The sequence below is a fragment of the Phascolarctos cinereus genome, unplaced genomic scaffold (genome assembly GCF_003287225.1).
Source record: "Phascolarctos cinereus isolate Bilbo 61053 unplaced genomic scaffold, phaCin_HiC Scaffold_4;HRSCAF=312, whole genome shotgun sequence".
NCBI lineage: Eukaryota > Metazoa > Chordata > Mammalia > Diprotodontia > Phascolarctidae > Phascolarctos > Phascolarctos cinereus.
Window position 1 is genome coordinate 655,784,563 of NW_027555847.1, and position 60,683 is coordinate 655,845,245.

General features: G+C 40.3%; 1 protein-coding gene and 1 pseudogene across 2 annotated transcripts; one reads left to right on the forward strand and one right to left on the reverse strand.

The window, feature by feature from the left end:
* Nucleotides 1-2,079: 2,079 nt before the first annotated feature.
* LOC110214317 (myelin-oligodendrocyte glycoprotein-like) lies at nucleotides 2,080-27,290 on the reverse strand. 2 transcript variants are annotated; one of them, XM_020995158.2, is made up of 9 exons: nucleotides 26,954-27,290; nucleotides 26,650-26,799; nucleotides 18,023-18,109; nucleotides 17,312-17,653; nucleotides 14,857-14,970; nucleotides 13,953-14,066; nucleotides 13,469-13,594; nucleotides 13,024-13,050; nucleotides 2,080-10,970 (listed from the first exon to the last, which is right to left on the reverse strand). In XM_020995158.2, exons 3-9 carry the CDS (start codon nucleotides 18,102-18,104, stop codon nucleotides 10,936-10,938), a joined length of 840 nt encoding a protein of 279 aa, XP_020850817.1. In that variant the 5' UTR covers nucleotides 18,105-18,109; nucleotides 26,650-26,799; nucleotides 26,954-27,290; the 3' UTR covers nucleotides 2,080-10,935. The 2 variants fall into 2 exon arrangements, with proteins under 2 accessions (XP_020850817.1, XP_020850816.1); XM_020995157.2 differs by lacking the exon at nucleotides 26,954-27,290 and having other exon boundaries at nucleotides 26,650-26,945.
* Nucleotides 27,291-40,835: 13,545 nt separating this feature from the next.
* LOC144456588 (uncharacterized) lies at nucleotides 40,836-47,775 on the forward strand (annotated as a pseudogene).
* Nucleotides 47,776-60,683: the final 12,908 nt, after the last annotated feature.

Sequence of the window (60,683 nt, forward strand, 5' to 3'; positions counted from 1 at the left end):
ATTTGTACCTAGTACGTGCCATGCATTGTGCTAAAAACAACCCTGGGAGGTAGATGCTATTAGCATCCTTATTTTACAGTTAAAGCAATTGAGGCAGTCAGAAGTTAAATGACTTGCCCAGAGTTACATAACTATTAAGTGCCTGAGTAAGAGCTGAATTCAGGTCTTCTTAATTTCAGGCCCAGTGCCTATCCATTGCATCATCTAAGGACTTCTTGAATTTATAAGGTTGCCTCCAAGCCAGAGTGTGTCTATCTAGAGATAAGAAATGGCTCACTTAAGATTAGGAAAGAATAGACATGAAGCAGAAAAAAGATCCAAGGGCCCAGGCAGAAGCTCAGCTAGGTGAGTCTTCTTGCACTAGCTGTCATATGGGTGAGGCTGCCAGGAAGCTGGGGTGGAGAAGAGCTGGCCCTTGCCCATCACATCCTGGAAATCTTGGCGTTACATGATACCATGTGTAGGCTGGGAGGAAGATGAAATGGAATCTGTTTTCCCCTTTTAAAAGATCCACTGAGTCATTGGCAAAGCTGGCTCAGCAGTTAATGAAGATACTGTTTTGTCATTTCAAAGCACCACATTGTTCAGCACTGAACCTCCATATGGCTGGAAGGAGTCAGAAATTTCATTTCTAATTTGCCCAAATGCTTAATCATGGTGTCCTTGGAGTCCTCTGAAGTCCCATCCCTCCATTCCCTGTCCTCTCCCCTCAAACACTTATTCGGATGACCCCTATAGGCTAATTCATCTAAAGTGCTACATAACCATGAACTTAAAACTGATCCAAAACCAAAATTTCCTTCCCTAGTCCATGTTCCCCTTCACCCCTCACCCAGCCCCAAGGACAGGTTACCTGCTTCTCTTCTGCCAGCGGGATTCCTCTTCTTATAAAGCCATGAAGCCATCACTCTCCTGGCCTTCATTTCTGAGTCACTTCATGACCATTCATTGGGTTGTATTCCTTCCTCAAAATGCAAAGATAAGGAAGGGGCAAAATGCCTCACAAAGGAATATCTGAACATCTCCCAGAATTCCCCCTGGTGTCCTTGGAGATATCAATATTGCTTGACCTTATCTCCTTCAGCTCCCACTATAACTAGGGTCCTTTGATCCTCTTCTTTATATTCTCAGAGAGATCCTCTACAAACCTTTTTTATATCCTTAATTCCCAAAATGATGCCACCCTCCCTACCCACCTCTTGCCAATGGCTCTAGCAGGAGTAGAGCACAAAGAGTCACATGAAATCCATTTATAACTGGGCTCCCAACTAAGGCTGGTGTGTTTTGCATGAGGGTGTGTTTATGGAGGGAGATTGACTTATAATTGATTAATAAGAGCTGATCTTTAGGAGATACTGCATAAGAGTTGGTTTCAGAGCTTTGGAGGGCAGAATCTCAAAGACACTTCAGGGAAAAGAGAAAGACTTTGTAAGCCATAGATATGTAGGTAAAACCATCTCCTTGATATATTCCTGATGTCTGACTTGCCTTCTCTAGAAATTCTGGAGAGAGAATTTATCCTTGAGTGGGCCTCAGGCTTGAGCTGAGATCTCCTCTAAAAAGCTAAAAAGTTTATTCACTCATGTGTATTCTTTGGTATAATCTAGGCTGTTCAGCATGGTTTACTTGCTACTCACTATACTTTATTATACTATATTTCTTAATGTAGACAACATTTAGTAGAAAGGAGGTAAACTGAAGAGTGTAAGATAAGGAAGGTCTACCTTGCCCACTTGACCTTTGAACAAGGACAAAGCTTTCTTTTTGCACCCCTAACCATCATACTGTTAGACCAGAGATATTTGAGGGAGACAGATAGATATAATTCTAGCCCAATGACCCGCTCAGATTCAGAAAGAAAGAACATCCAATTTTGAATTATTCGGGGTCCTGCTTGTTCCTCACCCACAGCCCAACTGTTGGCAATACAGACGGGGTCCTTGGATCTCTTCTTGGGCCAGATTTCAGCGATCTCTATAAATTCAGCCTGAGCCACCAATGTGGATATACCTTATATTGGAACACATATATCTTACACTTATAAAATTCTAGAATTCCAAATATGGAAAGACCCACAAATTTAATTCAATAAACATTTATTAAGTACTTGATATATGCAAGGCACTGTGCTAGGCATAAGAGATGCAAAGACAAAAAAACCCCAAAAACACCAGTCCTTGCCCTCAAGAAGTTTACATTCTAATAAAAATTATAAGGATGTAGCAAGATTTTTCCATTACTATTGTATAGCTGTGAGAGCTGGACTGTAAGTAAAGCTGAATGCTACAAAATTGATACTTTTGAATTGTGATGCTAGAGAAGACTTTTGAGAGTCCCTTGGACAGCAAGCAGATCCAATCAGTCAATACTTAAAGAAATCAATTCAGACTATTCACTGGAAGGTCAAATAATGGAATCAAAGCTTAATTTTGGCCACCTAATGAGAAGACAAGACTCACTAGAAAAGACCTTGACACTGGGAAAGATTGAAGGCAAAAGGAGAAAGGGGGGGCAGAGGATAAGAGGGATACATAGCATTCATAGAAGCAACAAATATGAGCTTGGACAGACTTAGGAAAATAGTGGAGGATAGAAGGGCCTGTAGTTCTATGGTCCATGGAGTCACAAAGAGTTGGACAAGACTGAATAACTGAACAACAAGCAAGGCTTTTCATAGGTCAAAAATAACACCAAAGCCAGAGAATTTTTGCTGCTGACAGGTATACATGATAAAGGCAGAAATGGGGAGCAGGTTGGTAGAGGAAAACAAGTTTGACCTCTTCCCTTAGCTTTAGATCTGCCTCAAATTTATTTGCATGCCAAACCAGAGTAAAGTTCCTGAAGTTCTAACTTTAAGTCTAGTACAAATGACTATGATTCAGCTCCAGGCACAGGGAATTAAAGTTCAAGACAGTCTTAGTCTGCAGGTACTAATCCCAACCTTCCCCTCCAGTTGGGCATAGTGGCTTATGGACTCTGACGATGACTAAAAAGCTGTTAGTCTCCCATAGCAAATGGGAGCTAGGATGGCCATCAGGTTGTCCTAAAGAGATAAAGCCCAGAAACTGGCAATAGACAGAATATTGTTGACCACACGTACAAAGGAGACAATCAGCATAGAAGAGGCCAAACGTACTATGAAACCAGCAAGGACTTTGAGACTAGTGGAACAATGGTTATGTCCTGGTCACATATCTGCCCCATTTGTGTGTGATCTTCACACACAGCCACTCTTTCCACTGATGGTGTGGGGGGGGTGAGGGGGAAAGGAGTAAGAGTGAGACCAGGTTCTTTTTTGCAGGTGAAAGGGGCATTGTATTGCTAATGTTCTTACTATATACTCTTTTTCTTTATTTTATTCTGAACTCAAGAAATAAAACAAGCATTTCCATAACATAGTAAAATAGAAGAAAAATTGTACATGAAACTTACAACTTGCTATTCCTTTTAAATATATAATAAAATTATCGTGCAACTTTCTTTTTTTCTTCCCTCCCCCCTCCCCATTTTACCACTTTAGAGATGGTTACTATTACATACAATATGTGTGTGTATACATATATACATATGTAAAATCATTCTACACACATTTCTTTTCTAGCAGTTCTTTCTCTGAATACAAATAGCAACTTCCTTCATAAATCCTTTGTAGTTAATTTGGGTATTTATGATGTCAAAATGACTTAGTCACTCAAAATTGTTCTTAAAACAATATTGTTGCTGCTGTATACAACATTCTTTTAGTTCTGCTCATTTTGCTCACCATAATTTTGTGCAAGTCTATGTTTTTCTAGGATCATTGAGCTCATCATTTCTTATAGCATAGTAGTGTTCCATCACAATCATATACCACAACTTGTTTACCCATTCCCCAATTGATAGGTATCCCTGCAATTTCCAATTCTTTGCCACCACAAAGAGAGCTGCAATAAATATTTTAGAACCTATAGTTGTTTTCTTTTTCCCTAATCATCTTTGAAAACAGACCTAATAGTGGTATTGCTAGGTCAAAGATTATGGGCAGTTTATTAGTTAATATGATTTTAAAAAAGAGAAGAAAACCAAATCACTAGAATTTAAAATGAAAAGTGAATATATCACTAAAGAAGATGAAATCAAAGCAATTGCAAGGAGTTATTTTGCCCAATTATATGTCAATGAATTTAACAATTTAAGTGAAATGGAAGAATAGGTAAAAAAATATAAACTGCCTAGATTAGCAGAAGAGGAAACAGAATATCTAAATAGACCTATTTTAGAAAAAGAAGTTTAAGAGGCCATAAATGAGGTTACTAAGAAAAAAGCACCAGGACCAGATGGATTTGCAAGTGAATTCTATCAAATATTTAAAGTCCAACTAATTCTAATATTAAATAAATTATTTTGAATAATAGGCAAAGAAGGGGTTCTGCCAAAATCTTTTTATGAAACAAATATGATACTGACACCTCAACCAGGAAGAGTAAAAATGAAGAAAATTATAGACTAATTTCATTAATGAATGTGGATACAAAAATCCTAAATAAAATACTAGTAAAAGATTATAACATATATTACAAAGATTATACATTATGACCAAGTGGGATTTATACCAGAAATGCAGAGATGGTTTAACATAAGAAAAACTATTAACATAATTGATCATATCAATAATAAAGGTAACAAAAATTATATGATTATATTAATAAATGCTGGTAAAATTTTTGATAAATTACAACACTCATTTCTATTAAAAACACTTGAAAGTACTGGCATAAATGGATTTTTCCTTAAATTGATGAAAGGCACTTACCTAAAACCATTAGTAAGCATTATTCATAATGGTGATAAGCTAAAAGCCTTCCCAGTAAAATCAGGTGTGAAACAAAGATGCCCACCAGCACCAATATTATTCAATATTGCATTGGAAATCCTAGCAGTAGTAATAATAGATGAAAAATAAATAGAAAGAATCAGAGTAGGAAATGAGGTACTAAAACTATCTCTCTTTTCAGCCCATATGATGATTGTCAACTGTCAACCTAGACCAGAGGTTTGGTTTAAGAAAAAAACAGAATCAGGTTGCCCCCTTAACCAGAGGCTTGTTCAAAAAGAACAGAGTGGGATTCACCTTTAACCAGAAGTTTGATCAAACAACAAACAGAACTAGGTTGCATGCACAAATTGGTTACTCTAAAAAAGAGGTGACATGTATGTGTCCATACACGGGAGTCATTAGAAAATGAGTTCAAAGAAAGGACAGTTGAAGAGGACTTTATATAAGAGCAATTCCTCTTCTCTTTCTGACTCAGGATACCTGTGTCAACCAAAATTATAGTCTCCATATGTGTTAACCATAATTTGAAAAAGAAATTTCTTAATAGGGTAGATTAATAAAATAATAAGATGAGAGGCGCCAAAATGTCAATTGAAATTATAGTTCCAGGATGTCTATTTCTTCTATCATAACATAATGTAATACAACATAATATAATGTAACGTAACATGATATAACATAACATAACATAACATAACATAACATACATAACATAACATAACAACTTAACAGTGCTCATAAACACAGAAAAGAGGGATGCATTACTGAAGATAATAAGGGATAATCATAAACAATAAAATAAAGGAGATGTCTGATGAGCCAGGTCTTTGGCAGAAGAATGTTCCCAGTGAGCAAAATCTAGCCAGAGAGCTTGTGTTCACTCAGAGAGCAAAGCAAAGCATATCTGTTATGCCAGAACATGCAAAGCATTATGGTAGGTTAAGCTCAGGGTGGGCCAAAAATGTCTGTCTCCTGATTGGCCAATCCAGGTTTTAGGCCTTTCTCAGGTGAGAGGTGCTCAAGCTAGTTGGGGCAAGCTGATCTACATGATATACTTTGAAAATCGCAAACACTCAACTAAAAAATTAGTTGAAACAACTGATAATTTTAACAAAGTAGGAGGATGTAAAGTAAATTAACATAAATCATCAATGTTCTTATATGAGACAAACAAAACCTTCAAAAAGAGATAACAAGAGATACCCCATTTAGAATAACTCTAGGCAATATACACTGTCTAGGAGTACACCTGCCAAAACAAATCCAGGAACTATATAAACAAAATTATTTTAAAAACTTCATATACAAAAAAAATCAGATTTAAATAATTGGAGAAATATTGTCCACAGGTAGACAGGGCCAACATAATAAAAATGATAATTTTACCTATATATTCAATGCTATACCAATTAAATTGCCAAAAATTATTTTAATGAGTTAGAAAATTTGAAAGAACAAAAGATCAAAAATATCAAAAGAACTAATAAAAAAATGTAAAGGAAGGAGGTTTAGCAGTACCAGATCTTAAAATATATTGTTAGACAGTAATTATCAAAACTGTCTGGTACTGGCTAAGAAATAGAAAAGTAGATCAGTAGATCAGAGTAGACATACAATTTTCAGCAGCAAATGACTGTAGTAAAACTGTTTTTGACAAGTGTAAAGACTTAAGTTTTGGGGAGAAGAATTCATTATTTGGTAAAAATTATTGGGAAACTTGGAAACAGCCTGGCAGAAATTGGGCATAGGCTATATACTCTTTTACCAAATGCCTTTGATTTGAATTATGTACTCTGACTGACCAATAAAAGTAAACACATGAGTAGAGACTTTTAGTCTATGGTTTTGCATTTATGCAGACCCACAAGTACCTTAAATCTGTGGAAACATTTCTGGGAGTTCCACATATGAGAGAAGAATTGCCTCAAGTTCTATAGATGAAAATACACAAACACACATACACAATAATTTCAAGAGAGAGAGAGAGATAATAACAGGGAAACACCTACTATTACATGAAGCCCCTCTACAATATCCCCAACATTGAACCTTTATTTAATAAGGCTTTTGAGAGAGGTAGAGCCAAGATAGAAGAGTAAAGGCAGGGACTCACCTGTGCTCTCCCTGAAACCCCTCTAAATACCTTTAAAAAATGACTTTAAACAAATTCTAGAGCAGCAGAACACACAAAAAGGTAGAGTGAAACAAACTTCTAGCTGGACAACTTTGAAGGTCAGCAGTAAAGGTCTGTTGTACCAAGGTGAGAGAGGAGGACAGTGTAGCACAGGGCAGGTTACACCAGCACAGACTAGGCCCCAGCAAACCTGGAGCAGGCCTCGGGGTGACTGAATCACTGGCAGCAGTGGACATTTCCAGACCTCTCAGCCCACAGATACCAAAGACAACTTAGAAGGTCAGCAGGAAAGGTCTGTCATGCCTGGGTGAGAGTGGAATGCAGTCCAGCACAGGCCACCAGCACAGCCCCAGCCATACCAAACCAGGAGCAGGCCTTGGGAGTTACTGAATCATCAGTAGCAATGGCAGCAGCTGCTTCTGGAGCTCTCAGCCCACAGACAGTAAGGGGGTCAAAAAACTGGTCAGAAGGAGATTATAGGAGCCTTTTTGCTAGCACTGAGGCATGATTCCATTGCTTGGCCCACACTTGGATCCAGGTTGTAGTCCTGAGTGGCAGTCCCAGGGTGAGCAGGAGCACTAGAATAGCAGAGCTTGAGGCCGCAGTCGAAGGGGGACCCTCCTCACAATTCCAGGGCAGAAAACAGTGCTTGTGGTCACCCACAGACCAGAGCACAGGCCAGGAAAGGAGTAAACACCTTTCCTTAGATCATACCACCTTGGAAGAACTGAAAAAAGGTACCTAAAAATATCTCTGAAAACAGCTGCACAAAACCCCTAAAGCTTGGGACAGTGTGCACTCCAACCTGAAAGCAGAGACCTACTTTAACAAAGGATTAAAAATCAAGTAATAGGCTGGGAAAATAAGCAAATGGGAAAAAAAAACTCTGACTACAGAAAATTACTATGTTGACGAGGAAGATCAAAATGCATACTCAGAAGACAACAAAGTCAAAGTTCCTACATCCAAAGCCTCCAAGAAAAATATGAATTGGTCTTAGGTCATGGAAGAGCTCAAAAAGGATTTTGAAAATCAAGTAAGAGGTAGAGGAAAAATTGGGAAGAGAAATAAGAGTGATTTAAGAAAATCAGAAAAAAATGACTCAACTTGGTAAGGAGATACAAAAAAATACTGAAGAAAATAACACTTTAAAAAACATACTAGGCCAAATGGTAAAAGAGGTACAAAAAGTCAATGAAAAGCAGAATTGGTCAAATGGAAAAAGAGGCATAAAAGGTCACTGAAGAAAATAATTCTTTAAAATTAGAATGGAGCAAATGGAAGCTAATGACTATATGAGAAATCAAGAAACTATAAAACAAAACTAAAAGAATGAAGAAAAAAAGAAGACAATGTGAAATAACTCATTAGAAAAACAACTAACCTGGAAAATAGATCCAGGAGAGATAATTTAAAAATTATTGGACTACCTGAAAGCCTTGATTTAAAAAAAGAGCCCAGACATGATCTTTCAAGAAATTATCAAGGAAAACTGGCCTGATATTCTAGAACCAGAGGGTAAAATAGAAATGGAAGGAATCCACCAATCACCTCCTAAAAGAGATCCCAAAATGAAAACTGTTAGGAATATTATAGCCAAATTCCAGAGTTCCCAGGTGAAGGACAAAATATTTCAAGCAGAAGGAAAGAAACAATTCAAGTGTTGTGGAAACACAATCAGGATAACACAGGATTTAGCAGCTTCCATATTAAAGGATAGGAGGGCTTGGAATATGATATTCTAGAGGGCAAAGGAACTAGGATTACAGTCAAGAATCATTTACCCAGCAAAACTGAGTATAATCCTTCAGGGGAAAACATGGATATTCAATGAGATAGAAGACTTTCAAGCAAATTAAAACAATTCTGAGGTACTAACTCATACCTATTAGATTGGCTAATATGACAGAAAAGGTAAATGACAACTGTTGGAGAGGATGTGAGGAAAATGACATATTAATGAACTATTGGTGTAGTTATGAACTGATTCAGCCATTCCGTAGAACAACTTGGGACTTTGCCCAAAGGGCTATTAAACCATGCATCCCCTTTGACCTAGAAATACCACTAGTAAGTCTATATCCCAAAAGAGAAAAAAAAAGGAAAAGGAAAAGGGCCTATAAATACCAAAATATTTATAGTAGCTCTCCTCTGGTGGCAAAGAATTAGAAATTGAGGGGATGTTCATCAAGTGGGGAATGACTGAACAAGTTTTGGTATGTGATTATGACGGACTATTATTGTGCTATAAGAAATGATCTGTAGAATCCTCTCAGAAAAACCTGGAAAGATTTGCATAGCCTGATGCAAAGTGAAATGTACTGTGTATAATGGAACAGCAATATTGTAAGATGATCAGCTGTGAATGACTTAGCTATTCTTAGCGATACAATGATCTAAGACAACTCTTAAGGACTTATGATGAAAAATGCTATCCATTCCCAGAGAAAGAACTGATGGTGTCTGAATTCAGATTAAAGCATAGTTTTTCTTTACTTTATTTTTCTTGAGTTGCTTTTTTTGTCTGTGTTTTCTTTTCTTTTCTTTTCTTTTTTTAATTTTTTTTCCATATGCTTTTGAGTTGAAAATTTTTTCTCCCTTTTTCTCCCCCCCCACCCTCCCCCAAGATGGCGCACAATCTGACATAGGCTTTACATTTACATACCCATTAAACATATTTTCACATTAGTGAAGTTGTAAGTAAAAATTAAAACCAATAGGAGGAACCATCAGAAAGATGAAACAAAACTCAACAGAAGGTAAAAATAAGTGATAGTGATTCGACTTCCATAGTTCTTTCTTTGGATGCGGACAGCATTTTCCATCCCGAGGCCTCTGGAGATGTCTTAGATCCTCGTAATGCTGAGAAGGGTTCAGTTTAACATTCTTAGTCATTGCATAACGTGGCTGCTATTGTATACAAAGTCCTCTTGGTTCTGCTCACTTCACTCAGCATCAGACCATATAAGTCTTCCCAGGTTTTTCTGAAGTCAGCCTGTTCATCATTTCTTATAGCACAATAGTATTCCATTACATTCATATACAACTTGCTCAGCCATTCCCCAATTGATGGGCATCTCTCAATTTCCAATTCTTTGCCACCACAAAAAGAGCTGCTATGAATATTTTTGTACATATGGGTCCTTTTCCCATTTGTTTGATCTCTTTTGGATATAGCCCTAGAAATGCTATTGCTGGATCAAAGGGTATGCACATTTTTGTAGTCCTTTGGGCATAGTTCCAAATTGTTCTCCAAAATGGTTGGATCATTTCACAACTCCACCAACAATGTATTAGCGTTCCAATTTTCCCACATCCTCTCCAACATGTATCATTTTCCTGTTTTGTCATGTTGGCCAATCTGATAGGTGTGATGTGAGACCTCAGAGTTGTTTTGATTTGCATTTCTCTAATCAATAATGATTTAGAGCATTTTTTCATATGACTATAGATGGCTTTAATTTCTTCATCTGAGAACTGTCTGTTCATATCCTTTGACCATTTATCAATTGGGGAATGGCTTGTGTTCTTATAAATTTGCCTTAATTCTCTATATATTTTAGAAATGAGGCCTTTATCAGAAAGACTGGTTGTAAAAATTCTTTCCCAATTTTCTACCTTCCTTCTAATCTGTCTGTGTTTTCTTTCACAACATAACTATTATGGATGTTTTGCAAGACTACATATGTATAATCTGTATCAAATTGCTTACCTTCTCAACATGGGGAGATGGGGAGGGAGGAAGGGAGAGAATTGGAATTCAAAGTTTTTAAAACAAATGTTAAAAACTGTTTTTACATGTAACTGGGGAAAAATAAGATAGTAAATAGAAAAAATAAAACAATAAGGCATGTGGATTTGTGAAAAGGATGGGAGCAAGGGGAATCTAGGATGGGATGATGGAGACAGGGAAGGGAACTAAATCCTCTCCATTAGGATAAAGGAAGGGCTGAGTCACAAAGTCTGTGGCTGTTGCTGCTTCTTATTAGTTTCCTCTTCTTGTGTCCAGAGGAAGGCTTTCTGAATAAAAACATAACAAAGCAAAAAAATGTCAGCTGGTTTGGGTAGGGTCATGGGTCAAGTGTTGATCCTACCTCTTTACGTTTTATATGAATTGAACCTCTATACAAGTTCAATCCTAACCATGGTGCAAACCTTCCTCTCCAAAGAATTCTTTTGTCATATGAATAATATACCTCGAATGGAGAAGAAAGCCAAAAAGATCTATATCTATATAAAAAGATTGGATATAGAGAGAGGAATATAGGACAGGGCAGGGATGGCTCAGTGGGCCAAAAAAAGGTCATATGTTTGGAGAACAGTCATCAGGGCTATCTTCACAGAGTGCTGAGCTCTGAGCAGTCAGCGGTGAAGATAGGGAACTGGCAATCACTAGACAAATTAACCCAGTGGCCATTTGCCTCCTGTTTTTGTTTCTGACTTTCTGGATTTTGATACAATACTCCCACATAGGTACCTTCCCTCTTCCCCCTTTCCCTACTTTTCGGTTCCCTTTTGTGTGTTGTCTTCTCTCATTAGAATGAGGGCAGGAAGCATCTTTCTTTTTGTTTGAATTTGTATCCCCAGCACTCAGTACAATAAGAACTTAATAAATGCTTGTTCCTGCCTGCATGCTGCTAGGTGCTGGGCTCTATCAGAATAGGGTTTGGGACAGACTCAGAAATAATCCTTGCCCTTTACAGTCTGATTGTCAGCCCTGGCCAGTTATAAGAGAATATAGCCAGAAAAGAAAGGTAATGTGAGCCAAGGGATAGTGAATATCAAATGAGGACACTAAAAGGATCAGGCTCCTTTAGGGGTGGAAGGTGAATGGGGGCATGTGAACATGGTAAGCCTGGGAGTAGGGAAGACATAAAAGAACTGATAAGCAGAAATCCCATGTCACAGCAGCAGTGAACGAGCAGAGCTCATTACCTCAATGTAGCCCTGACTGGAAATAGGAATAAATTCAAAAATCATTTAGTTAAAGTACAGGAATGCAAACCCATAATGGGTCATTAGGGTCACATGAAGCAATGGCCCTGTTCCTTCTTGTTGATATGTATTATTGTACATGGCTAAGGCTGTTATATAGTATCATTGGGGCATGGTAAAATTGTGAGGGTCTTTATCATGAACATATCTGTGGTGGAGAGCATCCCCAATGGACAGCATCTTCTAAAGTAGCCTTGGGGTGCTGGAGAGCATGTTAGCTCTGAAGACAGTAGGCCTGAGTTTGAATCCTGCTTTTGATATTTACCACCTGTGTGATCTTGGGTAAGTCATTTAACATCCCTAGGCCTCAGGTATAAAATGGGGGATGGCTGGATTAGATGGTCTCTGAGTCCCTTCTGGCTCAAAATGTATGATGCTATCCTATGACTTCTCTGGTATTTTGGTAGAGGGGGAGAAGAAGAAGAAAATGTATTGCAGGTGGGTTAGATAATTAGAGGTAACATTTAAAGATGTGCAAGGTACTATTAAAATGTAATTTCATTCATGTCACACAGCATCCTTGTAATAGGATGGTAATACTAAAGGTAGTACCATGACCATTTAGGGATGAGGAAACTGAGATTTAGTGAGTAAATATCAGAGACAAGTTTTGAACCCAGGTCTTCCAGACTTGAAGTCTAACACTGTATCCATCAATTCATGTTTCCTCTCAAGGACTAGGTGTAACAACTCAGGGAGATCAAAAAGCTCAGGGACCAGTTGGAGAACAGGAAGGTCAGGAGCTCAGTATGAAGCTTGAGCTTGAATTAGGAATAGAGATTAATGTGGTGTTAACAAAAGGCAAAGGAATCCCCAGGCCAAGAGCAGAGCTCCCCTTGAGGTATTTCTAGAAAGGGACTGACCTCCTCAGCAAGCCTCTGGCCCTGGGAAATCCCCTACAAATGGTGCAAAGGTCAGGGTAGGGGGAGCATAGGAGGAAGGACCAGGGCTTTGGAGGGACTGGAAATCTGGCTTGACTTCTTCCTTTTTCTGAAAACTTGGCTGTTTAAGAATGTCTCTGACTTTCCAGAGCCCAGGGGTAAGACTGAGGTGGAGACAGGAGCTCAGAATTACTTACCTGAGGGTTGGTTTTGAGCAGTGTTTCCTAGAAGGGCACAAAGCATGGGAAGACAGCAGTGAGAATGGGTGAAAAAATGATGTCAAGGTGGAAAGTTATGGGGAGACCTCAGGCTAGGGATCATCTTGGGTCTGCCTACCCCAGGCAATTGGGGAGTTTTGGTATGAGGTAGGGGAGTATCACATTGAATCCCAGATGTCTGTACTGTAAAGTTCAACATGTGGCTATGTTTAGTGGGTGGGGTAAGGGAGGAGACAGAAGAAAAACTTATTGAGCTCTTAGATTGTTGAATCTATTGAAGAATGAGGGAAGCTGCAGAGGTCCATCCTCACCAGAACCTGAACTCTAAGGGGCAGTTGGAGGGAAGGAGGCTTGCCCAGATTTCTGTGTGGCCTTTCCCTGAGGAGTCTGAACCCCAAAGCATCCCTAGGTTGGTCCTAGTTACCTCTTTCCTTGCGCTTGCCATGGAAATCAACAGCCACAAACAGGAGTGTTGGCAGTAGTGGAAGGAATGTCAACAGCGCCAAATATACCTGGTCCTTCTGAACCCACTCATCCAGGTCTTCCATGCCTGAAAATCATAGCAACCCCAAGCACTCAGGCCTCCTACATCCCCTATTAGAGCTTCCACTCCCCTTATCCACTCATACTCCCAATTACAGCAAGGGTTCCTCTTCCCCTTCTCTCCAACTAAAGCAGAGCCTTATCCCAGAGCTTCACATCAATGTCACCATTCCAATGTCACTCTCAATATATACACAGGCTTAGCAATAGCATTCAGGGGCATAAGCACTCCTTCTTCCTCCCAGGATATTCAGGATGAGAAGTCTGAGCTCTTCCTGTGCCCCTTCTGCCTGACCCAGGTCTGGTGGGCCAAAGAGGGACAAATACCCTCCAACATCCAATAGGGGCATCCACTAGGGTCTTACCTCTACAGCCAGACATATTCACAATGTAGTAAATGAGGAAACTCATCAGCAAACACCAAAAAACTGCCAGGATCATCACTCCCACCTTATGAGTCCAATTGACTAGGAAATTTTCTGAAACACAATGTCCCAGAACCCCTCAGTGGACTCCCTGCCAGGGTTCCTAAACACCCACCCCACCACCTCAGTCCAGGCAGGGGGACCACTAAATTCAGGGTGTCCCAAATACCTCCTTCCCTAGGCCTAGGACACTCATTGACTCATTGAGTCACCTTACAGAACTAATTGATTGGCCAACTACTCCCCTCCTCTTCTGCATCTCTGGAGTCTCTGATCAAGTCTGAAGGCCTAGAAGCAAAACTTTAGAATGTTTGAGGTAAAGAGTGTGAAGGTTCATATCTCCTCCTACAAGTTGAACTTTCTTCTACAAGCCGAACTCTAGACTTCCTTCACCATACCCCAGATCTTCATTCTGAAGCCTCACTCCAACCTGGAATTCATACATTGAAAGTAGCCCTTACCCCTGTGGCCCCTCCTTCTGATTGGATTGTTCTTCCCAGACTCTCCATTTAAGGAGGGTGCCCAGAGGCCAGCAGAGTCTCATTCATCTCCAGGCTGTACTCTAGATTTTCTCTGGTCATGCCCCGGCACAAGGTACCTCTGTCCCAGCCCCCTTTGTATCTTGTTTTTATGAGCTGTCTTCCCCCATTAGACTGTAAGCTCCTTGAGGGCAGGGAATGCCTTTCTTTCTACTTTTATTTGTATTCCCAGGGCTTAGAACAGTACCTAGCATTTAATAGTAAGCACTTAATAAATGCCACTTACCTAGCATATAGTTAGCACCGCATAAATGCTACTTGACTGGCTGACTGCCTTGCCCCCTACCTTCCCAACAGGGAGTTACCTCTGAACTGGTAGGTTTTCCAGCTGTAGTAAAAGAGGATGCTGAGCTGTCCCAATGCCAGGATGCCAATCACACTCCACCAGACAGGATAGGTCTCAAATAGGGTTGGTGCCTCTGCAATACAAACCCAACAGTAGGCTTTCTGTGGAACTGGGACCTCCCTCAAGCAGGCTTTCCCTGAATTCATCTTTTGTTTCTCTTCTCTTTCCCAAAGAGAGCAGTCCTTTTTCTATTGCAAAAATCATGAGTATCAATGACAGCAGAATGATCTAACAGGAGGCTGACCAGTTAGAGCCCACTTCTAGGGGCCTCGAAGTGTGCTCCATTCTCATAGTAAGAGATGCTGCCACTGGAGTTCTGGTGCATGTGTGAATTGAAAGAATAAGTCCAGAGTGTCTCTAATGAGGGAAGAATGTCTATAAAAAGTGAAAATTCACCTTTGTTATGGATTTATTGATTCTCCCTTTCCTGACAACACCACCTATGAAGTGAGCCTTCCTTTTCTTTGTCCTAAACTTACTCAGTTCAAGTTTTAAAGGCAGCCTCCTCATTCTAGTAATTGGTGAATTGGTCTTAATCAGCTAGGTGTTGCAGTAGAAACAGTTCTGGGCCTGGAGTCAGGATGACTGTTCTTCTAGAGTTCAAATCTGGCCTCAGAGACTTAATAGCTGTGTGACCCTGGGCAAGTCACTTGACCCTGCTTGCCTCAGTTACCTCCTCTGTAAAATGAACTGGAGAAGAAAATGACAAACCATTCCAATATGTTTGCCAAAACAAAAAAACAAACAAAAATGGAGTCACAAAGAGTCAGACATGACTGAAAAAAGACTGAACAACAACAATGTGCCATAGAGCATAGAAAAAGCAAAAAACAATTCCTGTCCTCAAGGAGCTTACATTCTAACAAGGCTGAAAACATGAATATAACAAGGTATACACAAGATCCATACAAAATAGATGGAGGATAATCTTAGAGGAGAAGGCACTAATAGGCAATAATACTAGCTAGCATTTCTATTTGCAAAGTACTTTTCATATGGCATCTCCTTTGACCGTCATAACAATCCCAGGGGTTAGGTGCTGTTAGCATTCCCATCTTGCAGAGGAGGAAACATAGGCTACAAAAAGTTAAGTGACTTGCCCAGGGTCACACAGCTAACAAGTGTCTAAACCAGAATTTGAACTGGGGTCTTCCTGATTCCAAGACCAGTACTCTAATCACAACATCACTTAACTGCCTTCCAAAGACTTGGACTTAGTCCAAGTTGAAGATTTATCCAATTCAACAAGTATTTATTTTATCACCTATGTTTCACCCAGTTAGAGAATTTGGGAACCACACAGGATCCAAGGGTGAGGCAAGACAGGGCAGCCAGGGGCCAGAAGTGCTGACCCAGGGGCCTAGAAGACAGATTATGGGAAGGACTGAAAATCCACTTGACCCAGAGGTAGGGCTCACTCAAGTCACCTCTCAAGCTTAGGAGCCAGACAGTTTGATAACAGAATCTACCACAGATAGGCCCATGGGAGGGGAATGATGTGAAATGAGTCAGTCATGCTCACCTGTGATCAGGCATTTGTTGTCACAGGTGTACAATCAATGTATATTTCTGAGTTAAATTTCCTCTGGAAAATTCCCCAAACTCGTCTCAGCTAGACTTACAGAAAAAGGAATTTTTCCACTCTAGAGCCACAAGGGAAAAGCAGTGAAAGGCAATAGCCCAGAGGCCAAAGGTAAGCTGAGGGTGCTCAGGATCAGTCCCAAGGAGCTGGTACCCCAGGAAGCTGATGGAATTCATTGAGGTCTAGGGCTCAGGGCTAGACAGCTTAAAAAGAGAATATACCACCACCACCCAAATGTCCCCAAACAGGTCCTTTACTTGGAGAAGCCAATAACAGATGGGACCCTACTTGTAAGGAAGAAAAAAAATGAGGACAAAGATTGGGATGAGGATAGAACATGGGACAGTGAATGAGAAAAGGCTCTTGATGGGAGGAGACATGATATAAATTTGTAACAGAAGCTTGGAGTAAGGGAAGAACTTGTCATCAAAGGTAAGAATCACTGAACTGGACACCATCAGTCAGTCATGCTAAGTTATAGACATATCACATCCTCCATGAAATGCTCCCCTTTCTCCCCTCTTCCTTGAAGCCTTCACTGATCTGTCCAGCTGAAATTGATCACTCCTTCAAAAGTTTTTGTGCTTAGCACATCCTGCCTTGTGTCATAGCTATTTATGTGCATGAAGGATGCCCTTACAGATAGTAGGTTCCTTGAAGGTAGGGGCTATTCCATTTATCACCTTTGTATTCCCTGCATCTAGCTGAGGGTCTGGCAGGAAGGAGGTCCCTCATAACCATCTGTTGTTGAACAGAATAAGCAGGCAAGCCACACTCTTCCAGATGCATTAAAACAAATCCCAGGAAAACAAACCTCAGTTCAGGGCCTTACCTATGACCTTCAGCTCCATGAATGCTTCTGCTGAATGAGAATAATCATTAAAAAAACACTTATACTGTCCTGCATCTGAAGGTTTCACATTCCATATCCTCAGTGTGACATTCCCCGCAGCGATGGCATCTTTCACCAGCTCAGTCCTCCCCTGGAAATTAGGTGTCTGGTCTTCCAAATGATCCTCTCCTTCTTGATAGCGATGCACTACATCCTGAGATTTGGACCACACTACTTGCATATGCTGCGCAGTCTGAGCAGGGGACAGGTGACATAATAATACTGCCTCTCCTCCCACTGAAGTCTGAACAGGTGCTGTAGGTCCGAGCACTAAGAAAGTCTCTGTTCAACAAGCCATGAAAAAGAGACATGGGGTCAGAGAGGAGCACAGAAAAGGGTTAGAGGAGTTGGACTCCAGGATACACATGGAGCAGGAGAACAGAGTCCAAAACCCCATAGATAGAGCCAGAGGGAAGGAGGGAGGGAGCTCAGGGAAGGAAAGGGACAGGATGATGAGGACATTGAGAAGGTATCAGGTTGAAGAGAAGGAACTGGTTGTGGAGATGGAGTTGCTCCAATGAGGAAGGATAAGTTCCTCCAATAAGGGAGGAATGGCTTGGTTTGTAAGGAGAGAAGAGGCCAGAATCTCCCTGGGCTTAGCTTAGGGCCTTATGGCAAGGCCCTGGGAGCTTGAAGAAAGCAGAGTCATACCTGAGGCCTGAGTGGGTATGTTAAGGAGGAAGAAGGAGACAAGGAATTTGAAGAGAGTCCATGAGGGACTGATGGTCTCCATCACACCTGAGAGAAAAAGACACAAGAGGGTCAGTAATATCTCTCCCAGTCATCCCTTTTTTTTTCTATCCACGCAGCTGCTTCCCTAGATCAAGCTCTCATTACCTCTCATTGGGACTATTGTAATAGCTTCCTAGTTGGTCTTCTGGCCTTAAGTCTCTCACCCCTCCAATGCATCTTCCAGACAGCTGTGAGGTTTGTAATCCTAAAGCACAAGTCTGATCACATCACTTCCATGATCAATAGATTCTAGAAGCTCCCTACCACCTCTGGGATAAAATATGGACTCCTCTATTTGGCATGCAAAACCCCTCATAGTCTGGCTCCCAACCAAGTTTTCAGATTAATTACACATTACTCTCTTCATGTGCTCTGTGTCTCAGCCAAATAGGCTTATTTGCTGTTTCTCCTAGACAACATTCTTTCTTCCAACCTCATGCCTTTGTGCAAGCTGTTGCTTGTGTCTGGAATGTACTCCCTCCTCCCTTCCACCTCTTAGAATTCCTTGAAGGCTTGAACCAGCTGGTGCCTCCTCATACATGAAGCCTATCTTGATTTTTGTATAGGCTAATTTCCTCCCCACACTAATAGACTGTAGGATTCTTGAGGGCAGAGACATTTCCATTTGTCTTTCTATCCCCAGGGTCCAGCCGTGATTGGCACTGGGTAGCTGCTTAATAAATGCTTGTTGAAGGATTGAAAGGGGCAATAGGTTTAATGGTAAGAGTGGGGTGGGGGTCATGGAATGTCATGCAGAGTAGGAACCAAGCAGACAAAGTGACCACAGTTTTACAGCAGGTTGTCAACATGGTGGAGAATTGGGGTGGGAGCAGACTTTTTCCCTGTAGTCTTCTGGCCAGCCTCGGGCTTAACACCTGCAGCATTCTGCCAGGGCACGTTCTCTTGGGCCTGTCACTGACCCGCCCCCTCCACTGCCTTCCATTCAGCCCAGCTGCATGGAGCTTGAATGTCTATAAAGGTTAGTAATCAGAAGAGCTGCCTTTATATTTAACTCATGTGGAGTGGGGAGGAGGGCAAAAATTAGGGACTAGCAGCAATTAGGATTCTCTAAGGCATGAATTTCTTAATCTGGGGTTCATGGATCCCTTAAGGGCCCCCAGAATATATTTTAGGGGGCTTATGAACTGGGAAGGGAAAAATTACACCTTCATTTCAATATAATTGGTTTCCTTTGTAATCCTACAAATTTTATTTTATGAATTTAAAGATGTTATTCTGGAAGGGATCCTTTGGTATCACCAGGATGCCAAAGAGGTCCATGACCTAAACAAGAAAGGTTAAGAGCCCCTGTTCTATGGATGGGTTGCTCCCTCTTCTAGTGGGACCATATCTGAGGTAGGGGGAAGCATTGCCCAACTGGAACTGACCAAGTGAGTCCCCAGTGGGCCAGCTACTACTACTCATAGATTGTTGTTTGTCCTTCATTCTCAACCTATATCTTGCCACTGGACCCAGATGGCTCCAGAAAAGACAGTGAGGCTAGTGACTTTACACAGCCCTGCCTCACTTGCAAATCAAGATATTACCTTCCTGAAGTCATTGGTCCTCTTGAAGAACAAACAACAAAGAACAACAACAACAACAATCTGAGGTAGACTGTCCTCTGCAACCACCTGCCCTCCCCAACTGAATTTGCTCCATGCACAAGAATTCCTAGTTTTGAGTCTGGTGTCAGGATTTTGATAAAAGCACTGATCTGGTGTGATTCCTGGGAAGGTGAAGAAAGTGATGTCAGGAAATGACTTCTGCTTCTGGGGTAAAATAGAAAGGAATTGAAATGAGACAACTAACCTTGTGTTCTTCTTGTGATGTAAATGCATTCATCTGGAATCTATAAGTAGAAGCTACACGCAATTGGAGCATAAAATGGAAAAAAACCCACCCCCTCCTCCTCCTCCTCTTCTTAACCTCACACACTGGACCTAACCCTGGAATACAATCATTTAGCAACAACTTCTCCTTTACTGAAGACCATAGCACCTGATTATGTCATCCTGTCCAGAACCATGTTGCTGCCTTCTGCTGACCACCACTCTCCCTCAGAATCACAGAATCTCTGAACAAGAATTCCCTCTGCAAACTCACCTGATAAATGGGTCAGCTTTCACTTAAATATCTCCAGGGACAAGGAAGCCACTGCATCCCAAGGCAGCCCATACCATTTTCAAATAGCTCTGACTGTTAGGAAGTTTTTTCCACACGTGGAACCTAAATATGTCCCTCTGTAATATCTACATAATTGTATTTCTTCTTTGAAAATTGAATATTCATGTCCTTTAACCATTAATCTAGTGGGGGGAAATAGCTCTTATTCTTATAAACTGGTATCAATTCCTCATTGATTTTATATCAGATTTTGGTCAACAGTGCTTACAACCAAGATTTTGCTCTTAATCTGTTTCTTTCCCTTTTTATTCTGGAAGCATTTCCTTTTGTCACAGAAACATTCTTTGTTTTTATATAATCAAATTAATCTACTTTTGTCCCCTGCAGTTATTTAATTTGTTATACAACTAAAAATGTTCCACCACTCCACAACTATGATAGAATGCATGGGAAAATTTTCCAATGTCCTCTGATGTCATAGTACTGATTTGAATCTGCTGAATGGCTAGGTACAAGAAAAGAAAGAATTAAGGAAAGGTTAGAGCAAAATGAAAGGAAGAAAGGAAGTAAAGAAAGTAGGAGGGAAAGAAGGAAGGGAAAAAAGGGAAAGGGAGAAAAGAAAGAAAGAAAGAAAGAAAGAAAGAAAGAAAGAAAGAAAGAAAGAAAGAAAGAAAAAAAGAAAGGAAGGAAAAAAGGAAAGGAAGGAAAGAAGGTAGGAGGGGAAGAAGGAAAGAGAGAAAGAAAGAAGGAAGGAAAAAATGAAGGAAGGAAGAAAAGAAGGCAAGCACTCACTAACACTTTATGTATTAAGCATTCACTAAGGCACTGTGCTGTGGGATGGGCAAGATCAGAAGGCTAATGGTTATGGGAAAAACAAGAGGTTGGGTAGGACTGGTTCTGAAGATAAGAAGAAAGAAATGAGTCAGGGAGAGAGCCAAGACTCCCTGGGAGACTAATTGGGACTTCCTTTCCAGTTTTCTGAGCAGAAGGAGACTTTAACTGAAAGACTTTTTGAAATGTCTTATAAATGAAAGACCTTTGATATAGGGGTATTTTTACCCATTTCCCTGAATATACAATGCTGATGAGCAACATATATAAATTTCTTAGAGGTCTCTGTCCTAATTATTTCACCACCTGACTTACCATCTTCCCCTCCACCACACCCTTCCTTGGTAACTTTGATGTTTAAATGGACAATACTGTTATCTCCCTTGGTTCTCAGTTCATCAAGCTCCACAGGAACAGAATCTGTCTCTTCTCTAGCCCATTTACCCACAGGGGTGGTAACGGTCTCAACATTACCTGAAACTGCTCCACTTCCAACTTCATGAACTCTGAAATTCTCCCATCTGATTATAATACCCTGTCCTCCAATTATCCTTGCTGCTCATGGACCTACTTTTCAACATAACCTATGTTGCATCAACCCTTCCATATTGTCCTAGTCTGTGACCCTTGTTTTGATCCTACTTCCCTTCATTCTTACTCTTAACTCTAAGGTTAATCAGCTCAAAACCATTTGGAACCATCCCCATCCCTGAATTTTCCCTTAACATACACATTCTTATCTTTCTAACATTCATCCTTCTAATCATCAACTTCTAGTCTTCACAACTACCACCTTTTTCATTCCTATTCATGAGCTGATAAACATTGCTTGGGGAGCTGGTGGCCCAGTGAATAAAGCACTGGGCCTGAAGTCAGGAAGACCTGAGTTGAAATACAGCCTCAAACCCTTCCTGGCTATGTGACCCTGGGCAAGTCACTTACCCTCTGTTTGCCTAACAATAGGACTCACTGGATCCACTAGTGAAGGAAATGGTAATCTTTGCCAAGAAAACCCCATGAACAATGTCCACAAGGTCACAAAGAGTTGGACACAACTGAACAAGAAAAACAAACACTGCTTGAGAAAGTCACACAATAATGCTGAATGGCCTCAGTAAAAATTTGTACCACTTAACCTGAAATAGACACTCACTGCTGTACAGCAATACTTTTTAAAGAAAAATTACGATTGGGGAAGCTAAGTGGTGCAGCGGATAGTGCTCTGGCTTTGGAGTCAAAAAGACCTGAGTTCGAATCTGGCCTCAGACACTTGATACTAGCTGTGTGACTCTGGGCAAGTCACTTAACCCCAATTGTCTCACCAAAAAAAAAAAAAAACCACAACAAATATATATATGTGTGTATATATATATATATATAATATATGATTGCTTATGACATTTACCATAGTGGTTATTCCAAAGCTTTTCTTTTAAAGAAAAAAAAAATATATATATATATATATATTTTGGCGAGGCAATTGGGGTTAAGTGACTTGCCCAGGGTCACAAAGTTAGTGAGTATCATGTGTCTGAGGCTGGATTTGAATTCAGGTCTCTAGGGCCAGTGCTCTATCCACTGTGCCACCTAGCCCCCCCCAAAATGTATTTTCAATCAACAAAGTCTGTCATCTCTCCTTTTCCCTCCCCAACTGAGAATGAAAGAAAAATAAAACCCCTTGTAATATGTATGTCAAGGAAAACAAATTTCCCCATTTGTCACGTCCAAAATGTGTGTGTGTGTGTGTGTGTGTGTACGTGTGTGTGTATTTGCATTCCAAGTTCTTCACCTCTCTATCATGTGAGTAGCATGTTTCATCACTAGTTCTCTTGAATTGTCATGGCCATTCATCAATTGATTAAATGGTCCAATGCTATGAAGGCAGCTCTCAAGGGAAGACATCCAAGTTACCTAAAACCATGTGAAAAAAATTCTCTAAATCACTAATAATAGAGAAATGCAAATTAAAGCAATTCTTAAATCCCACCTCATACTCATTACATTGGCTAAGTTGACAAAAAAAGAAAATTCAAATACTGGAAAGGCTGAAGAAAAGCAAACACATTCATGGACTTTTAATGGAGCACTGACTTGGTCAAACCATTGTAGAGAACAATTAGGAAATATGTCCAAAAAGTTACTAGATTGTTCATATTCTTTGAAGACCAATACCACTACTGGGCCTACATCCCAAAGAAATCAAAGAAAGAGGAAAAAAGTCCTATATGTACAAGAATTTTTATAGCAGTTGTTTTCATTGTAGCCCCAAACTGGAAACTAAGGGGATAGCCATCAATTGGGGAAATAGTTGAACAAATTATGGGATATGAATGTAATGGAATACTATTGTACTATAAGAAATAAAGTGATTGTTTCAGAGAAACCTGGGAAGGTTTGTACGAACTGATCAGAATAAAGGAAACAATTTTTACTATAACACCAATGTTGTAGAAATGAACGATCTTGAAAGACTTAAGAACTCTGATCAATCATGATTCCAGAGGACTGATGATAAAGAATGCTACCCACCTCCTGCCAGAAAGGTGAGGGACTAATATGTAAGCCAAGACACTGTTTACTTGTTCAAAGGGCTTTTCTTATTCCCCACTCCCACATACTGAAGTGGGGAGTGAAGGTGGGAGGGAGAAAAAGAAAATAAATGCTCCACAATTAAAAACAATTAATTAAAAAATAACAAAACCTTCCCTTGACCATGTCATTGCCCAAAATGATCATACTCTTTCACTTCTACACTGCTGGAAAGAGCAGCCCATACTTGCTGTTCTTACTTCCTCACCACCCACTGCCTCCTTGCAATCTAGATTCTAGCCCCACTACTCCAACTACAGCTTCTATTTCCTTTGTCATTAATGCTATCCTTGCTGCTAAATCCAGTGACCTTTTTCTCTGCCATTATCTTCCTTGATCTCTCTAAACATTGGACACCGTTGACAACCCCCTCCTTGACATTATGTCCTTTTTGCTTCCCATAGCATTATTCTCTCTGGGATTGCCACCAGTGAGATCCTCCAGCTTTTTTTTTTTTAAAGTCTCTTTTCCTGGTGCTGTGTCCTCCTCCTATTGCCTGAAGTGTGGATGTCCAACAAGGTTCTGTTCTCAGCTTCTTACTTCTCTATGTTTTCTCCCTTGGTGATCTCAGCCACTCCCGGGGCTTATCACTTCTATGCAGATAATTCCCAAACCTGTATCATAACCCAAGTCTCTCCCCAGAGCACTCTCCAATTGCCTATTGAATACCTTTGTGCCTTTGTCCAGAAAGTATCCCAAATGGAAGATGACTTCCCTTTGTCATCTCTGACAGATAACATCTTTCTCTTCTTTCAAGTCCCTTTTCAGGTGTTGCCAGAAACAAAAACTCAACATGACTCAAGTTGAAACTTTCTCCTTCTCCCACTAAATAACACTTTTTTTTTGGATGACACTATCACCCACCCCCCTCTCAGTCATGCAGGTTTGAAACTTTAGAGTCTTCTTTCCTTTCCATCATCTCTAAATCTAAACAACTATCAAGTCCTGTCGATTCTACTTCTGTATCACCTTTGAAATCCATTTTCTTTTCTCTATTCCCCCAGCACCACCCTTGCTTCAAATCCTCATCACTTCTAACCTGAACTACTACAAAAACTTCTGAAGCTGTATTCCTACTTCTAATCTCCCAATTATCTCATCCTTCACCCAGCTGCCAAGACATAAATTCCCCCCATATTTGAAGCTCTTCATAACTTAACCCTTTCCTACCTTCCCACTCTTCTTATACTTTACTCACTACTCCCACCTCCACAAACTCTACAATCCAGCTACACCAGCTTACTCGTAGTACTTTGAACAGGACACTCCATCTCTCACCTTTCTGCCTTTGTGCTGGTTGTTGCCTATGCCTGGAAGGCTCTTCCTCCTCATCTCTGCCTCTTAGCTTCCTTAGCTTCCTTCCAGAAACAGATCAAACCCCACCTGCTGGAGTGCCACCCCTCTCTACGAATGCCTTCCATCCACTCTGTCTATACCTTTTGCATGTTCCTACTTATTTACATGCCTCTCCCTCATTACCAAGTGAGTTCTTTTAGTGTAGGGATTGTTTTCGCCTTTCTCTGTCACCCTGGTGCTTAGCACAGGCACATAACAAGTACTAAATTAATGCTCGTTGACTGACTAATGATGCACAGATCTGATCAGATCACATTTCTGTTCAAAAACTCTTCAAGTTACCTACTATCTAGAATACTAACTTTGCCTGGCATTCAAGGTCCTCCACTCTCCCATTCCAGTCTCATTTCACAGTACTCCTTTACACACTTATGAAGCCAAACTGTGCTGTTAGTTATTCCCCAGTCTTCGTGTCATCTCTCATCTCCGTGTATTTGTCTAGGCAGTCCCCCTAGACCTTGAATATTCTCCTATCATCTGCTATAACCCTTCTGTCTTCCTACAAGTACAATTTCAAGGGCCATCTCCTTGAGTCTTCAGCAGAAAATATTCTGTCCCTCCTCAAAATTTCCTAGAATACTTTGCCCAGCTCTCTCCTTTGTCCTTATCATATTCAGTCTTGGAGAATACCTGTGTACAATGTGTCCCAAAAGTTTTAGTGTACATTTAAGCTTTAATAGCTTCAATACATGATCTATATCTCATTCTGGTATACTGGAGACTTCTAAAAAGGCAAAGACTGGGCTATTTTTCTTTTTTTTTTCTTCTCCCTAATCTATCTTACAAAAAAATTTGGCACTTCAGTTAATAAATTAATAACTATCTATTAAGTTCCTGCTCCTACCTCCCAGAGTGATTGTAAGGATCAAATGATAATGTGTCCAGCAATTTGTTAAGGGCCAGGGACACAAAAATTCAAAAATTTTAACACTAAATACATATTTGTTGAATTAAATAGAAATTCTACCTCCTGCATGAAGTTTCAGTTGAATGACATTGGAAACCAGATTGCAGAGAATTTAAGAAGAGGAGGAGACTAGTGATAATGGAAGCAATAGGCGTAAATCGCTTTCACTAGAATGACCTAGGGGTGAATTGAAGCTAATAGCTTGCTTTCCCTTCTGCTGGTGGCCTAGGAGGAATTAAACCCTATTGGAGAATGGGTCGTGACAACCAAGAACACAGCAGTCCCTGGAACCCAAAGGAGTGAAGGAAGGGAAGATTCAGGAGGTACATTGAGACCAAGAAGTACTTCTTGTCTTTATTCTGGCAAGAGACGCCTGAGCCTCCAAATGGAGAAGACTTTTTACATGCCTGATTGCCTATCAATAGTATACCTACAGGAGCCATTGCAGCGGTTCCGCTGATCATGGGACCCCTGAAGAGTCATTCATGTGATCTGGGGAGTGGCAGGCTACTACATATGCCCAAGAGAGATAAAGAGGGATGAGGCAGGCGAAAACTGACCATATAAGCTCTGTGGGGAAGAACATACCCGAGCGGACTCTGAGAGGCGGGACATATTTCTTTGAGTTCTGGGGAGGCAATATGACAGGGCCGGGGATACAAACCAGTATGAGCTCTAGGGTGGGAGGGGGGTGTATGCTGGAGGGGTGGGGCAGGAAACAGGATTTAGCACTCACCCTGGGGTGATTTCAGTAGGCCGGTCTCTAGATCTCTGGGTCTCCGGAGGGGATGAGTCTACGGAAGGGACAGACGGGTCAAAGCTGCACCCTCACTACACGTGGAAGACGGTCGTATCCAGGCCTGAAGACTCCTGTTTGGGGATCGGTCTGTAGGAGAAAGGGGTTCTGCTGCCAGCGGGAGCTCAAGGGCAGGCTAGCTGCAGGGACTCAAATCGAAAGTGATAGTGGAGACCCTGCAAACGAAACTACAGAATTTGCCTACAATTCTGGGCAGTTCCCCGGCCCCGCCCCTCCAGTTAACCTTGCCCATCGGCTCTGTGGTCTCTGTAGCCCCGCACTCCACCGGCTCTGCTACTACCTCCTTATCTTCTGAGCCCCGCCCCCTCCAGCCCGTTGGGTCCTCTGCACCTGGAAACCAGCGCAGCCTCCCGGCCCGCTTCTCCAAGTGAAGCTACCCTGCGCATCCTCCCGGAGAAGGCGGGTGCTGCAGTAGGACCACTGAGACAACGAGGCCTCCGCAGGCCCCAAGTGCCAACGGCTTGAGTGAACTTGGAATGGCACTCTTCTGGTCTGACTGCCGCTGTAAGGGCGACTCGGTGCCACAGGAGCCTCGAGCTGAAGCGCATCGAGATGCCTGCCTCAGGTGTGCCTCCGTCCCCGAGCCTGCCCAGGCCCGCCAAACGAGAGACCCTCCCCTTTCTCTGGTCCCTAGTTTAGCCCCTCCCTCTCCCCTCCATCTCTCATTCTTCCCTTCTTCCTCCTCCTCAGCCCCCTACCTATCCATCCTCCCCATCTTCCTTTCCTCAATTTGTCCCTCCATCCTTTCCACTTCAGTGACCTCCCCTCCTCCACTCTTCACCCACCTCAACAACCCGCTCATCCACCTTCCCTTTCCTCAGCTTCCCTCTACATCCTTATCATACTTGCCCCTTCATCCTCTACCCCTCGACCCTCCATCCCTGCCCCTTCTACCCCTCAATTTCTTCTGTCCTCCCCTCTCCTTCTCCGTCCTCCTTGGTCCTATACCTACCCATCCCCCCTTCATCATCTCCCTCTCTATCCATCCATCTCAGTCCCTTCTACCCTCTCTACCTCCTTACCTCTCCTTTCTATTCCTCCCCCTTCATTCTCCTTAGGCTTTTGGCACTTCATCCTTTCCTCATTCTGCTACTTTATTCCTGCCCCTTCTACCTCTCTATCCCCACACTTTCTGTCCTTCCATATCCCCAACCCCTCCTCCATTCTTACATTCCCTCCACTGTCATCTTCCTCAGTCCTCTGCCCTCCACTCTTTCCTTCCTCTTTCTCCTCTGTTGCTTCGTCTCCACCCCTCTTGCCCTCTCAGTCCCTTCCTCTTATGCTCCATAGACTCCATACCTTCTATCCCTCCATCTCATTCTCTCCTCACTCCCTTCTAGATTCATCCCATCTTCACTCATTCTCCTCAGTTCTCTGCCCATCATCCTCTTCATCTTCTCCCCTGTCTGTTCCTCTATTTCCAATCCATCCCTTCCCTGCTCTACTTTCTACTCCAACATTCCTACCCCTACCTTTTCAGACCCCTCTGTGCTTGTCTTTTCCCTCTCCATTTACTCCCCATCCTCCATCCCCTCCTCCTTTCCTCTGACTCCATCCATGTTCCTTCATCCTCCTTTCCTCTTTCTGTACCTCTTTTCTTTTCTCCCTGGATCTCAGCATGTTCTTCCCAATTTCTACTTTCCCATCCTAAGACCCAGCCCTTCTTCCCTTTACTTTCCTTTACCAGGGCCATCTTCTTTCTCTGTTGCCCTCTTCTCCCTCCCCTGAAGCCAGCCCTTCCCCTTAACTCTTCCCTTCCTCTCTTCAGACCTCTTCTCTCCTTCTGGCCCTTACTCTCTCTTCTCCTTAGACTTGCTTCTCCCAGTCCTCCCTTCAAGGTCTCTGCCCAAGATACTCCTGGCTTGGATGGTTATGGAATAAGGATTCCTTTGGTATTCATTGATGAGGAACTTACCTTTGTGTCCTCACAGCCTAGCACAGTGCTTTGCACATAGTAGGTACTTAATAAATGCTTGTTGGTTGATTGCCCATCCCGGGTTCCATGTAGCATCACCCTCATCTCTACCCACCCAATATATGCTTTTATAGGGTTTGCTACCCAGGCCTGGGGACTCTTCTAGAAGTCATCATAGGTCTCTTATGTGATCCTGGGACTTATTTAAAGTTAGGGACAGAATAAGATCTAGGTAGCACTTATATAGTTTTTTTTTTATGGTTTGTAAAGCACTTTATGTTAGCTCGCCTGATCCTCATGACAACCCTATGAGGTAGGTGCTATTATTATCCCAATTTTGCAGATGAGAAAACAGGCTAAGTCGAGTGACTTGCCTAGGGTGTACAACTACAGTAGGTGTCTAAGCCAGAATTCTAACCTAAGGTCTTCCTGACTCCAAGTTTGGCACTCTAGCCTCAATGCCACCTAGCTGCCACAGAAATAAAGGGTGGACATGTCAAAGAATGAGAGCTCCTTTCTGGGTATTACAGTATAGAGGAAGGGTCTCTATTGCCCATGTAATGGTCTTATGATACTGCCCCCACATCCCAAATGTCGGTGTTTTTGGCCCATGGAGAGAGGGTAACAGAAGGGAGACCTTCAGCCTTTATCATGAACCCTGGCCTCCTAATACTTCAATGGATCTATGATCTCATCATATATTCTTCCCATTTACTGTAGATTGCAACTGCTCCACACCTTTTGATATTAAGCAATTGATGTTTATGTTCTCCTATAAAGTCTCCACAGAGAATCTACCCAATGTACTTTGGGTCTTTCTCTAGAACTTTTTACATTTTGTGAGTACTAATGTAGCAGTCTGGCTGTGCATCTGTTCTCTCTTTTGCGACATGACACTTCCTTTTCTGTTCATTTATATCCTGAACAATATGTTTTATTTTACTTCTTCTGTATAAATTCTCATTGGAAATATGTTTCAGTTTATTTATTCCCACCATGCACTTTACTGATAGGCAAATGTACTAGTATTTTTGCTATAAATCAGCAACTCTGATCTTTGAAGATTGTGGAGTTCCAAATTCAAAACCATATGGCATTATCAGGACTTATTTCAAAGACAGGCTTTCATATCAGATTCATCTTGGGGTATTTAAAGGCATTGTTGAATTTCTAAAATGCAGGATAGTTCTGGACTCAACTCATTCTCCATCTGCAGTATCTGTTCCAACTGGTAAGTGTCTGAGGCCAGATGTGAACTCAGGAATTTCTTCCTAACTCCAGGCCCAGCATCCTATCCACTGTGCCACTTAGCTGCCCCCTCAACATCTTTAAGTAAATGACTGAAGTTTATATTGCTATTCCAGTCTCTCTTCTGAATTTCATCTCCAACTGCATGTTCTATAGGCATATCGATTCAACATGTCCAAAATAAATCATGATTCTTCTACCCCAGATCCATGTCTCTTCCTAACATTCCCAGGTTCATGATCTCATCGTTTTAATTCAATTAGTGTTTATTAAGTGTCCACTGAGTGAGAGTAAATGCTGAGGATATAATGAGAAAACAAAACAAACAAAAAAATGCTTCAGTCTCAAGGAACTTATATTCTGCTGGGAAAATATATAGCATTGATAAACTAGAAAGTATCCATAGGAGAGTAACCAGGATGGTGAAGGATCTTGACTTCATGTGATACTGAGATCAATTAAAGGATCTGGGGATGTTTAGCCTAGAGAAGACAAGACAGCAAAGAAATGATAGTTATTTTCAAGCATTTGAAGGGCTGTCATATGAAAGAGGGATTAAATTTATTCTCTTTGGCTCCAAAGGGTAGAACCAGGATCAGTAGATGGAAGTTTCAAAAAGGTAAATTTGGGCTTGCTATCAGCAAAAACTTCCTAGTAATTTCATATACATATATATATATAATATATATAAAATATATGCACACATATACATATATATGAGTATATATGTATATGTGTGTTGTGTGTATGTATATATAAGATTTATGACAATTACAATGTTATACACACACATGTACATACAACTAGATGGTATGGTAGATAGAGTGCCAGGCTTGGAGTCAGGAAGACTCATCTTCTTGAGCTCAAATCCAGTCTCAGACACGTAATAGCTGTATGACCTTGGACAAGTCATTTAACCCTGTTTGCCTCAGTTTCCTTATCTGTAAAATGAACTGGAGAAGGAAATGGCAAACCACTCCAGCATCTTTAACAAGAAAATCCCAGATGGGGTCATGAAGAGTCAAATATGACTGAAACAACTGAACAACAACAAATGTGTGTATGTGTTTATAAAATGAACTGCTTTGACAGGTGATAGAATTCCCTGCACTGGAGCTCTCCAAGAAAGGCTGGATGACCACTTCTAAGCATATTGTAGTGGGCATTCTTTGGGGGAGCATGGATTAGGCTACATATAGTTGGTTGCTAAGGTTCCTTTCCAACTCTTAAATTTTGTGTATATTGTCACAGAAAAGTAAAAGTAATATAATTTAAAGAGGAAGCAAGCAATAACAATGAAGAGGATGAAGGAAGTGGCTCCTGAATGGGTCCTTGAAAGAAGATAAAAAGTCTAAGTAAAGAAAGGAATGTAAAGACAGCTGGGTGGGAAGTAGACTGTTGTGTTTGGGGAACAACAGGAAGGCTGGTGGAGATGGAACACAGAGAAGGGGAATAAAGTGAAATATGCCTGAAAAGGTTGGTTGGAGTCTGAAGAGGGCCAGAACTAGGGTGATAACCATGTGACTGGAGAGACAGGAGAGATGTTGTAGATGTAGAATTAACAAAACTTGGGTTACTGTTCGGATACGGGAGGTGAGAGAGAGGGAAGAGTCAAGGATGATTCTAAGGTTGTGAACTTGGGCACCTAGAAGGATGGTAGTACCCTTGAAAGAAATAGGAAACTTTGGAGAAGGGCAAGTTAATGGAGTGATGTTAATAAGTTTGAATTTGAGAAGCTTAGAAGACATCCAGGTAGAAAAGCCCATTGGGCATTTGTTGAAGGAGGACTAGAAGTCAGGAGAAGAATTAGGGCTGAACATGTAGGTTTTGGAGTCATCTGCATAGAAATGACAATTGAATCCTTGGGAACTGATAATTCAACAAGAGAGTATATAAGGAGAAGAGATAATACCCCAAGACAGAGCCTTGAAGGAGGCCTGTGCTCTAAGAATGAGACATGGATGCTAATCCAGCAAAAGGGACCAAAAGGGTACAGACAGGTAGGGGGGAGAACAGGAGAAAGCATTTTCACGAAAGCCAATGGTGGAGAGAATATCTAGGAGAAGAGGGTGGTCAATAGTGTTAAAAGTTGGTAAGATGCCAAAGAGGATGATAACTGCACTTAGCAGTTAAGAGCTCATTGGCAACCTTGGAGAAAGCAGCTGGCTGAGTGATGGGGTCAAAAGCCAGATTGCTATGGGTTCCACAGTAAGTTTGAGAAGTGTGTTAAGTCTTACAGATTGGATTAGAAAACAGCCTGATGAGTTGCCTAGAGGAAACATAACAAAAACATAGGGATGTATAAATATTTAAAGTGAGAGGCTAGACTAAAATTTATTCCATTTCATTTGAAGCCAAAAGATCTAGTTCATAAAATTATAGATTTAAAGCTGTAAAAGAACTCGAGTATGTCAAGTCCAATCTCCCCATTTTACAAATGAGTAAAGTGGGGTCCAAATAGGCTAAGTGATTTCCCCCAGGGTCATGCAAGTAAGAAGAAACAGTGAAGATTTAAATTCAATTCTACTGATTCCAAATCCACCGTACCACTGTAACCACTATATTAATGCTGTCAATCATAATTTCTGATGAGGCAGAAGCCAAAATAGCTGTGAGAGAGACAAATAAGAAGCTACATTGTGCCTAAAAGTACTTTAAACAATGGAACACTATCAATATTAAATATATATTCACCAAATTGCATAGCAGCTAATCACTTAAAGGAAAGGCTAAGTGAAATGCATACATACACACATATATGTGTATATAGTATTTGTTGACAATCTTTTGACAAATATAACAGATAAAGAAAAAAATAAATCAGATTTGAATAGAATATTTAAAATCCTTACTTTGGTAAGTTTATGGAGAAAGCTGAGTGGAAATCTTAGAGAAAATAGTTTCGAGGGATACTCGATACATTTTAAGAAAAAAAAATCACACTCCAGGCCACAAAGAATTCATAAATAAATGCATAAATACCAATTGTAAATATCATTTGCAGATCATAATGTATTAAAGGTAGAAACAAATAAAAGAAATGTAAATAACTGCATGACACCACACGGCTTGTGGTAATTTCTTCAATGACCAAGCAAGGCAAGTCTAACTTTGTTTACATGAGGGCCTTTCAAATACTTCTCCAACCCAACTCTTTTCTCCAGACTAAATAGCTTCAGTTTCTTTAACTATTCCTCATATTGCCTGGTTTATTTTTTTTTCTCGTGGTCCTTGTTGATATCCTCTGGAAGCCATCCTGTCTGTTACTGTTATTCGTAAAATGTGTTACCCATAACTGAATACAGTGTTTCAGAACAAAGCAGAGTTAAAAGTATTCCCTCTTCCTGGATACTGTGTTACCTGCCATTCTTTTTCATATTATGCTTTTGACTCATTAAACCTCCCAGGTCTTTTTCCACGTGTCTTTTTACTCATGTCATCTTCCCAGGATGTGCTGGAACTTCTCAAATGTTTGCTGACCTGGACCAGTAGCAAGACTATATTTCTTCTTCCCAGAGGAACAGGAACAGGAACAGGAACCTGGTTCTGGATGGCATGGCATGGCATGGCACTGGGGTCAAAGACAAAAGCTCTAAGCCCAGTCCTACCTCTTGGATCTTTGTGGCATTCTGGAAATGGCAAGGGTCCATCATCACTGGAGGGCCTGAAGAAGATACTGGGTGATCCAGTTTCTCAGATTTGTAGATTCTTTTTCAGGTACAGGTTATGTTAAATGATGTTAGATGTCCCTTCTAATACTAAAATGCTAAGAAATGCTGTCCAGTGTTTCATGTTATTAAGGTTCCCATGGTTTTTCTTATAGCATTGGGCTTTTCATTTTCTCAGCACCTCACTCTCATTTGTCATGTTCCTGATGGTCCCCAGGTCAGAGGCAGTTTGGAGCAAAAGGAAGTACTTTGGAGGCAGAGATGGGAGCCCAGGAGCCTCTGTGAATTCATCTCCTGCTCTGTTCTGTGTCACTGACTCTTCCCTAAGGTCATAGGATCTCTTCACCATGAGTCCCTGCTCCCTCTCCAAAATACTTGATCAGGGACTTTAATTTCCATGATCCTCAGTAATGTATTTGGTCTCTCCATGATCTTCAACACCATACTGCCTGTGTCATTATTGTATCCATACTGCTTTTTCCTTAAATCTTCACTTGAAGAACTCACAAGGGCAGCCTCCCTAGACAGTTCGTTCTACTTTGATATAGCTCCAATTGTTGGTGTAGCACCTGCTCTGGGCAACTGATTCCCCAGTTTGCACCCACAGGTTAGGCCCCCGAAAGGGATATTTGCTATCTTGGATTCAAAGGAGCGTACTGTGGGTCCAGGCTTCTAACATTACAACTAAGAAATCACCACTGGTCAGCTTCCCTTTAATAGTTGGCCAACATATACAATTAGTTCACATGATAAGAATAGCTATAAAACATTCCTCCTTAAACCTGGGGCACGCTCTCACAAATATACTTGGTATAAATTGAAGGAGTAGACACAAATTTGTGGTAAGATGGCATAGATATGTACACAAAGGAAACACAAGTGGCCAAGCCTCTGATACTGTAATGTCTGTTGTCCTTTCTCTTCCTCAAAGTGTCTTTTTTTTTTCTCAAGGTGTCTTTATACCAGTCCCTACTTAGGTCCCTCAGCTGACCTCCCTGGGCCTCCTTCTCTCTACAATCACCTTGATTGGCAAGGTGAATTCTCTCTTGATCCATACTGTTTTCTTTTCTATTGCCCAAGGATCCTGCTTCTTGAGCTGTCTGGCTTGACTTCCTCTCAATCCTTGTTGGGAGAGTGCATGTCTCTGCTCCCTATTATATACGATGTCTCTTATGGATCAAGTAGATTTGCTTAAAGGTGCCATGAGAATAAATGAGAGAAAATCCCTTCTTCTCATGCCTTCTACCATAGGCATAGAGGTCACACACTACAATGCTGCTCCTGACTTCTAGCAACTATAGAGCTTAGTAAACTATTGTTTTAATGGCTACCAGGTGTGTTGCCCACCTTTTGGCAGCCTCTCCGATAGATAGATAGGTAGGTAGGTAGGTAGATAGATAGATAGATAGATAGATAGATAGATAGATAGATAGATAGATAGACAGACAGATGCCCCTCCAATTCTATCAAAGAGAATTGTATACTTCATAAAGCATCCATACCTCGCTAACACATTAATACGTTGTCACTTACCTTTGTAAATGTATCCAGCTTTACACTTAGCTCAGCCTTTCAATATCAGTGATTACATGCTGGCGTGGGGGAAGTCAGTTAATCAAGAACCAATTCTCCATCCCCAACTCCACAATGGCAAATTTTCCTTTACAATCAGCCTCTGTCTGATACTCTTCAACTTCTTTCAGTTGACCTTAGCTTTAAATTTTGGAAACAAGCAAAACAAATATAATTATTCCACGTGATAACCTTTCAGACACTTAAAGACATATCACATCCACCACCTCCTCCTCTCCCCACCAAACTTTGTCTTCTCTAGGCTGAATATCATCAGCCCCTTCATATAGAGTGATTGTAAGGCCTTTCACCAACTTATTTGCTCTCCTCTGGATACTCTCCAGTTTATCTTTGTCATTCCTAAAATATGTCACCCAGAGCTGAAGACAATATTTCAGATTTGCTAAGGGCCTACTGTGTTTATAGACTCTTGTAGTCTAAGGGAAGGTAAATACAAAAATGTAGAAGACACAGGGCCTGCCTTTGTTTAAGCTTCTTTTTGTGAGACATTTTATGTTATAAATAATGCGGAGTAGGATGGGATAGATGACATAGAGGAGGTCAAGAAAAAAGCTCTATGAGAAGAGATACAGACAGACACAGACAGAGACATGAAGAGAGAAACACACAGAGAGAAACAGAAACAGTTGTCTTTATAGTGTCTTTTTAGCTGACACATTTGGTTCTTCTGAAAAGACTTCAAGGAAGAGGTGACATTTGAGCTAGGTGTTGAAAGGCAGATAGATTTCAGTACATTTAGTTGGGAAGAAGGCATTTTGAATAATATTAGCAAAGGCAGTTTCTGGGCAATTACAACTAGAGAATAGGGTATGTGAAAGAAAGTACTATGAAATAAACTTGAAAAGGTAGGTTAGAGCCAGATTATATAGAGCTTTGAATATTAAGCTAAGATTATTAGATTTTTTTCAACAAGCCATGGGAAGCCACTGACAAGTTTTGAGTAGAGAAGCAAGAAATCAAATCTATATATTAGGAAGTCTTTATATATATATTTTTTCAGCCCAGACTTGTGATTTCATTTGTGTAACTGGTACACCCAGCATGGGAGTACTGATCTGAATCAGCAACTGTTATGCAAGGTAGAGTCTCAGAGAGTTGCCTGGGGTACTGATAAGTGGTTTGCCCATGGTGATACACCAGCATGTCACAAAAGTGGGTCTCCAAAGCCAGCTCTCTGTCTGCTCTGGCATGCTCCCTCATGCTCTGTACGGAGGAGGCAGTTATGAAAAGTGTAATTAATTGTGATTACAAATTAAGGTGGCAGCCTGTATAGGATGAATTGAAGAGGGATAAACCAGAGGCAGGAAAGCCTATTTGGCTATTGCAATAATCCATGTGAGAGCTAATGAAGGCCTGAACTAGAATGGTAGTATTGGGAGCAATAAGAATAATGATGATGTGACTTTGGGCAAGTCATTTAACCCCAATTGCCTTAAAAAAAAAAGAATAATGATGATGATGATGATTATGATAGTCACCATTTGTAGAGTGCTTTAAGGTTCGAAGGTATTTAACACATGTTATTTAATTTGATCCTTACAACAACTCTTTGAGCAAGGCAGTCAATCAACAAATGTCTATCAACTGTTTACTAAGTGCCAGACTAAATACTGGAGATAAAAATGGAAGAGTTTACCTGTCTCTGACTTCAAGGAGCTTATATTCTAGGATGGGTGAGGAAGATACCACATGTAAATATCTAGGTATTGTTGTTTAGTCGTTTTTTCAGCCATGTGTGACTCTTTGTAGTTTTCTTGGTGAAGATACTAGAGTGGTTTGCCATTTCCTTTTCCAAATCATTTTACAGATGAGGAAATTAAGGCAAATGGGGTTAAGTGACTTGCCCAGGGTCACACAGCTAGTAAGTATCTGAGGCCAGATTTGAACTCAGGATGATGATTCTTCCTGACTCCAGGTCTGGTACACTACCCACTGCCCCACCTAGCTGCCCCTAAATAACTAGGTATGTACAAGATATATGTAAAATAGATTGGAAGCAATCTGAAAGGAAGGTCATAACAGCCAGAAGGAATAGGAAAGGCCTCCTATAAAAAATGGGATTGGAGTTGAGGCCTGAAGGAATCCAAGGAGATTAAGAGGTGATGTGAGTGAGAATTCCAGGCACGGGGACCAGAGATGGAGTATGCTGTGTGAGAAATGGCAAAATAGGCAAGTATATCTGGAGTGCATGGAAGGGAGCAAAGTATAAGAAGATAGGAAAGGTAAGAGCTTAATAGTGAAGGGCTTTAAAAGTTGAACAGAGAACATTATACTTAGTTCTGGCCATATTGAGGAGCCACTGGTGTGCATTGGAGGCAGGGGTGACATAGAGACACCTATCATGCTCTAGGAAAATCACTTCAAAAGCTGAGTGCTGGATGAATTGGAGTAAGAAAAGACGAGTCAGGGAGACAAATTAGAAGACATAACAAGAAACGTTATGAAGATGGATTCAAGATTTTGTGATAGATTCCATAAGTAGAATGAGAATGAGGAATAGAGAATGATACCAATGTTGTGCACCTCCGTGACTAGAAGGATGGTGACACCCCTAGACACTGATAGGGAATTTTAAAAGAGAGGAAGGTTTAGGGAAATAGATAATGAGTTCTATTTTGAATATGATGAATTTGAGATGTTTATAGAATATCAAATTTGAAATGTCCAAAATGGTATTCAGGATGAGAACTTAGGACTATATATATAGATCTGGGAATCATCTGCATAGAGATGATAGTTGAACCCATGGAAGCTGATGAGATCACCACATAAAAGAATGTAGAAATAAAAGAGAAGAGAAGATAGTCTGCAACACAGTCAAAAGGAATGCCCATGGTGAGTAGGCTTGACATGGATGAGGATGCAGCAAAGTAGAACTGAGAAGTAGTCAGAAAGATAAGAGGAGAACAAGCAGAGAGCTATATCGAGAAAATCTAGAGAAGATAGATTATCCAGGAAAAAGTGATCAATAGTGCCACATGCTGCAGAGAGGTTAGGAAAGATAAAGATTGGAAAAGGCTATTTGATTTGGCAAATAAGAGATCATTGATAACTCCGGAGAGAGCAGTTTCAGTTGAATGATGGGATCTGAAGCCTGATCAGACCAATATCTTATACCATTTACCAAGATAAGATCAAAATGAATACATGACCTAGATATAGAGAGATATCACAAGAAAATTTGAAGAACATGGAATATATTACCTATCAGACTTATGGATAGGAGAACAATTTGTGAATAAGCAAGAGATAGAGGGCGGTGTAAGGTGTGAAATGGATAATTTTGATTACATTAAATTTAAAAAGCTTTTGTAAAAATAAAACAAATGCAGCCAAGATCAGAAGGAATGCAACAAGTTTTTTAAAAAATTTTTTTTTGGTTAGGCAATGGGGTTAAGTGGCTTACCCAGGGTCACACAGCTAGTAAGTGTTATGTATCCGGGGCCGGATTTGAACTCAGGTCCTGCTGAAACCAGGGCTGGTGTTCTATCCAATGCATCACCTAGCTGCCCCGAATGCAGCAAGTTTAGAAGAGAATGAGAGGAGAGGAAGTAGCAGCATAGTGCAGAAGTCATAGATTCAAGAGATATTGGTGAGATAGGGAGACAATCAGAAGTGACTAAGGATTTAAATTTGGGTAACTGGGAGAATTGTGGTTCCATCAAGAGAAATAAGAAAGTTATTAGAGGGGGCAGCAGATTTTGGTGGAAAATGAATTATATTGTAGACATGTTAAGTCTGAGGTGTCCATCAGAACATTTTCTACAAGCAGTTGGAGAAATGGATCTGAAGCTTGGGATAAAAGTCAGAGCTGGAGGTACGGATTTCTGAGTCATCACACAAAGATTATTTGAAACTTTAAAAGTAGGTAGGATCACTAAGGCAGAAAGCATATAGAGAAAACAGTACTAGAAAAAGCTTACAATTCCCGCTCACAACCAATCTCTCCCTTCTGTAAATGTCTATAGCCTACAATCAGTCAGAACCTCACAGCATAGCATTTAATTGTCTCATCAGTCGAATTTTGTCTCTTGCTCCCCATGTCAACCCCACAACTGTAGGCAAGGTTCATCTGTCTCCTTCTCTTTAATCCCCTATGGGGCCTAGTGACAGCTTGGGCATACAGGTCTCAATAAATATTTGTTAGATTGAGTGATACTTTTATTGCATAACCAGGTACCTGCATGCTGTAGAAAAATAGCCGCACCTGTGTGTGTGTGCGCCTTTGGACTGAGAGTGAGTAGTGAGGCATCAGGGCTTCTCCCCATTGCCATCTAGCTACTTTTAGCACGTCTCTTCTCATTCTTCCACCCCCTTTTCATTTCAGCACCTTTAAGGCCCCTCCCATTTCATTGCCTTCAAGGCCTCCACCCCTACCTCACCCCCACTCCAGTTTTAATCATCCTATGGAAGGAAAAGAAAATGATCTAATTGTTTTTTGCACTTGGTAATAAATCACATGTATGTAGCACTTTAAAGTTTACAATGTACTTTCTTTACAGAACTCTTAGGCGGCATGTATTATCTCCCTTCTTACAAAAGAAGAAAGTGAGGTTCAGAAAGGTTAAGTTATTTGTTCATGGTCACTCAGCTGAGAAATATTAGAGTAGGGATTTGAAACCTGGCTTTCTGACTCCAAATCCAGTTTCATTTCATTGTACGTCACTACCTCCTGCAGTTCTTTCCTTCTCTTTGTTGATCTCACCTTAAGGTGCCCTGCACCTTATTCACTCTTCTTGTGAAGAGATTAAAGTCCTCTGACCCTGATGGATGGGGCTGGTACATCTAAAGAGTTGAAAGGGAAAGTAGAACCTGAGCATCCTATTATTAGATGTGCTGGGCACACAATGGAACTTTTTAATGACCTTGTTATCTGCTAATATATTGAGGGCTATGAACATAAGGGCAAATTTACAGCCACTCCCACTTTCCCTGAAAATATACTTCTTGGTTCAGCTAGGTGGATAAAGCACTGGTGTTGGAGTCAGGACCTAAGTTCAAAGCCAGCCTCAGAAACTTGATACATCCTAGTTGTGTGACCCTGGGCAAGTCACTTAACCCCACTGCCTTGCCAAAAAACAAAAAACAACCCCCCCAAAAAAATATACATATATGTACTTCTTTATGCCTTTTGATCTCCCATACTCTCCCAACCCTTAGAAGAAGCTTGGAAAGGGGAAGTGAGGGAAGGCAGCCTATCTCAGGAGAGGGAGAATTTGCCTAATACTCAGATGTATTAAAATACAGTTTATTTTGGTTTGTCCTATTCTTACCCCAGTGGTTTCTTTCATATGAAACAGCATTTTTATTCCTTATTTCAGATTATGTGAGACCACCACTGAGAACAAGGAACAGGGAATTTCTGAAAAAATGGAATCCCAGGGACAGATAGTGAAAAGTCATACAATGGATATTCCCCAGGCACCTGTGTTTGAAGAAACCAATGAACATGAGAACAAGTTTGAGAATAAGCATTGGATAAACCCCAAGGTGGAAAAACTGAACAAGCCCCTTACCCAAAAGGAAGTTTCAGACCAGTGACAATGATTTATCAGAAAAAATCACACAAAAGAACAAGGCCAAGAATGTAATGAATTTGGGAAATTTAATCTTAGTCCAAGCCCTGTTAGACACTTGAAAGTTCCTATAGTGAAGAGAATGGATCAGTGTGGTACCTGTGACCAAAGCTTCAAAGAGAGCTTAACCTGACTGAGCATGAGAAAATTCATGATGAGAAACCCAAAAAATGTAGTGAATGTGGAAAAGTCTTTGGTCGAAGATCATACCTTATTGAACATCAAAGAATTTATATTGGAGAAAAACCCTTTGAATGTGATGAATGTGGCAAAACCTTCAGTAAGAACTCAATCCTTGTTGAATGTCAGAGAATTCACACTGGAGAAAACCCTTATGAATGTAAGCAATATGGTAAAGCTTTCGATCAGAATTCAACCCTCATTCAACACCAGAGAATTCATACTGGAGAGAAATCTTATGAATGTAATGAGTGTGTGAAAGCCTTCAGAGGAAATTCACACCTTATTTGACATCAGAGAATTCATTCTGGAGAGAGACCCTATGAATGTAATGAATATGGGAACGCTTTCAGGCAAAGTTCAAATCTTGTTAAACATCAAAGAATCCACAGTGGAGAAAACCCTTGTGAATGTAACGAATGTGGAAAAGCTTTCAGGGGAATCTCAAATCTTGTCAAACATCAGCCAATTCATACTGGAGAGAAACCATATGAATGTAAAGAATGTGGAATAGCATTCAGGAGAAGTTCAAACTTTAGTAAACATCAGAAAATTCACACTGGAGAGAAACCCTTTAAATGTAACGAATGTGGGGAAACTTTCAGTTACAGCTCAGCTCTCATTGGACATCTGAGAATTCATACTGGAGAGAAACCCTATGAATGTAACAAATGTGGGAAAGCCTTTAACCAGAGTGCAGCTATTCTTTAATATCGTGTGATTTATACTGGAGATCAACCCTATAAATGTAATGAATGTGGAAAACTTTCAGTAGGAAGTCAAATCTTATTCAACATCAGATAATTCACACTGGAGAGAAACCCTATAAATGCAGTGAATGTGGGAGGTCATTCATTCAGAAATAAATCCTTATTCAGCATCAAAGAATTCACACTGGACAGATACCCAAATGAATGTAATGAATGCAGAAAATCTTTTAGCCAGAACTCAAAAGTTGTTGAACATCAGAAGATTCACATTGGAGAAACTCCACATGAATGCATTGAATGTGGGAAGGCCTTCAGGGAGACCTCATCCATTACTGTTTGTCAGAGAGTTCACACTAAAGAGAAACCCACCACAAAAAGAGCTGCTATGAATATTTTTGTACATGTAGGTCCTTTCCCCTTTTTTATGATCTCTTTGGGATTCAGACCTAGTAGTGGTATTGCTGAATCAAAGGGTATGCACAATTTGATTGCCCTTTGGGGATAGTTCCAAATTGCTCTCCAGAATGGTTATATTAGTTTACAACTCATGGATCAAAATCTTACAAATGAGCTGGATGGTTAGAGAAAGAGGAAGGATAATGGCCTCGTAAAAGTCAGGGGCAAGGGACTGGTCTGAAAAGGTATAAGGAATGGCTAGAAGTGCCATAGTAGGTAAGAATTTCCAAGACATGACAATCACAGAATAGTCAGGGATCCAAAGGCAGCAATAGTAAGCCATCTCAAGGAGGGCACAAAGAGCCTTTTTAGTCTTCGGGAGCTATAAGTCAAGGGCTTATACTAGGAAACAAGTACACTGTGGCCATGAGTATCACAAAAAGAAACAAATCATAATCCCATGCTTCCTTCAATGCCATAAAAGCTGAACAAACTTAGTTAAGCAGTCATAATCTCATGCATCCTTTAAGCAGACAAACCTCTGTAAACAGGCTCTATAAGTAAATTAAGTCAAATTACAAATTAAACTACTAATTTAGAGGGTTCACAATGAATTGATTGAGAGGAGAGATTTATATAACAACAGTTAGCTAAGGTAGCTGACAAATAGCTAAATCACTTTAGTAAACTCAAACTTCCTTTTAGCTTCTACTTGAAGAATGTCGAAGTTAACATTATTATTTTCATAAGTCAAATTTTGGTCAGGTGAGGTTAATAAAAACAGAAGACAGGCTATTAGTTGAGCAAAAATTGCAGGAGGAATGGCCCTGTTTCCTGAATTTGAGCATACCTGTCTTGCAGGCAAGCATAAACACAATGAAACATTAAAGCAAAATAATACAATAATGATCATCAATATTAAATAATATCAAATCTCCTTTCTCCTGGTAACCCATTCCCAATGTCCATATAAGAAGCTACATTTTTAGTCCCACTGTCCCATGGAGTCTTCTGGTCCCTGAAAACATCTTTGCTTGGAAATTCTGGAATAGGCATCATTCTTAGGGCAGTTTTGGAAGGGGCTCCTCCTAATAGATCTACTTTTCTGGTTCCAGGTCACTTGTAGAGATCCCCTAATTAATACTACTAGAATATGCCAATAAGAAGACTCAATTTAGTACAATATCCTAAATTTGGTTTTCCAGTAACTAGTTCATGTGGTAAAAACTAGTTCAAACCTTACTATTTATACTTGAACCCTATACCTGTTATGGATAATGCCATCAAGAGGCTGCAAGAAGAATTTTTAAAAGTATCTGTGATGAAAAATGGAAAAATGATTCTTTCTGTCTCTTAATATTTTCAGAGAGAGATTTCAAAACAGGAAAAGAATGTGATTTTAAAATTTCCTTTACACTTATTAATGCAAGTTTATATGTAAAATCCTCAATCTAATTTCGAGAATTTACTACTAAAACATACTGAAAGTCTATATATCCCATTAGAATCATTTGGAAGCCAATCATGTATGTATCCTAGTTCTTAGGAAAAAAGACTAATTTTGTTGATTTCTCTAAGTTTACTACTTCGTTAAAATTTTAAACTTTTACTTTTGCATCTTTATCATTCCCCCCTCTTTTCAGGATATATTTTATCATTATATCATCATGATAGAATGAGATGCTTTAAGGACCTAATCTTACACATAAATATATAACTATTAGCAAGGGGGTGGCAAGCCTAAGAACTCATTTACCTAGTCATTTAGGATATGGAGTTCACCACAAATTCAAATGAAAAACAGCAAAATCTTTCATACTAGCATACTATTTTAGCAACCGAGAGATGTTTCAGTATTTGATAATTAATAGATTTAGTATTGCAATGACAAAAATTTCTACTGGTGACCTGTCCAAATGATAGATTCTTTCTATGAAAGAAGAAAGGAGGAATATGGTTATAACAATGTCAAGACTGTCCCATCTAGTATATAAACTGACCAACATAAGCTCAACAGGGGAGAAACAAACTCCTATAACTCTGTTTGATTCCAGGTAAAAATCATAGTTAGCAACCAATCATACAGAAAAATTCCACAGTATTCATAGGATGTCATAGCTAAGCTCAAAGTTAACAAGGTAGGAAATTTTTCTGTTTAAAATGGAAAGAGCAGAATAGGGAAACCAAATCAAGAGGATCTTACTTTCATCTATGTAAGGTCATCTCCTCAATTTTCCTGGGCCCAGACATTCTCTTATAACAGATCTTAGACCACACTCCCTTTGGGCAACACATGACATTTCTCTTAAATGATAGACTTTTGACTTAATGACAATTCAGATAATCATACCTGAAATCAAAACTCAGAATAATATGAAATTATAGTCCCAAGAGATTTTACCTCAAATAACAAGATTTTGCTAATAGTAAAATTTCACTAATAACATCTTAGGGCTAGGTTATTATTGTTTTTCTCCTGTTTCAATAACCACCAACAGTAAGCACATATAGGTATTTACAAGGCCTTTTCTTAGTTATCCTTTCTAGTTAAATCCATCCTGGAACAGAAATCAATCATTTAGAAATTAAAAGTAATCACATCCTGGAGTTTCACACATATAGTGAATACATGATAGTTGATTAAAAAACCCCAGAAAAATGTGAGCTGCTGTAAGCCTCCAGACTAACAGATACTCATGTTGCTTATTAACCCCTAAGGCAAAATAAAATCTTTAAATCTAAAGTTGCTTGTCACTAAATTGGCTCAAAGATGCAACAGGTTCAATTTCGTAATATTCACAAGCAATGGCAAAACAATCTATCAGATAAACCTCACTCTTTACTATAAGCAAACTTGCAAGCAGCTTCTGTCAGCAGCTTCTCCCAGTATTGATAAGATCTTATGATCCCTCCCAAACAAAAAGTCCCAAGGAACCTCATAGATAAGGACAACTTAAGAGGTCTGTGGTACCTTCTCCCCTCCACCCCAGCCCCAAACAATAAGTTATTATTGATCTCCATTTTAAAGTAAAATATACCCAAATAAATACATAACAGTTGTAAACATTGTGATCACATTCTTTACCCGCTCCATTCGTAATCTAATAGACAATAGATTAAAAGAGAAGATATTGGTGGTGCAGTGGATAGAGCTCAGACTTTGGAGTCAGGACATCCTGAGTTCAAATCTGGCCTCAGACACTTGACACTTACTAGCTGAGTGACCCTAGGTAAGTCACTTAACCCCAATTACCTCACCAAAAAGCAAAATAAATAAATGAATGAATAAACAAATTAAATTAAAGGGAAGATACTGGAGGCAGATCCAAGATGGCTGAGTAATGGCAGGGATTCACCTGAGCTCTTCCCCAAACCCCCTCCAAATACCTTTAAATGATGACTCTAAACAAATTCTAGAGTGGCAGAACCCACAAAAAGACAGAGTGAAACAAATTTCCAACCCAAGACAACTTGGAAGGTCAGCAAGAAAGGTCTGTTTCACAGGAGTGAGAGAGGAGTACAGTCCAGCACAGGGCACACCAGTGCAGACTGGGCCCCAGTACACCTGGGGGTGTACCCACAAGCAGTACAAGTACCCAAGCAGGCCTTGGGGCAACTGCATCAGTGGCAGCTTTGGTGGTTTCCAGATCCCTCAGCCCACAGATATTAAAGGGATTGGACGACAGGTCAGAAGGAGATTTACAGGGGTCCTTTTGCTGGCACCAGGGGCAGGACTCTGTTGCATTGCCTATACTTGGATGTGGGTCACAGTCCTAGGTTTAGTCCCAGTGTGAGCAGGAGCACTAGCATAGCACAGCTTGTGGCCACAGGAGAATAGGGACCCTGGTCCCAGTTCCAGGGTTGAAAAGAGTGCTTATGGTCACTCACAAAACAGTGCACAGTACAGGAGAGTAGTAAACACACCTCTCCTGAGATCATACCACCTTGGAAGAACACAAAACTTACAGGGCCCCAGAATTAACTCTGAAAACAGCTGCACAAAATACCTGAAGCTTGGAATGGTGCCCCCTCCACTTCAGAAGCAGAGCCCCAACTTAGCATAGAGTTAAAATCAAGAAATAGGCTAGAAAAAGGATCAAGCAGTGGAAAGAGATCCTGACAAAGAAAGCTACTATGGTGACAAGGAAGATCAAAATACAAACTCCAGAGAAGACAACACAGTCAAAACTCCTATATCCAAAGCCTCAAAGAAAAATATGAATTGGCTCCATGCCACAAAAGAGCTCAAAAAAGGATTTTAAAAATCAAGTAAGAGAAGTAAAGTAAAAACTGGGAAGAGAAATGAGAGTGATGCAAGAAAATCATGAAAAAAGAGTGAACAGCTTGGTAAAGGAGGCACAAAAAATGCTGAAGAAAAAAACACCTTAAAAAACAGAATAGGTCAAATGATAAAAGATGCACAAAAATCCAATGAAGAAGTCCTTAAAAAGTAGAATTGGCCAAATGGAAAAGGAGGTACAAAAGCTCACTGAAGAAAATAATTCCTTAAAAGTTAAAATTGGGCAAGTGGAAGCTAATGACTCTATGAGACATCAAGAAACAATCAAACAAAATCAAAAGAAAGAAAAAATAGAAGAAAATATTAAGTATCTCACTGGAAGAACAATTGACCTGGAAAACAGATCCAGGAGAGATAACTGAAAATTACTGGACTACCTGAAAGTAGTCATCAAAAAAAGGACCAGAAAAGAAGCCTAGACATCATATTTCAAGAAATTATCAAGGAAAACTGCCCTGACATTCTACAACCAGTGGGGAAAATAGTAAGGGAAAGAATCCACCAATCACCTCCTGAAAAAGATCCCGAAATGAAAATTTCCAGGAATATTGTAGCCAAATTCCAAACCTTCAGATCAAGGAGAAAATACCGCAAATAGGCAAAAAGAAACAATTCAAATATCATAGAACCACAGTCAGAATTACACAAAATTTTAGCAGTTTCTACATTAAAGGATCAGAGGTCTTGAAATATGATATTCCAGAGGGCAAAAGAGTTAGTATTACAACCAAGAATCACCTACCCAGGAAAACTGAGTATAATCCTTCAGGGGGAAAATAGATATTCAACGCAAGAGAGGATTTTCAAGCATTCCTGATGAAAAGATCAGAGCTGAATAGAAAATCTGACTTTCAAATACAAGATGTAAAAGAAGCATAAAAAGGTAGACAGGAAAGAGAAATCATGAGGGATTTTATAGGGTTAAATTTTCTATATGCTTACATGGGAAAATGATATTTATAACTCCTAAAAACTTTCTCGTTATTAGGGCAGTTAGAAAGAGTATATACAGACAGAAAGCAGAGGTGTGAGTTGAATGTGATGGTGTGATTATCTAAAAAAATAAAATTAAGGGATGTGAAAGAAGAATGCCCTGGGAGAAGGGGAAAGGGAGAGGTAGAATGGGATAAATTGTCTAACATAAAAGAGGCCTGAAAGATATTTTACAATCGAGGGGGAAATAAAGGAAGTAGGGAGAGGAGCACATGAACCTTGCTCTTATTGGAATTGACTCAAAGGGAGAATAACACACAATTTAGTTAGGTGTAGAAATCTAGTTTACCATACAGGAAAGTAGGAAGGGAAGGGGATAAAAGAAGGGGGTGGAACTGATAGAAGGGAAGACAGTTTAGGGGAAGTGAAAGTTAGAAGCAAAACACTTTTGAAAATGGACAGGGGGGAGAGAGAGAGAGAGAGAGAGAGAGAGACAGAGACAGAGAGAGAGAGACAGAGAGAGAGAGACAGAGAGAAATATAAACTGGAGAAAAATATATTACTGTAAAATTGCTGTAATCATTACTGTAAAAAGAAGTTTTTTACAGTGATTTTCTCTGATAAAGACAATTTCTCAAACATATTGCTACCTCCAAGTTCAGTGTCAGGGTTTAGGTAATTATAGTTATTGAAATGTAGCTCACTCTTCAATCCCATATATTCTTTACCAACCCACAAAGAACGATAACATTTTAAAGGAATTCTTTTAACTAGGACAGAATAGAAAAGTAAATAAGAGAAAACATCTCCTCTTCCTCCCTATACACACAGGAGTACCATCTTCTTGGTTTCTACATGAGCAGTGTTCTCTGGACAAATCTTGATCCTGCCTGGCTGGAATACTTCTCACAACTGGTTCCCAGCAACTGGCTCCACCTCACTGCTGCGCCCCTTTAACACCACAGCTGGCCTTCCTCTTTGCCTCTGAAATTTTTACTTGCTACGTTTTTAAGAGTCACTGCTCTCATTTGCTTCTGGGCTTTCCCACTGTGTTTCTGTTGGCATCTGCTATTCAGCAGTTCTGCAGTGAGCTGATGGAGCTGTCCTTAGTTCCTGGGGCTTTTTGCTCTCTTGTGAGATTGCCTAGAGCTAATCTACACACTTTAAGTTCTTTCTGTGGGTTCATAGCCATAGAAAATGAGCACAGAAGAAACCTCCTGCCCCTCCCCAAAGGTTCCCCCCCACCAATTCCCTGGTTCCCTTATCTAGAATTCTACCAGGCTCTCTTGTTATTTAGATTTGGATCAAGGAATTTGTTTCAGCTCCAGTCCAGTCCCTGTAAGCTATCTCCAGAGCCATACAAATTGACTTAGTGCTTTGACAAGACTCAAAGAGGTATTTAGGAATACTGGAGTGGGTGCAACAGAGCTGTCAGCCTTTACCTTTCATTCTTGTGGATATACCAAGGCTATTCTTCCTTATAGTGCTATTCCACCCACATATACATGTATATATTTACACACACACACACACACACAAATATATGTACACACATGTAACACCTATATATACAGTATACATACATACATACATATATATATATATATATATGATTTTTGTTTGGTTTGGTTTTTTTTTTAACCAGCCTTCACTAGGTATCTCTGGCCTAGAATCCTCAGAAAACAAAGGAGGAGCCCTTGTTTAGCTAACAGGTGAATACGTTCCACCTTCATGTGTCTCTGACACCTATAATCCAGGTGATGTGGCTCAAGTGTTGTCTTCCTGTAGAAGCCTGTAGAAAGATGGCATGTATTTGTCTCTAGCAAGGGTGTGCAGTATCTGAGATGTCCCACCAGGTGGTGCTCTAACCTCTCCTGACCTCCAGTTTCACATTCCCAACAGCCTACTGGGCATCTACATCTGGATGACTCCTCCAGGGATGAGGAACCTGCTGCCTCCAGGCTGCATGTGGCCTTCTAGGTCCTTGGATGCAGCCTTTTGACTAAGTCCAAGTTTTATAGAACAAATCCTTTTATTAAAGGCAATTTTTTTTTTTTTGGTGAGGCAATTGGGGTTAAGTGACTTGCCCAGAGTCACACAGCTAGTGAGTGTTATGTATCTGAGGCCAAATTTGAACTCAGGTCCTCCTGACTCTGAGGCCAGTGCTCTGTCCTCTATGCCACTTAGCTGCCCCCTGTTAAGGGGATTTGTTGTATTAATTTTGGATTCAGTCAAAGGGCCCCACTTGAGGACCTAGAGGGCTACATGTGGCCTCAAGGCCATAGGTTCTTCACCCCTGTTAGATGTTTGAAGCTCAACATGTCCAAAAGTGAACTAATTTTATTCCCCTGTCCCCTACTCTCCCTTCCTCCTAACTTCCCTATTACTTTCAAAGTTACCATAATCTTCCTTAGGCTCCTAATCTAGCTGTCATCTTAGATTCCTCATTCTCTCTCACCACACCCTCACCTGGTCTGCCCCCCACCCCACCCCAGCCTGGCCCAATCCAATTTGTTGTTAAGTCCTGTTTTTGTTTTGTTTTAACCTTTGTAATATCACTAGCATATGCTTCCTTTTCTCCTCTGACACTGCCACTACCCTAGTTCAGGTCCTCATCACATCATCATAATCATAATATTCTTTATATTTCCAATATTTAGCAAAGTACCTGGAATATAGTAGACAGTTTTTAAATGCTTATTGACTGACTGAGCCATTGCCAGCCCAGTGTTCTTGCCAGTGTCTTTGTGGCTGGACTATTGCCACTGATTTCCAAAGAAAATTTGGCTTGCAGATTCCTGGGCTTTCTCTCATTGCCCAGGCTTCAGCAACAGCCCTGGCTGGGTGCAAAATTAATCTCTGGGAATTAAATAGAATATTATGCCCCTTTCCTCCTTCCCCTCCACATATGAAGAAGATATAAAGTATTTATTGAGCACTTACATTGTCCTGGGCACTGTGCTAAGTTTTAGGAATACAAACACAAGCAAACAAAGCAGCCCATATTCTCAAGGAGCTTACATTCTAATAAGGGAAGAAAATACTTAAAGCAGGGCTGGAAGTGGAGGGGAAGGAGGGGGTGCCCTTGAAAGGGAAAGGCCGCTAATAAGGAGATGGAGGAGTCCAGGAATTAAGTGAACATGGCTGGGGACCCTCATGAAATGTTGAGCACCAGTTTCCTCAGAATCCACCTTGCTAGTTATGTATCCCCCACATCCAGTGGAAAAGAATCATTCAGCTAGCATTTATATAGCCCTTTACACGTGTCAACTCATTTGATCCTTACAATGACCCTGGGAGATAGGTGCCATTATTATCCCCATGTTACAGGTTAAGAAACTGAGGGTAAGAGACTTGCCCAGACTTACACAGTAAGTATCCACTGGATTTGAACTTAGGTCTACCTGACTCAAATCCAGGACTCTACCCACCATGACACTTAACTGCCTCTAATAAGATAAAAGAGTAAAGCATCACTAGGTTAATGCCAAAGGTTAATGTCAAACACACACCCTCTTGGTTGGGATGTGCATATTCCTACATTGGAAATTTATCATTCCTGCAATCATAAATGATCATTAGATCATATTCTGAATGTGGAGGAAACTCTGGCAAGAACTGAATACTAGGTTATCACAAAAGTCCTCTAATTTCAAGGTAAAATATTCAAGAACAGAAGAGATAAGAAAGTATTTTCCTTGAGAAAGGGGGAAAAACACTGAGATGGAATAACTAATGTTGAATAGGGGGAAAAGTGTTAGCTTTGAAGGTCAGAGATCCTAGGTTTGAATCTTCAGTCTGCCTCTTCTATGACCTTGAATCTCCATAAAATTAAGTAGTTGGAATAAATAATCTCTAAACTCTTTTTCATTTCTAAAACCTATGAGATTTTTGCATAGATACCAAATCAAACCCAGCCCACAGAAAGCACCATCTTTAGAGGCCAGTTTAAGTCCCATAAACTAGCTTAGACATGTTAAAAGTACATACCTTACGAGAGCATGTAAGAAATGAGTCACCAGAGATAGCAGAGGGGTCTTCTGAGGCTGGAAGGGCTAAGCCCAGAGAGTACATCAACATGTTCAAAATTTTTTCCTATTTCTCCCATTCCCTTCATAGACCTGTGATACTTTAGAGCTGAAAGGAACCTGAAAGGCAGGTTCACCCCCTCATTTTACAGATGGGGAAATTGACCAAGAGAAGGAAAGAAAGTTGCCCAAGGTCACACAGCTAATCAGTGTTATTGCTGGGATTAGAGCTGACATATCTGGATCGTTCATCCCATTGTATCAGGTTGACCCTTTCACTCATTCTCAATTATATTGAATTATTCCACAATGAATATTTCATATTCACTAGACAAATCCTCGGCAGACAGGACACAGACAGGTTCCCATCAGCACCCAGATGGGGTCCTCTCATACTATAGCTGCTCAGTAAATGCTCTCTGCTCTGGGAGCTCACAGGCTATTAGGGTATACACATGGTTACACTGCAGAAGTCCCAGGCAAACACAGAGCATAGAGATTTGGAACAGGGAGGTAACACTACTGAATAAGGGTATTATAGCTCAGACTTGAAAGATGGTTAGGATTTCATTAAATGGAAATAGGAGAGGAAAAGAGGGTAGTTTCAAGGGGAAAGACTAACATAAGCAAATGTGGATGTATAGCTAGGGCAGGGAGGAGGAAGAATCAATTCCATAAATATTTATCAGGTACCTTTGAGGAGCAACTTGGCATAGTGGAGAGAGAGGACAACCTTAGTGTTAGGAGACCTGGAGTTCTGCATCTGACGTAAACTAGCTATGTGACTGCTAACAAATCATTTAACCCCCCCCCCCCAGAGCTCCAGTCAGCTAAGATTATAAATTACAGAGCCAGCACTAATTTGCAACAATGGCAGGAGTTTCCATGCCAAGATCTCCCTATACTATTGAAATCATAAGGCTTAGATTAGGGCAGGGAGGAAGAGAAGGGGAGAAATAGGAAGTTACTAAAGTCTTTGGAGGAGGAAAATGTGCTTTAGGAGTACTTTTTTGGTAGCAATATGGAGGATCATTGGAGAAAGGAGAGAAGCAGAAAGGAAAATTCTTAGGCCTTGTTTAGGCCTTGCCCTGAATGATAAAACAAATCCAGGATGAGAAAATTTAAAGGAGTTTATTGTAACATCCAAGCAAAAATATGTTGAATGTGGCCAGGCAATGGAATTCAAACCCCTAGCTTCTTTTATAGACAACTTTTTGTAATAAGAGCAAAATAATCCTCATAGGTACATATTTCCAAAAGGCAATGGGCCATTACATCTCAGCTCCTTCCCCATTGCTGAATCATAGGGAAATAAGATTAGAGCAAGGGTGGGGAACCTGTGGCCTAGAGGCCACATGTGGCCCTCTAGGTCCTCAAATTTGGTCCTTTGACTAAATTCAGCCACATGTTGCCTCAAGGCCACACGTTCCCCACATACCCCTGGATTAGAGGTAAAGGTGATGGGGAAAGCATGTTGACTAACAGGTAGAGGATGGGGTCAAAATGCTGAGCCCCTTCCAAAAGACTGATTAACAATACCCAGAAGCCAAGCCAGATTGGAAGCAATGAGGTCACCAGGACTGAACTAGCATCAATTTCATTAAGTCGCCCCTGTGATGCTAACCATACACATGGTGCAGCACCACAATTAGACCTATGTCAGTTCTCTATCACCAACTGCAACATCCAAAACTCTGCTGCCTGTAAATGTGGAAACTGGCTTGAAGATCGGTTCTTGCACCAAGGAAGGCACTGTAAACATAAACAGCATGCAGTCCTTATGAGGAAACACAAGCCAGTGAAAAGTTCTGTACCCCAAAACATTTCTGCAGCTCATGGATTTCGGCAGTTCAATATAGTCACTTTGTGGGTATTCAAATGGTAGGATGCCCATTTCCACTCCTTTTTTATCCTAGTTTTCTTATACAAGGAGTTGGACTTTTGACAAGAAAGTCAGCTAGAAACCACACAATGGGCCTCTGCATAAACACCATGGATAGACCATGACAGGCAAATAAATACACAGTACAAGGGCCTAGGTTCCTACACTGGTATCGGTCCAAGAAGATATGATAGGCAGCTTACAGAATGGATAACAGGTCCATAACATGGCAGGACTAACATAACAGGGAAAGTTAGGTGAATAAAATAGGTGAATAAAAAAACTCAACACAGCAATAGCTTTAGAGGCGTGAAGTCCCTTGGCAGTGTTCATGATCTTCAGGGGGTCTGGCAAGCACTTCCTGTGCATCTCTCAAAGAGCTGTGTTTGGATCAGGTCAGGCCAGTGGAGACAATTCCCCAACCATATTCAGGTCCTGTTGTGGTGGTTTGCCCTTATTTTTTAAGAGGACCAATGACATCATGGGGTGATGTCTTGACTCATACATAAATTGGATTTAAGTGAGGCAGAGTCCTTCAGGTCTTAGGTCAATTGTGGAGATCCCCTAGGTAATGCTGCTTAAACCTTCTAGTGATAAGACTTTGCATAATTTAGTAACATGACAATTGAATCAGATTGGCTTTCCAGTAATTAGTTCACTAGCGAAAACCCATTCAGATCTTATGGAATTAGTCCTAATAACAATACAGCTATAAGAAGAGCACCAAATTAGGAACCCATAATTCACCTGAAAGTTTAGAGAGTTTCAGTTTTCACATAGCACTTGCACCTTCTACCTTCACCCAAACTTTGTATCTGATATGGACAATGCCATCCACAGGCTAAAGAGGAATCTTAAAAGCATCCATGAGGGCCTCACTTGGAAATTAAGCTCTCCCATACTTTAATATTCTTATACAGATACTTCAAGATAGAGTGAGAAAAACATGATTTAAAATTCTTTAGAATTCTTAAATATTTATATATAATTATATTATAAATTATATTAATGTATAAAAGTATGATATATATTATATACTGTTCTTATATAAAATTTTATACATAAAAAATCAATCTAATTTTGAAACCACATTACCAAAAAATACTCTGTGTGTGTGTAAGATATATGTATATACGTATAGATAGATAGATAGATATAGATATATGTATATATGTATATATATACACATATATCTACACACACACACACACACACATGTACTTATTTCTTGCTATTGTTCAGTTGATTTTCAATTATATCCTACTCTTTGTGACTCCATTTGGGGTGTGTTCTTGGCAAAGATATTGGAGAGGTTTGCCATTTTTTTTCTCCAGCTTGTTTTATAGATGAAGAAACTAAGGCAAACAGGATTAAGTGAATTGCTTGGGGTCACACAGCCAGTAAGTGCCTGAGACTAGATTTGAACTCATGCAGATGAATTTTCTTGACTCAGGCCTGGCACTCTATTGTGTTTTAGTACCAATCTATTGATTAATAGATTTAGTATTGCAATGACAAACTTCCACTATTCACCTGCCTGATTATAGAAATTTGCTATGAAAGGAAAAGGAGGGGGACAGCAAGGTGGCACAGTAGATAGAACACTGGCCCTGGAGTCAGGGGGATCTGAGTTCAAATCCAGACTCAGACACTTGACACTTACTAGCTGTGTGACACTGGGCAAGTCAGTTAACCCCATTGCCTAGCCAAAAAAAAAAAAGTAAAGGACATAGTTACGAAAGTATTAAGATTGTCTCTTTAAGGGCACAGACTGATCTGACATGAGCCATAACAGAGGGAAAACTCCCTTACTTCTGTTTGATGCCAGCTATGAGTAATATTTAACAGCCAACTGTGCAGCCAAATTTCACATTATTCACAGGGTATCACAGCCAGGCTCAGTAATGACCAGTTGGGAAATTTTCCTGTTCAGAAAGGAAATAGTAAAATGGGAAACTGAGTCAAGAGGATCTCAATTTTGCTTGCATAAGGTCATCCCTTTAACTTTTCCCAGGGACAGACATCTACCTGTAGCAGTTCTCAGACTACACTTCCTTTGGGAAACACATGGCATTCCCCTTGAATGTTAGAGTATTGGCTTATGACAATTCAGACAGTCAAACCTGAAATCAAAACGTATAACAATATCAAATTACAATCCTAGAGACTCTATCTCAAATAGCAAAATTTTCACCAAGCATACCTTAGGGCTAAGTTGTTAGTATTTTTCTCAACTCACAACAGTTAACAACAACTAATATAAGGATATTTCATTTATCCTTCATTTATAAATTAAGAATAATCACATTCTGGAGCTTCACACATACAGTGAATACATGGTAGTTGACTCAACCCCCTACCCCCAGAAAAATTCTGGCCACTGTAAGACTCCAGACTAACATATCTCTATTGCTTATTAAGCTCTAAAGCAAAATAAAATCTTTGAATCTAAGGCCTGTTGTGACTAAATTGGTTCAAAGATGTAACCTCAGTATATACTATTTATTAACAGATGTAATTTCATAATGTTCACAAGTGATAGCTAAATAATCTTAAATAAAGTTCATTCTTTATTATAAGCAAACTTGTAAGTTTTTCCACTTTTTTTTTCTTTTTCCTAGGCAATGGGGTTAAGTGACTTGCCCAGAGTCACCTGGATTTGAACTCAGGTCCTCCTGAATCCAGGGCCAGCGCTCTATCCACTGTACCACCTAGCTACCCCATAAGTTTCTCCTCTTTGACTGGGAGTGGCCCTAGTTTTTCCAGACTTTAGTATTTCAGAATTTTATAACACACTATCAGCAAGGCTGATAAGATCTTATAATCTTGTCCAAGTAGAAAGTCCCAAGGGACCTCACAGATGAGGATAACTTAAAGAGGTCCCTGATACCTTTTCTTCCAAGAGTAAGTTATCATTATTATCCATTTTTAAAACTAAATATATCCAATTAAATATTTAATTAAATATATCCAATTAAATATTCAATACCTTTTGGTGACTTTGCTTCTAGTTTACCTAAACAATTAAGTTCTGTTATGTCATTCAAAGAAGAAAAGACAGTGATAACACAAAACATTCTCCCAAATTAAATTTTACTTACTTTTAAGTTGTTCCCCAATTTAAATAAGTTTCTCTCTCTTCATGTCAAGAAAAGAGTTAATAATAGGCAGTTCTTAAGTACCAGATAAATTTAAACTGAAAACTGCACTTTTTTTTTCACTTTGGAATTTCACTGATATGACTTTCAAACTAGTTTCTGTTTCTTTTTTTTCTTTTTCTCTAATCAGTGAAATCTCCTTCCTCCCTTACACTAAAACAGTAAATCTCACTCTCCAGGGAAAGACTGTCTAAGTGCTATTTCCACACACCCTTCACACAGCTGTATTCTTATTTTTCCTTATAACAGATTCTATGGAATGGTGCCCCAAAACTCACTAAAATATTTCAGCATTTATAAAAGATTCAAATCACGATTTGGAAATTCATAGTAGAGAAATTATGTTTAGTCTCTAATTATTTTATAATACCATAAATTCCTGCAGACTAGGGGAAAAGATTACATTCCCTCTTATCTGTGTTCTCTCCTCTGCCCTCCAACTTAGAAGAGGAGAGGGCAGGGAGGAAGAGAAGGAAGGGGAGAGGAAAGGAGATGGAGAAGGAGAGGGTGAAAAAGAGAGGCAGAAAGAGAGAGAGGGAAAGGGAGGAGAGATACTTTTCTTTTTGAAGGCTTTAAAAATCCTATAAAAAATTTTGCCCCCTTTTTTCTGCCGGCTGATATGCCAGAGGAAGATGTTAGTTTAATTTGCCAAGACACAAAACATAGACAATAAGACAAGAAAGATACATAGAAGCACTTGCTGGTGAAGTTTTTCTTATCTCTCACAGTAAGTTTAATCAAATAGCTGTGAGTACATCTGTCCCTGATAGCAGAGAGAGTTGTTTTAAAACTCCACCTTTCTAAGTTCCCCTCCTGGGCTATCTCTCCCCCCTCCCCCAATTCCTTCTCCTCAGACTCTTCCCTCAAGCATATTCTGTTTTAGTTGTGTTGATAATGACAGCAGTTTCAGTTTCCAAAGCCTCTCTCAATTCCACCAAAATCCCATTTTGCCTAGACTACTCATCTTTAAATCTTGTTTAGAATGTGCATTTGACTGACTATAATTCTAATCCTTTACCTGGCCATTTTTTCCCCCTTATTTTTCCCCCCACAACTTTCTCAGTCCCTAAGAAGTGATGAAGCTCAGGAGACAAAATCCAGCAGTGTACCTTTTTCCTTTTCCCAAGCTATTTTTTTCTGCTTGTCTATCTAGGGAGTCAGGAGGAGGCTGGCCCCTCCCAATCCCTATGGGAATTTGAATATGGATATTGCCTTGCAAATAAGGGACACTCCCTTGGCCACTCTACAAGCACATTATTTACCTTGTCTTTTTCATGTGCACTCTTGTTCTTCATGCACAAATGAAAAGGGGGGAAAAATTTGGATTTGGGGATTTTTTTCTCCTTTACCTTCTTGAGCTTGGGAATTTAATTCTCTAATCACTTCATTACATCTGGCTGACCACTGGGGAAGTACACTCTCGCCCATGATAAGATAAAAAAAAACCCTGGTGTTGGCCGGGAGTTGAAATAAGATTCTCCAGTAAGTGCCCCCTGTGTAAAGTGATTTCTCTTGGCTGGCTAGGCACAAATTGTTAAAAGAAAATATTTGTTCAAGCCTTGCCCTTAATAATGAAGCAAATCCAGAATGAGGGAATTTAAAGGAGTTTATGGTATCATCTAAGGTGACTGTTGTCCTTCATACTCAAAGAGGACCAAAGTGACATCACTATGTTGGGGTTAATATACAATGTGTTCAACTGCACCTGATTGGACCAATACAAGCTCAGAAGGCTCTACCACAGGTCAAGAACAAATAGTCCTTATGAATATTTGAAATGGAGATGTCTCTAAATTTGAACATCTCATCTTTCTTTTGAGCTAGTGTGCCTTCTTTGATGTGAGCACATCATGCTGAGCAGTTGTATGTTAATGTCTCCCTTGCCTCACAATAGATTCCCAAGTTCTTCAGAGAGACCTTGAGAGTGTCCTTGTATCACTTCTTCTGATCTCCAGATGAGCACTTGCCTTATGGGAATTCTCTGTAAGTCAGTATTTTAGGCAAACACGCATTTGGTAGTTGAAGAACATGGCCAGCCCATCAGAGTTGCACTCTCTGAAGTACAGTTTGAATGCTTGGCAGTTTAGCTCAAGAAAGGACCGGAGTGTCTGGTACTTTATCTTGCCAAGTGATCTTCAGAATCTTCCTAATTCAAATGGAAATGATTCAGTTTCCTAGCATGGCACTGGTAGACTGTCCAGGTTTCACAAGTATACAATAATGAGGTCAGCACAATGGCTCTGTAGAACTTCAGTTTGGTAGGCAGTCAAATACCTCTTCTCTCCCACACTGTCCTTCAGAGTCTCCCAAATACTGAACTAGCTTTGATGATACATGCATCAACATCATTATCTATGTGTACATCCATAGAAAAGTATGCTACCAAGGTTAGTGAACTTATCCACAGCATCCATTTATTGTAACCGAAGGTACCACATATGGATGGTGTCATTCTGGCTGGTAGAGAACCTTTTTTTTTATGTTAATTGTCAGGCCAAAATTAGCACAAGCAGCAGAAAATTGATCCACACTTTGTCACTTTTAAGTCTCAGAGTCTACACTGAGCGCATAATCATTTGAGAACAAAAAGTTGCACACCAACTCTCCCTTCACTTTAGTCTTGGCTTGTAGCCTTTGTAGCCTTTTCAAGTTAAATAATTTACCATCAGTAAAGTAGTTGACCTTGATAACCTTTCAGTGTGATAGCTGACCTTTCATCCTTGTTGAGGGCATCTAACAACATTGCTGAAAACATCATGCTAAAAAGTATGGGAACGATCACATAGCACTGCTCCACTCCACTGATGACTAGGAAAGTGCAAGAGCATCATACATTTGCCAGAACCCATCATGGGTAAACATGACATCATGGAATTGGTGTACAATACTGATGAACTTCTCCAGGAAACTAAATTTTGCCATGATCGTCCACAAGCTCTTACAACTGACAATACTAAAGGCCTGGGTCAGATCAACAAACATTGTGTACAGACCTCTGTTCTGCTCCAGGCAGTACTCCTGGAGTTGTAGGGCAGCAAACACCATATTGACCATTCCTCAGTTCTTTCTGAAACCACACTGGCCCTCAGATAGATGACCTTTTCCAGGTGGAGGATCAGGCCTTTAAAAAGTACTCTCGGGGACAGCTGGGTGGCACAGTGGATAGAGCACTGGCCCTGGATTCAGGAGGACCTGAGTAGTTGAAATCTGGCCTCAGACACAAAACACTTACTAGCTGTGTGACCCTGGGCAAGTCACTTAACCCCATTCCCAGACCAAAAAAAAAAAAGTACTCTGGCAAGAATCTTGTCAGCAATGACTAAGAGAGAAACCCCTCTGTGATTGTCATAGGACAACCTATTTCCTTTTCCTTTATAGAGATAGAACTTCTTGAACTCCTGAGGGATAACCTCCTCCTGCATATAAGCGGGAAGATTTCAGTCAGCTTTTGTATGAGCAGTGGATCTCCTGCCTTGTAAATCTCAGCTGGAATAGAATCAGCATCAGGTGCTTTGCCACACAAGAGGAGCCTAATGGCACTCAAAACCTCTTCTAGTTCAGCTAGAGAGGGACTGACATCATTGAGGTGTATGGTCAGTGGCTTCAGCATTGGTTGATGACAGTCTGTCTCCAGCATCATGTATTTATCACTAATCAATGTGGCTCTATCAGTGCTGAGTAGTTGAGATGTGCTATAGGTCTTTGGGCCATAAATAGCCTTCAGGGCATCATAAAAGTGCTTTGAATTGTTACTATCAGCATAAAACTGAGTTTTATCTACCTTATTACTGAGCCAAGAATCCTGCATCTCTCTAAGCTTTGCTTGAACTTTACCTTTGATGGAGTCAAACACTGCCTTCTCAAAGACAGACAAACTATCCTGCTGTTAAATTCTGTTAAATTCTAGCTGTGTGACCTTAGGCAAGTTACTTAACCCCATTGCCTAGCCAAAAAAACAAAACAAAACAAAAATTCTGTGGAATTCCCATTTTTCACATACTAACTTCTGAATTTCCCCATCATTTTCATCAAACCAATCCTGATGTTTGTGAGTGTTCCGGCCCAGATGTGTAAATGGAATGCTGTACACCAAATCTCTAAAAGCTGCCTACTCCTTTTCTGTTCCACTGTTGCTGTGTGTTGGCTCAGCTTTCTCTCCAAGTTAGCAACAAACTGTTCACACATAGAGAAGCACTCTAATCTGTTGGCATTAAGTCTTCTGGTAGTTGTCTTGCCTTGGGGCCACCACTTTTGTTGAATGTGAATGTATAGCTTGGAGAGGATAAGTCTAGGATCAGCCCAGTACTTTGCACCACACATTGCCTTTGTTACTCTTACATCCTGTCTGTCTCTTCTCCTTCCAATG

Excerpts from the sequence above, each read along its gene's own strand:
- LOC110214317 (XM_020995158.2), bottom strand. The coding sequence starts at position 18,104 with ATGGAGACCATCAGTCCCTCATGGACTCTCTTCAAATTCCTTGTCTCC. Across the intron at positions 14,067-14,856 it reads GAAAACCTACCAGTTCAGAG|AAAATTTCCTAGTCAATTGG; the intron begins GTAACTCCCTGT and ends ATTGTGTTTCAG. Across the intron at positions 13,595-13,952 it reads GAATATGTCTGGCTGTAGAG|GCATGGAAGACCTGGATGAG; the intron begins GTAAGACCCTAG and ends TATGATTTTCAG.